The 61679-nt window shown below is 38.4% G+C and overlaps 4 protein-coding genes and 3 long non-coding RNA genes across 9 annotated transcripts; 4 read left to right on the top strand and 3 right to left on the bottom strand.

Moving 5' to 3' along the window:
* Window positions 1-23128: 23128 nt before the first annotated feature.
* Window positions 23129-24245, top strand: LOC148917483 (uncharacterized). Of its 2 annotated transcripts, XR_016127261.1 has the most exons (3): window positions 23129-23296; window positions 23400-23883; window positions 24035-24245. It is a non-coding gene; the product is annotated as an uncharacterized LOC148917483 (long non-coding RNA). The 2 variants fall into 2 exon arrangements; XR_016127260.1 differs by lacking the exon at window positions 23129-23296 and having other exon boundaries at window positions 23303-23883.
* A 10293-nt stretch (window positions 24246-34538) lies between these two features.
* On the bottom strand, window positions 34539-35573 carry LOC148917484 (uncharacterized). The gene is made up of 2 exons (XR_016127320.1): window positions 34886-35573; window positions 34539-34809 (listed from the first exon to the last, which is right to left on the bottom strand). It is a non-coding gene; the product is annotated as an uncharacterized LOC148917484 (long non-coding RNA).
* A 9352-nt stretch (window positions 35574-44925) lies between these two features.
* LOC103333401 (uncharacterized) lies at window positions 44926-47411 on the bottom strand. Its single transcript, XR_514211.2, has 3 exons — window positions 47221-47411; window positions 45889-46027; window positions 44926-45320 (listed from the first exon to the last, which is right to left on the bottom strand). It is a non-coding gene; the product is annotated as an uncharacterized LOC103333401 (long non-coding RNA).
* A 1676-nt stretch (window positions 47412-49087) lies between these two features.
* LOC103333400 (flavanone 3-dioxygenase 3) lies at window positions 49088-50915 on the top strand. Its single transcript, XM_089053455.1, has 3 exons — window positions 49088-49324; window positions 49419-49666; window positions 50345-50915. The coding sequence occupies exons 1-3, from the start codon at window positions 49088-49090 to the stop codon at window positions 50913-50915; spliced, it is 1056 nt and encodes a 351-aa protein (XP_088909581.1).
* A 749-nt stretch (window positions 50916-51664) lies between these two features.
* On the top strand, window positions 51665-52676 carry LOC103333399 (uncharacterized). 2 transcript variants are annotated; one of them, XM_008236230.3, is made up of 3 exons: window positions 51665-51722; window positions 51859-52123; window positions 52253-52676. In XM_008236230.3, the coding sequence occupies exons 2-3, from the start codon at window positions 51862-51864 to the stop codon at window positions 52444-52446; spliced, it is 456 nt and encodes a 151-aa protein (XP_008234452.1). In that variant the 5' UTR covers window positions 51665-51722; window positions 51859-51861; the 3' UTR covers window positions 52447-52676. The 2 variants fall into 2 exon arrangements, with proteins under 2 accessions (XP_008234452.1, XP_088909146.1); XM_089053020.1 differs by having other exon boundaries at window positions 51671-52123.
* Window positions 52677-53723: 1047 nt separating this feature from the next.
* LOC148917485 (GTP-binding protein YPTM2-like) lies at window positions 53724-57058 on the top strand. Its single transcript, XM_089052631.1, has 8 exons — window positions 53724-53922; window positions 54553-54625; window positions 55237-55284; window positions 55363-55410; window positions 55844-55915; window positions 56012-56167; window positions 56273-56376; window positions 56625-57058. The coding sequence occupies exons 1-8, from the start codon at window positions 53909-53911 to the stop codon at window positions 56716-56718; spliced, it is 609 nt and encodes a 202-aa protein (XP_088908757.1). The 5' UTR covers window positions 53724-53908; the 3' UTR covers window positions 56719-57058.
* Window positions 57059-57755: 697 nt separating this feature from the next.
* On the bottom strand, window positions 57756-59885 carry LOC148917486 (putative transcription factor At5g61620). The gene is made up of 6 exons (XM_089052454.1): window positions 59422-59885; window positions 58756-58970; window positions 58571-58645; window positions 58432-58491; window positions 58188-58344; window positions 57756-58045 (listed from the first exon to the last, which is right to left on the bottom strand). Exons 1-6 carry the CDS (start codon window positions 59723-59725, stop codon window positions 57756-57758), a joined length of 1101 nt encoding a protein of 366 aa, XP_088908580.1. The 5' UTR covers window positions 59726-59885.
* Window positions 59886-61679: the final 1794 nt, after the last annotated feature.

Raw genomic sequence — 61679 nt, forward strand, 5'->3', positions numbered from 1 at the left:
GGGAATTCGCGATAAGCATGCGATTGGCGATTCCCAAACTGTAACGGACCTTAGGATATTCCTTTGGACATACACGCATCGGGAACTTGGGGATTTAAGTATTTCCTTTTGGGAATTTCTATTTTGGAAGTGCGTTATATTAATCAAGAGTTCGTATCTCGAAATAGGTACTTGGTCGATCATTCGCAGCAGGACCTCTCGGGGCCGGGCAGCTTGGGATTATTTGTGAGTGGACTTTGTTTTAAGCATATGCATGGTTTTATTGATAAAAGGCTTGTGCATATATTTTAAATGGTGATTTTGATTTAATATTTATCTGGTTGATGGATTTGAATATTCTTATGCGTATTGGCAATATATTTTGAGTATGGATATATTTGAGTATGATGAATATGTTTATATGAATTTTGGGATGTCTATCTATATTGCCTATGCATAGAGTATGAGAGGTTGTTGTGGTGAGATTGTGGAAAGATATGAGTTTGAGGGATGGTTGTGAGATGTATGAGTATGTTAGGTGAGTACCATTCCTTAGTTACTAGGCTTCCCGCACATGTCGTTGGCAGTGCCGGTGGGGTGGGAAGGGCATGAGATTGCGGGTCTCACACATGTCGTTGGCGATGCCGGAGCGTGAGACACTTCTCATACATGTCGTTGGCGATGCGGAGCGTGAGACACTTATATGTGTGTGGTTACGGGTTGATAAGAGTTGCATATCTTTGGGAAATGAGTTGTGGATTTGAGATGTGGAGATGTATTGGATTTTGGGATAATGTGTTTTGAGTTTTTGGTTTCTGAATTGTGAAATTGCATGCTAGAGCATTATTTTTACATGATGGGGTTATTATGTTGATTTAAAATGTAAACTTTTTTTTTGTCCACTCACATATTTCTTTTGCGCCCCAGACATGAGTTGCTTTTGGAAGCGTTCAAGCAGGTTGCGAGCTTCAAACACTTTTCATCCGTAGATAGGATCTGTGTAAATTCCTTCTACTCAACTGTTTGTTGTAAACAAATCTGATGCTCTGTTATCGCCTATGTTAGGTTGTTACTTGAGGCCAGAGGCCACTTTATGTTACGTTGGTTTGTTGTATGTTAAAAGCATGCTGGCAGTTGGGATTTATATTATGTAAATTATGCAGGTTAAATATTGTTGGGTTTGAGCATTTTACAGGGGAGACTCTGCCAAAATTTTGGTAGGATGTCTTGGGTTTTAGTAAGTGGGCCCGGCATCGGTGTGATGTCGGCACCAAGATGGGTCCGCCCGGTTTGAGGAAATGCAGGCGAGGTCTGTCGGTTTCAAGATGGGAGGATGGAAGGAAAAGCTTGAGGTTTGAAGGCTTTGGTCCTTAAAGCTTGGAAGGAAGGAAAAGCTTGGAGCTAGGTGATGCTTTATGGGAGTTGATGGCTGCTGGGATGCTTGCAGCAGAGTGAGGGAGTGTTGGTGAAGAAAAATTAGAAGCTGCTGGAATGCTTGCAGTAGCTGAAGAAAGGTGAGTTTTCATGGTTGTTAAGAAGCTTGCAACAACCAAGATGGGTTTCTTTTGGTTGAGAAATGCCTCCTAATTTATCGAAGGTGAAGGCTCTCCTTTATTTCCAATAGGTAAAAAGAGGTGCTGGAACCAGCCTATTTCCAATGGTTAAATGGAAGCACTCGGGCATGCTATTTTCCAGTAGGTAAAGCTAGGCATTGGAAAATGACTATTTCCTATGGGTAAAAGGAAGTGTTGGAAGTGGCTTGTTTCCAGTGGGTAATAGGAAGTACTGGAAAAGGCTTGTTTCCAACGGGTAAAGCTAGGCATTTGGAAAATGACTATTTCCTATGGGTAAAAAAGAAGTGATTGAAAAAATATCTCATTTACTCACCCACATTGGAGAACTCTAAGTAATGGGCTTGGACTTTGGTGCTCCCAAGTAGCTAGCCCAAAGTCTCCATTATTCAAGAGCTTCCGTGGGCCTTGTGGACCTTCGTAACCTTCCACACCACAATCCCTCATGCAAGCCCCGTAAACCACATGACTTGGGTTCATGTGAGCTTGGTAGGTGATTGACATAGGAAAAATGTATTATTGATTTGGCATGGCATGTACACTATTTATATATTTATTTAATAAATTAATTCCCAAATACAGCTTGAATTAACGCATGACCAACATTATATGTTATATTGGGCTTTGAATGTTTTTGGGCTTCTCGTGACTTTTTTGGGCCTCAACAATATTCCAAGCCCAAACCATGATGAGGCCCACTAGGCCCATACCCTATTTAGTATTTCTAAAGTACTGGTGCTTATAAACCAAAAGGAAACAACTCCCTTCCAATGTGGGACTAAATGCAAGTGTATTTTTCCTATACAAACTCTAACAATACCCCACATTTGTATAGGAAAATTATAATGTGCATATTTGAGAGAAAACTTAGATATAACACACATCAGGAGAGGTGTCTTTTGGACTTGAACCTACCCTAGTGAATACTTATCGGATTTACTAGGTGACGCAGTGAATATAAAATCTTGAACTGTTCACCTATTGTAGTAAACCGAGACAACAAGTATCACATATGTTACATCTTAACATACCACTTATTCATACGTTTGTGTTCATTTTGGTCATGAACAAATCATGGATTCATAGGAGCTTTAGAGAATTTAGCCATCTCATTCTCATAAATGCGACCCCACATTTACTCCTACATAGGTAATGTTGACTAAGAATAGTCTGGTCTATTCATCTTGATTTTAAGACATCAACATCATTAAACTTTCGTACCCTAATAGACTTCTTGCAGAAAACACACTTCTTTCCATCATAGGAATGAGATATAAGTGTGTTAGCTTATTTGAATCATGTCTAACCAGTTTGCCTATTGAACCTAGACCATGGGATCTCCAATAAGCTAGGTTAGGTTTCCGTTAGGCCGATTCATTTATTGAATTGGCTTTAAATATCCCATTCCCCTCGATGTTTGTTTGATTTGCTCTCTTGTCAAGCCTTTTGTAAGCGGATCCGCAAGATTTTGTTTTGACCTTACATAGTCAATGGAAATTATTCCATTTGAGAGCAACTGCTTGATTGTATTATGCCTTCGTCTAATATGTTTAGACTTTCCATTGTATGCATTACTTTTGGCTCTTGCTTGGACAGCCATACAACCACAATGTATACAAACAGCCGTCACAGGCTTAGGCCAAATAGGTATATCCTCCAAAAAAATTCTAAGCCATTTGGCTTCTTCACCAGCCTTATCTAAATCTGCAAATTCCGATTCCATTGTTGATCGGGCTATACAAGTTTGTTTACTAGATTTCCAAGATATGGACGCTCCTCCTAGTGTAAAAACATATCCACTAGTGGAATTTGTTTCTAAATCATTAGTCCTGTTTGATTTAAATTTGTCTATATGAAAGGAAAAGTTTGGCTCTTGGTTTCATTTTCTTTGTGGCGTAAGTATAGTATTAGCTATCTATGCATCTGGAAGTTTGTTCAATCATTCTTGTCAACCAAACATCCATGCGTATTTCCTTTCACGTACTGTTGTATCTCATTCAGTTCGGTAGTATGGAATAACATTATGATGTTCATGCAGCTATAGTATCTACAGAATGTGGAGAGCCCTTTTCCCCCCCTAAACCTTTCCACATTTTGAAATACCAACGTGGGACTGTAAAAACTAAGTTTTGTTTCTACAGATTGGGCAGTGGGACTGTAAGGACCGAATCAAGTTTCTAGAAGATGAATACTCATTTCGTTGTCAGCGCAGTGGTTGTTTAAAAGTAAACTTTTCTGACCTAGTCCTAAATGCTTTTCACTGGGCCAAACCGAATTGTTCTGGCATAGTCTTTCAGAGCTCTGTTGTTGACTGTGAAAAAGAGAAACTTAAGCACTTACCCAACAACATCACCTCTGGCAACATGGAGCCTCATCTTCAGGTATTGTATGTTTCGTAGAAAGTACAAATTCTCCTGACTCGCTTTAGATTTATATTCATGTAATCATTCACTTGATGTTCGCACAGGCTGAAGAGTTCATCAATCTTGATGACATCGATAGAGTGGCTCATCATATGCAAATCAATAGCGTTTCTAATATAAATCCAGGCCTCTGTTTATAATGTTGTTCTTATCGTGATCTGGAATCTTCCTCTGCAGCTGGAAATAAAGCATGGATTAGTATCATAAGGTATAACACCGTCTGAAAACTGGTTATGATCTTTCCAAATTTAGTGGGCACCTATTTCCTATGTTCACTCTGCACCTGTAAGTCTTGTGTTCAATACTTGACGGATTACAGGATGCAATAGTCTCAAAAGATGTATCGAGCACCATACTGGTGGGTGCGTTAAGTTCTCTTGGTGTGTTGAGAGGAACTTTCCATGCATATAATTGGAGCATTGCATAAGAGAGTTTGTGACCACCCTTCAGTTTTGTACGATAGAATTTATCGTCAGCGAAATTATTATGATCATTTATCACTACACGTTGTTATTATATAATTTGAATGTGCAATTTATTAGTACTAGACGCCAATATCTAATAAGTTGCTGTTATTGAACAATGTAGAAAGTGTTCAATGATTTTGGCACATATGACACTGAATTGGATCACACTTGACTTAAAATGATTTGATCTTTGCAGGCGGAAGACAATCTTGCACAGGCATTTAACTTGGATCCACTTGATTATTGGATCCACTTGATTGGTCTGATTTGGTGAGTTGGTTATCAGAGTTGTGTAACTTGGTTATCGGCTTAGTTGTTGGCTTCTAATTGCAGAATTGCTCGGTTTTTATACATCGTGTGCATATTAAGTTGTGACCCTTCTAATCTATATTCTAATCTACCAATATCTATAGCCATCCCATGGTCTTATTGTACCTAAAAAGCTACACTTCTTAACCATTTTCTCTCAACTGCTCAAGCCAACTTTGATATGATTAATTGATTTTCTTAATTTCTTTTTCCAATAAAGTAATCGTAAGTTTTTGTTCAGCGACTTTCTAACTCTTTTTTGTTTATGTAAATGAATATTATGTATTCTTGGACTTCAGTGATATTCCGTAGATGGTTCATATGTGAATTAGATTAGTGATTTGGTTGTTTGGTTGTTTGGTTGTTTGGTTGGAGAACCTGCCCTATTGGGTGGTTTTGATAAGAACTTTGGAACTTTTGGTTGGGCTAGATGCACTTGATTTTGGCAAGGTCTTCAATCTTCATAACATTTAGGCTGCTGACAAGGTTCAGAGGGTTGTATATTTAATTTAGTATATTTCTTTGGTACTACGTTCAGTTTTTATTTGAGGTTGATATCAACCTAAATGTTGTATTTAAGTCATGATCATGGCTGAATGTGATACAAACTTATAAATTTTTATACATAAGGGGAATTTGTAATTTGTTATGCACATGCCCTATACTGGATGCTTGATATTTATAAATTTTTCGTCAATATTTTCTTTTCGAGTACAATTTTGAATGTGATTTTGTCGATGAGAAAATGTGGTGTATGGTTGAATTACCTCATTATCTTGCACATGAAATGAAAATTTGGATCCTGTAATATGTATGAATGAGAATTAATTCAGTGTAGGGCATTTACCTTGTTAGTATATGGCCCAATCTGTATGCGTGAGATCGCAAATTGCTATTTTATTTTATTTTAAATAAAATAAATAAACACTTTAGACACGAATGGTTTGTGTGCAAAAGTGACACTAGTACAAAGGCAAATCACAATTTGTTCTCAATGTTGTCAGAAGAATGATATCCTTCGTGCTCAAAAGTATTGAGTTTTTAGACACGACAAAGCAAAATCGTGCCCTTTGATCAGAGGAAACTCTGTCAAATTCCTATTGAGGAAACAGACTATTCAAAAGTGGCTGCACTGTGGCCATCCTCATAGGGCACAAATAATTGAGCCTTTTATTAAAAAGCACGAATGATAATTGTTCCCAAACCCAGATATTGTAGTAGTGGGTGACTGCTGCCGTGGACAGCATAAACCGACTGAAAGGTTTTGAGTATTCTCGATGATTTTCATTGAACAATCGTGTGATAATTATATACAATGCTTTGCTTGGTGTCTACACAAAGGATTTCCTATTTTAGGCAAGAATCAAGTCTTTGAGAGACAAGGAATATATATACCAAGTCAATGAAATAAATATACAAATAAAACAGGAAATTAAATCACGTCTCATTACCGACCTTGTGATATATTTTCGTGTTATTACGGATCATACATACAAGATTTTCCCATACTTTCAATTCCTTAAGAGGAGAGAGAAGCAGAGAACGTTAAAAATATAACCAGATCAGTTTGCGTGAGCATAATTACAATTTGAGTCTCCACATCTTTGAACATTGATGCATGAATTAGCATATTTGGGTTGGAATAAAGCGTGTGACATTGCTTGCAAAATCTTTTCGTTCACAATGCACGCAGTAATTGCTGAAGGGTAAGAGAAAATCCATGTTGATTTACTAGACAGTCTTCTCCAACGCCAATTACAAGTGCGATTCTAAAGATTATTTTTCGACATGATGGAATATTTATTTTATTGTCATATATATTACAAATTAACATCATCTTTACTCCTAGAGTTCTATTTCCATCAGATTGTTATGCTTTCCTTTATACTGAAGCAACCTTATAAAGGAATTATAATAGAATTATCTTTTCAATAACCGTTATTTTATGAGATTATTATTTTGTCACTCAAATCATTGTGGTAGGTACGGTTTTTATTGCTCCAAATTATATATGAAATAACCTTTAAGTTTGTGGAAGAGTTGAAGAAGAGGATTGGTATAGATTACAATTGGCTATCTCGTATGTCAATTATTGAGAAAAGTACTGTGAATGTATATTTAAAACCAAACAAGAGAGAGACTATTTACAAAAAAACAAAAACAGGTAATCGCAACAATAGAACCAAATCTAATTAATAAAATTCCCATATCCGAGTCGGTACACACCAAATCTAATTAATAAACAATTAGGGCAAACAAACCACCCACTAAGTTTAGGGTTTAGGGTGTAGGAAAGCATAATATTGGAAAGAGAGGCATTAGTTATCATTTCTCCATTGGATTCTCCTCCTCCTTCTCCTGCTCATTCATCAGATCCTTTAGCTGCTCCTCCGCCTCCTTTAGCAACTTCTCTACATGATTTTGCTTTGTAACCAGTGTCTCCATGGTCTTGAGAAAGAAAACTCAGAGTCACCACAAATACAATTAAAAATTTATTAAACAAAGAATAACAAGGAAGCCCTACCGATTGCATCGTTTTAAATTGTATTTCTTCGGCAATGTCTGTCTCACTCAACCTCTCTACACGAACCTCTATCTCTGTCAGGGATTGTGATTCACCATTCAGATTCCTCTCTTGATGAACCTTCTTCTCCCTCAGGGATTGGAATTCAACATAATACTCCTTGAACTTTCTCATCCAAGCACCAGCTGCAGCAACTGATCCCGACATTACACACGATGCACGGGTACACGGAGATATACAGTCAGTACACCTAAGCCTGTGATCACAATAGATTCCGAAAACTTATGGAAATTTCTGAACTTTCCTATTACAAAGTTTTGAACTCCTAAGAACTTATAAATTTTAAAGACCTTAACTGAAAAATAAGACAGTTGGATGAGCATATTTATAAAAGACAAAAAGAGGAAGTTTATGTTTGTTTTTCGATGTGGGACTCCAACTACCTAGTACAAATAAATTGATCGCAAAAGGGACCCAATTGGGACGCAAGAGAAATCGTGGGATGCCTCTATATAAGTCGTGGACCATGCGTCACGCCAAGCAAGCATGCACAAAAGGACCAAAAATGCACTGGCTTTATAAATTCACGATTCACCAACCTATCCGATACTACTTGACCCGCTCATAGCTTATTGCTACAATAAAACCCAAGCACAAGCATGTTAAATAAACACACAACGTCATTCTAATACCAAGGCATGCTACAAGCTTAAGTGGACTCAAGCCACGTAATTACCCGGGGCTTGCTGAGAAGGTTGTGGCATGGAAGGGAACAAGCAATCACATGGCCCATTGAGGGTACAAGGAACAAAAGGTTTAGGCCACTTGGGAGCACTAAAACTCAAGCCCGTTCCTCAGGCCCAAACACATGGGTTAGCATGAGAGATGGGAAAAAAAGTTATCCAAATGCCTTAGGAGGACATCTAGTAGTCTGCTATAACACTTAGACAAGCCCACATCAATAAAATGCCACAAATTAATTAAGCTATTCCCAGCAGCTTGACAAAATCCATTAAACGCTGGAAATAATATGCTAATAACTCAATATTGTGCATACAAGCCCAGCCCAGCGACTTGTGACAAATCTGGCATCGTGTTTCACCCTTGTCAGAACTCCAAGATGGTCAATGAAGAGCCATGGCAGGGACCGAAGGAAATCCATGAATGTAGGAAGAATACCCATCGACCAAAAGACTCTACCCATCTCCTTTTCCACTATAAGCTCAATTTTGAAAACCAAGAAGGAAAGCAGGTGTCGCCTCACCCTCATGAGGAGGTCGAGCCATACAAAACCCTTTGAACCCCAAAGGGCTCCTTACACATGCACCTTGGATAAGAAAATTTCACCAAATAGGATCGAGTGGAAAGAAGCAATGAAAAAGGGAGAAGGAGGTTAGATAAAAGTAGGATTCTTTGTGCCTATAAAAGGGAGCTTCCTCTACCCAGTAAGACATCCATCCAGGGCCTGACCAAGCTTTGTCAAGCAACTGGGAATTTACTCAAGTCACCCAATCTTTTTATTCGGTTGTTTTTCTTCTTTCCCTGAGATAAGAACCTTCTTAAATTTCCTCTGCCCCATTTAAACCTTTGTTCTCTGTAAGAAACGCATCTTGTGACAGACGCCCCAAATTCTTGAAATCGGATGAATCTTGTGGAAGTCCCGCATCACACCAATGCCGGGCTCACTCACTAAAGCTGTAGTCTCCTTTTTCAAAAAGGAATAAGGGCACAAGACTTTCTACCAAATTTCGTAGTCTCCCATAAATTGAACATTCCCCAAATTTCAACATGCACAAAATTCACAATTAATATCACCAATCGGCAGCATGCACAAGATAATTTCATGCAATTCACAAACTCGGCCTCCGGCCTTCAAATAATTCGTAACCAAGTTAGCAACAAGGTCCTTAAGCCAAATAGTACCTTAAACAAAGCAAAAATAAATTCACACGCACTTACGAATGCCAAATGCAATTTCCATCATCTACTTCCCAAATATCCATCATACAAAGTTTTAACCTCCTAACACGATTGCATCTCATTTTTAACCCAAATTTCAGGACCAACGACAAGGTCCAAACCAATCTCGATTAAACAACATGAAAAGAGTTTAGTCTGCGGCTGCACCTATGCACTACCCTAGGCTGCCAACTTACCCTTCTCGAGGATCAAGCCACACTTAGTTCTTTCCACAGAAATCCCAGTTCCAATAACATACAAACCATTACAGCCATACCAATTCATACATTCTAGAATTACTCCATTCCCTTTTTAATTTAAATCACAACTCACCAAACACAATCTTTTTCAAACCTCTTTTTATTAATCACATAATCTCCACATATGCCGGAAAATCCAACACCACGTATGGGGTCTGTCAACACACCAGAAAATCATACGCCACGTGTGACCTCTCATCTCATATTACATAATCTCTCTATACGCCAGAAAATCAAACGCCACGTATGGGGTCTGTCAACACGCTGGAAAATCCTACGCCACGTGTGACCTCTCATCTCATATTACATAATCTCCCCATACGCCGAAAAATCCAACGTCACGTATGGGGTCTGTCCTCACACCGGAAAATCCTACGCCACGTGGGACCTAACAATCACATAATCTCCCCATACGCCGGAACATCCAACGCCACGTATGAGGTCTGTCAACATGTCGGAAAATCCTACGCCACGTGTGACCTATCATCTCATGGTACATGATGGTACTTACACCGTGTAATCAAACATCTTTATATCTTTACAATATATATATATATATATTTCCAATATTGCATAAACCTCAACCACAATACCGCATATGTTAATCCCCCAATTTAAAACAATAAAATAATATTCTAATCCCACATAGTCAACATAACTCAACTAACAATCAAGACCTGTCTCTACAGTCATTTTAATCCTTTTGGGAAGGTGAAACAACCCCGGGAGACTCACGGTCAACCAAGGGCCAAACTACCCAAACTTGGTCAAATAGGCCCACGAGGTCTACGACCTCTGTTCTTCAATCTGAAAGTTCCTATGTGTTCTATAAGGCTTAGGACACGTGCTGCAAGTTTGGTCCAGATTGGACGGTCGGATCGCTCACGATCGGACGGTTACTATAACCCTAGCCCTAGGGTTGGCATTCCGAGTATCCGGGACTTCGTTTTGTTTGTCCGTGGCAAATCTCGCGGCCCGGTGCTCGGGCCGAGGGATGCGCGTCAACATGTGACGTCCTTTCTTTTGGATGCGTGCGGTTGTGCGCGGGCATGCCAAAGACGGTCTCACCGTAGCCGAGATGATGATGAGGTTCGGGTAGAAGATGGTTTAAATGTTGCGCTGTTTGCGTTTGACTCTAATCAAACAATTGTGGCCGAGTGAGGAACGAATCTCGCCGTCAGTTCACGGCCCGAGCTACAAAGCGATTTAGTGGTGGTGTTGGTGGCGGGTTTTAGGCGGTGCCGGCTCGTTGCTCGAGAGCGACGGTCGTATGATATATGGGGTGAGTGAGGCGATAACAGAGATGGAGCTCCGGCGCCTTGAAAATCAAGGGTCGTATGATATATTGATGGATGGATTTTCCTTCAAGTCTACCACTACTCCTAAGAAAGCGAATAAAGGTATTGAAAGTGCATTACAGGAAAATATAATTTGTTCCGTGGGAGGCTTTTGGTTTTGGTGTTTGAATCCTTTGAACGTAGTCCTGAGCTTAGTATTTATAGGAGTCCTAGAGGGACACTCGAGGCTGACAAGACCTGCGTGGTGGAGCCTGACCGGGGCAAGTGGGTAGTCAAATCGGCATTTGGGATCGTGAAGTATGGTGGTCTGGGGTTGAGAAGCATGGTGGTGTGACCTCCATAAATCTCGGCAAATCTCGGCCACCGCCTTGATCGTGGGTTCCCCCTATGGCCGTGGGAACGCATTTAATGCCCTGGACTGGTGGTTGATGATATGACCCTAAGTCGTAAGATTACTTGTGAGAATGTCTGCGCCTAACCACCCTGATTCCCATCACCAAATCCTGACTTCAGATCACTTCCTTCGTGCACTCAATGCTTCTTGTGACTAGTGGGTTTTGCTGCGAAGTCGAGACATTACTTAATTAAATGGAGCGTGGGGCCCGAGGCCACGTGGCGATTCAACCACGACTTTTTAGGCGTGTCTTTTGCGCCTTGGGCCTCGATCTTCAAAGCTGCGTCGCGAGGCCGAGGGATTCTCCCTTTGCAGCTTTTCTTTTGCTCTTAGGAGGCGAAATGCTTGACGGCGCTAGGCGCCCGGGCGAAGGAAGTCCCTTCAATCGATTCATGACCGTGTTTTATTAGGCACAAGCAGTTTTACGACCCGTCGAATCCTACACGATCCTATGAATGTCAAGATTAACTTATAATAAATTCAAAACAATCTAACGGTCAAAACCTATCGAACCTGGATGACGCGCAATAGGCGATATCCGTTCAAGACTCAAACTTTATCCAAATTGGAATCCGAGCACATCTACACACTCATGGGGACCAAGAGATTACATCGGGACACAATGCCCACAAGCCAGCGCATGGGTGTCCAAAGCGATAACCCATCGCCGGAAAAACTCAAAAATCACGGCTCAAGACTCTTACCCTAGGCGTAACACCCTATTTGGAACCATTTTTGTTCTTAGACATACCCCAAAAAATGACCGGAAGTGGCCGGAATCGTGATCCCAAAAATGGCCGAAATCCAATTCGAAAATCAGACAACCTAGGCTCAAAATTGATACAATCCTACCCAACTATCAGCTAGATTATGAAGAAATGATGAATTTCCATACCTTGATCACCAAAAATGGCAGTCGGAGGAGAGAGATTGGAGCCGCGAAGTTTTGAGTGGAAGCGGCCTAAAACTCACGTTTTCTGCGGGCGGCCGGCGATGTCGGGAAAGGCGGGCTTGACGACGGGCTGAGCCGTCCTTTTAGCACCTGGTCCCGACTGCAGCCGTGGCCGATGGCGGAGATTCGAAAGAGAGGAGCTGCCGTCGCGAGGAAAGAGATAGCACATGGGGAAGAGAGAGAGAGAGAAATCTGATTTTTATCAAACCCTTTTCGCCAAAATTATAGCTATGCCACTAAGGTTATTTTGATCATATCTCTCTCGTTACAACTCCGATTCGAGCCCACTACGTGTCTATGGACTCATCTCACCGTGCTCTACGCAATGGTACAGTCGAAATTCCCAAATTCCTTCCTAGTCAAAAAGTCAACTTTAAACCTAATAAAATATTCTAGGAAAAATGGTCTTTTATCTGAATAACATAATACTTACCAATTTATTTAGGACCGGGTCATTACACATGCTTCTCTCTCTCTCTCTCTCTCTCTCAAATTGCTAAACTTGTGAAAGCTTAGCTCTCATGCCACAAGCTCCTCAAGCCAAGTCACTCATCAATTTATTATGTTTATTTGGCTATTGGTGAAAAGAACCTAAGAGTGTTTTTCTAAAGTTTCATCAAACTCTTCAAAAACTCTTTTGGGAGCCGGGCTCTCGAACTCAGGCACTTGGGGAATTTTGTTCGTTTTCCTCTTACGGCAGTCCAAGCCCATTCGTCAGATGCTGGAACAAAAAGACCCCTATACATATACACGTGTTCTGTACACGTCTTAAAGACTCGAAAAAATTCACTTTAAAAAAAAAACAAATGTAAAATACTCGTATTGTATATGTACTTACGTATTTATTATGTTTAATACACATATTTTTTACAAAAATAAGACACACAAAATTAAGGTATTATACAAATAATTCTCACATACTATTGAATAAAAATAATATATATTAAAAAAAATTATATTGAAGTATTATATAGTGGCTGAAACAAGCAAATTAATATTTATAAGGTAAAAACTAATTCACCTAGGAGGGTCCTTTTTTCTTAATTTTTTTTGTAATTAAATACTATAGCCGCGCAACTATATCTTATAAATGTAATATATTTAAATCGTATAGCCGAGCAGCTATACTGACACGTGGCGCAAAAAACCCTCTTTTAAAAAAAATAGCATAGTCGGTCGCATATACTCGATTTTTAGACATGTGGGCAACTAGGCGATATGCGGCTTCTCTGTTTTTATTTCATAAATAATATTATGTTTTAATTTTTTTAATAAATATTATAGCCAATCGGCTATACTCTCTCTCTCTTTCTCTCTCTCTATATATATATATTGATATCCTTTTTTCCTTTTAAATTTTTTCCACGATTTTCGTTTATCGATAAGAGTAGTTTAAAGCAATATCTATTATTATTAGACTAATACCTGAGTCTTTATTGTTCTCTTTTCATTTTTTACTTTTCCAGAACATTATCCATTTAAATAGTATAGCCGCACGGTTATACGTGGTTTTATTAATGATTCTAAACCCTCCCAAGCAGGCTATAGCTTGTTATCACTCACAAAGTACCAATCTCCAGGATGTGTCAACGTGACCGTTTTGTTTCCCCGTGTATATAATTTCACAACATTGGTTGTGTTGCAACTCTCAAAGCTTTCTTTGCTCACTTGACTAACTATTAGATGATGAGTATTGGAACCCTGCAACCAGAAATAAACACAAAACAAAACAAAAATTAAAGACAACAAGTTGCTTAATTCAATAAGAATTAATGTATAGTATAACTTTCACTTGCATAGAATATCGCCAACGTTAAATTTTTTGTCATTGGACCATGTACTGAGGTCAGTGCTTATGTCCCAGCCAGAGATGTCCCCACATTGTATGTTGTAGCAGAGCATGTCAATGCAAATCCAAGGACGGCAAGACCAAAAACAAGAACTGGAAGCAGCTTTCCCATTTCAATGGAGAATGAGAATGTACTGTAAGATGAGATAAAACATAAGAGGGGGATTTCATTTTATAGATTTATATGTTTGAGGATTTCCTATTATTAGATGTCCTAACTTCAACTGTGAGAATGTCTTGCATTCTTGATCAATTCAGAGTACATATATGGTTCCTCAAAAGCAAGTTGGTGAGCAGTTAAACACCTCCAACTCGAAACCTCCATTTTGCTGACTTTGTCAACAATATATATGCTTGTTTGCTTTGTACAAGAAATTCTGATTTTTTGACGATCAAAACCCTAATTGGGAATCAATCTTAATTGCATTGAACTAAACAGAGCTAGGGTTGGGGTTGATTGGAGGAAAGAGAGAAATAGAGGGAGTGGCAAGTATGTAAACTAGTGAAGGAGGGAGGGTGAAATTTGTAATTCACTCTATTTAGAACGTATAGCCGCGCGGCGATACTATTTTTACTATTTAAATATAATATTCGAATATATTTAAAATGAAGAGACGGTGGTTGTCTTCCAGTCTTCGAGCATCGAAGCTAACTAAATCATAGTGCTTGAGTATGATTCAATTTCAATGGTGCCCAACCAAAGTCACAAGCCATCTGTAAGCTCTTTCAAGCAAAACCCATATTTCAGGCTTTAGCTAGCACTTGCTAGTTACCCAAATTAGCTAAAAACCCCTTTAACCAGTCACCATTTGTGTTATGTTGCAAAAAGAAGCAATTTTTTGTGACCTTATAGTATGTTCATCCATTCTAAGTGGAAAAGATTAAAAATTTTGATCAGTGAACAAATTTTCTAACGTTTTCATTTTTCACCAGGTTCAAAGAAGAGAAGAGGAAAGCTTAGAAAATGGTGTGAGAGGCGCCTGTAAAGCAAAGGCCATGTATTTTCTTTGTGAATCTGTGACGGCTATAGAGTATAGAACACTAAATATGCAGCATCGAAGAAAGAAAGAAAAATACCCGTAATTCAACTTTAACTATATCTTTAAAATTTTCTTATCTTTGGAGATGTAATCAAAATGGCCTCCTTTTCTTTTTCCTCTTGTTTTCAGTTAATCTTTATCAGTTTTTACATAAATTTTCCTACCAAATTTCTCTGTATTTATTATGTTCACTGACACGTCTAATTGTCGGCAGTTGCATGCTCTTTGCTCATCAAGTTGTATGAAGATGCGGTTGAAGTTATTTCCTTGCTTTCTTATGCGGTCACAATAAAGTTCATACTATGATGTTAACAATGGAAAGAAGAATTCTACCAGAAGAAGAAATGGAATGAAGAAAACTTGAGGCAACAATTAAGTCTCCATGTCCGCGTTGACAATGATAGACGCCTACTAACTAAGTTTCGTGGAAAAGGCTAAACAGTGTACTGGGTTGAAACTTACATGCAACCCCAAAAACTTAAAAGAACGTAAACTTGGTTGCAGCCAAATAAGTTCTAATTAGCTTCTCTATTCTCTATAGAACATAACATGGCAGAAACTACTGTTGGTTTTGTTTTAGAAAAGGTTGCTGATGTTCTCGCTCAAATCGAATTTTCCAAAAATGTTCGGCCACAAATATAGCGGCTGAGAGAAGATCTACACAAGTGGATGTAGTGCGTCTTAAAAGATACAGATGCAAAGCAAGTAGATGATATACAGGTGCATAATTGGGTTTCCAATATCAGAAACGTTGCTTATAATGCTGAAGATCTCATCGACACATATATCCTCAAAATGGAGTCCTATAAGAAATGGCACTTTGTTAAGAAATATGCTTTCACTCTGAAAGCGCATTGCAAGATTGGAAATGGCCTTGCAGCTATCTACACAAGAATCTCTGACATTTTCCTTCAGTCGTTAAGCATATGGCATCAAAAATATTGGAGAAGGAACAAATCATGCCAACGAAAGGCTACGGAAGCTGCGGCGATCACGAGGAGTTGATCCTGGAGGATCAATGGTGAGCTCAATAGTAGGCATGGGAGGATCCATTGATCCTCTAGGATTCAACAATCATAATCCTAAATTGAAGCACTTCAATTTAAGACTCTAGCGAACCAATTATATATTTTTACTCTCAAGACACTTAGGAAGGAAACTTGAAGACTGATACTCTACCATAGCAAGAGTGGGGAAAACTCCTTGTTTGTGAAGAAGAAGGTAGTGGGTTTATATAGTTAACCCATCAGTTATCCATGAATAGACGCAACTTTTGATAGCAAAATATGCTTGTTCGAGCAAAACTGACTCTTGTATTTTTTCACTCAACAATAAATTTAAATATTATAATTATTTAATTTCCAACAATCCCCCACTTGAGTGAAAATTTAAGAAGAAATTTGAGAGTACTGGCAGAAAAGAGATGCATATGAAGAGGTGTCTTTTGGACTTGAACCTATATATCATAGTGAATACCTATCGGATTTACTTGGTGACGCATTAGATATATAATGAACTTGAACTGTTCACTACAATAGTAAACCGAGACAATAGGAATCCCACATCTCCGATCCTAAAATATATGGTTCATACGATTGTGTTCATTTTGGTCCTAAACAATTCCCGGATTCATGAGAGCTTTAGATAACTTAGCCATCTCGTTCTCATAAAAGTGACCTGTAACACCCCGACTCCAAATTTATCCCATGTTTTAATTAATTCGAGCAAACTTAAGAATTTACCCGTGGGATAAGGGTATTTTAGTCATTTTCTTACCCAGAAGGAATTTGGGAATTCCGCTTTGTACTTGCGTAGAACGACGAGATGAGTCCGTAGACACGTAGTGGGCTCGAATCGAGTTATGTAACGAGAGAGTTACGATCGAATGAAACTCAATGGCACGATCGTAAATATTTGGAAAAGGATTTTTGATAAAAAGACAGTGCCCTCATCTCTCTCTCTCTCTCTCTCTCTCTCTCTCTCTCTCTCTCTCTCTCTCTCTCTCTCTCTCTCTCTCTCTCTCTCGCGCGTCTCTCTCTCGCGGCAGAAACATTGGCCATGTTTTGGCGGCCGTGCTCGTCAGGAGACCAAAGTCGACGGGCCGTCAAAATGACCGCCGTCCTCTTCCTACCCCAGCCAGTCCGCCGTCACCGTCGAGATTTCACCGGAAAATCGAAGAAAAAGCTCGATTTCGCCGAAACTTCGCGGGCCGTTCTCCGTTGTCCGCCGCCATTTTTGGCGATCGGTATGGAAATCTATCCTTTCCTCATGATCTAGCTGATGGATGGGTAGGATTTCGTTAATTTTGAGCCTAGATTATTTGATTTTTGAGTTAGGGTTCGGCCGGTTTTGAGTTAGCGATTCCGCCACTTCCGGTCAGTTTTGGGGTATGCCCAAGAACAAAAGTGACTCCAAATAGGGTGTTATACCTAGGGTAGGAATCTTGAGCCGTGATGTTGGGTTTTTCCGGCGATGGGTTATCGCTTTGGACACCCATGCGCTGCCGGGTCGTGTGGCGGCACGTGGGCATTGTAGAAAAGGGCTTTGGGTCCCGATGTGATCTCTGGTTTTCATGAGCGCGTAGGTTCTTTCGGATTCCAATTCGGTTGATGTTTGAACCTCGAACGGATTACGCATATTGTGGGTTATCCGGGTTCGATAGGTTCGGACCGTTGGATTAGCTCCAATTTAATATATGTGGATCTATGCATTCCTAGGATCGTGTAGGATTAGACGGATTGTAAAACGGAGTCCTGGATACTCCGGAAATGCCAACCCTAGGGTTAGGGTTATAGTAACCGTCCGATCGTGCGATCGTGAGCAATCCGACCGTCCGATCTGGACCAAACTTGCAGGACATGCATCCTAGACCTTGCAGAACCTATAGGAACTTTCGGATCGAATTTGGAGGTCGTGGGCCCCGCGGGCCCGTTTGACCAAGGTTGGGTAGTTTGACCCTGGGTTGTCTGTGAGACTTCCTAGGTAGTATTACCTTCCTAGGAAGATTAAAATGACCATAGTGACAGGTCTTGATGTTATGTGGGTTATGGGGGATTATCCGATGCTAGATGGTTGTTAAGGTGTTTACAATATTAGAAATATTTGTATATAATTATGTGTACATATAAAGGTATAAAAAGGGATTGAATGTCAGTTTGAAGTGCTATACGCACTACCCTATGTACCTCCCCGTTTTGATTACACTGTAAATGCAGTCCGTGATTGTGTTGAGGCCTTTAAACCCGTGCGGTGGTGAGAATGTAGCCGAGCCCAAAGCGAACAGATTAGATGGTGGTGAGAATATAGCTAGGCCCAAAGCGGACGGTGAGATATGCTTGTGGTCGCACGTGTCGTAGGGAGCAGCGTGTTGTGACCCATCGAGGCGGTCGTCTGTCGTATTAGGGGGTGATATTGTGATTGTGTTGAGTCGCACGTGTCGTAGGAGTAGCCGGCGTGTTGTGACCTCATACGTGGTGGGTGCGTCCGTCGTATGAGGGTGATGTAACACCCCGACCCCAAATTTGTCCCATGTTTTAATTTATTTAAGTGAAATTGAGAAATTACTCGTGGGATAGGGGTATTTTAGTCATTTTCTTATCTGGAAGGAATTTGGGAATTCTGGTTGTACCGTTGCGTAGAGCACGGTGAGATGAGTCCGTAGACACGTAGTGGGCTCGAATCGAAGTTGTAACGAGAGAGATATGATCAAATGAAGCTCAGTGGCATAATCGTAAATATTTAGAAAATGGATTTTTGGTTAAAAGACGGAATTGCCCCCGTCTCTCTCTCTCCCGCGTCTCTCCCTCTCTCGATTTTGCGAGCGACCGCGTTTGGCGGCCGTGCTCTCGTCCGCCACCAAAGTCGAGCAGGCGGTACCAAAATGATCGGCCGTCCTCTTCCTACCCAAGGGTCTCGCCACACCGGGATTCGCGGAAAATTGAAAAAACAGCCGGTTTGCCGAAACCGCCGGCTTCGTTCTCCGTCGTCCGCCACCGATTCCGACAAGTGAGGTATGGTTTGTCACTTATTTTCCGAGCTCTAGCTGATGGTTGGGTAGGATTTCATAAATTTTGAGCCTAAGTAGCTCGATCTACGAATTGAAATTCGGCCAGTTTTAGAATCGAGATTCCGGCCACTTCGGTCAATTTTGGGGTATGCCCAAGAACAAAAGTGACTCCAAATTAGGTGTATTACCTAGGGTAGGAGTCTTGGCTCTCGATTTGGAAGTTTTCCGGCGATGGGTATCGCTTTGGACACCACGCCGACGCGTGTGGCGGCGCTTGCAACTGTAGGTGAGGGCATTTTGTCCCATTGCGATCCTCTCGATGTCACGAGCGCGTAGGTGTGCTCGGATCTCATTTTGGATACTTGTTAGAGTTCGAACGGATATCGCATATTGCGTATTTTCCGGGTTCGCTAGGTTTGGACCGTTGGATGGTCCTGAACTTATAATATGTTGATCTAGGTATTACCAGGATCGTGTAGGATTTGACGGATCGTAAAATGGAGTCCTGGATACTCGGAAATGCCAACCCTAGGGTTAGGGTTTTAGTGACCGTTCGATCGTGCGGTCGCGAGCGATCCGACCGTCCGATCTGGACCAAACTTGCAGGACTGTGTCCTAGAGCCTGTAGAACCTATAGGAACTTTCGGATCGGAATTTGGAGGTCGTGGGCTCTGCGGGCCTGTTTGACCAAGTTTGGGTAGTTTGACCCTGGGTTGACCGCTAGACTTTTGTTGTAGTTCTACCATCCGAGGAGGGTTAGAATGACCTTAGTGACAGGTCTTGAGTGTTGTTGAGTTAAATGGTTTATATGCGAATTTAGAATAGTAGTATATGATTTAAATTGCGAAATTATCAGATGTCATACCAGGGTTGAGGTTTGCATAGGAGTAGAAATTATATTCTATATATTTAATTGTGTGGAGGTATAAAGGTAAATAAAGCAATCGAATGTTAGCTTACATTGCTATACGCACTACCCCACCCCCATATTGTGATTGTATGAGGCTGGTGAGAATGTAGCGAGGCCCGGTGTGAGTCGCACGCGTCTTTGGATTAGCCGTGTTGCGACCATCGTGGCGGGTGCGTCGGCGTATGAGGGAGATATGGTTGTGTGGTGGTGAGAATGTAGCCAAGCCCGGTGAGGTCGCACGCGTCTTTGGATTAGCCAACAGTGTTGGCGGACCCCATCGTGGCGGTTCGTCCGGCGTATGAGGGAGATATGATTGTGTGAGTGGTGAGAATGTGGCGAGGCCCGGTGTGAGTCGCACGCAGCGTCTTTGGATTAGCGGCGTGTTAGCGACTTACATCGTGACTGGTGCGTCCGACATATGAGGAGATATGATTGTGTGAGTGGTGAGAATGTGCGAGCCCGGTGTGGTCGCACGCGTCTTTGGATTAGCGTGTTGCGGACCCATCGTGGCGGGTGCGTCCGGCGTATGAGGAGATATGATTGTGTGAGTGGTGAGAATGTAGCGAGCCCGTGTGAGTCGCCGCGTCTTTGGATTAGCCGGCATGTTGGCGGACCCCGTGGCGGGTGCGTCCGTATGAGGAGATATGATTGTGTGGTGGTGAGAATGTAGCGGCCCGGTGTGAGTCGCACGCGTCTTTGGATTAGCCGGCGTGTTGCGGACCCATACGTGGCGGTGCGTCCGGCGTATGAGGAGATATGATTGTGTGAGGAGATATGATTTTGAAGTTGTTATATGCATGTTTGATGCATTAAGTTATTTTAAAAACATGGTGGGCGTCTGAGAATCTTTTGAAGGCAGGACATTTATGTAAATTGCATGAGATTATATTGTGCGTGCTGCCGGTTGGGTTATAAAATGTGTTTATGCGGTGAAAATTTTGAAATGTTCAATTCTGAGAGACTCTGCGAAATTTCGTGAAAGTCCCGCACTTAATCCTCTATGGTAAGCGAGGCGTAGATTTAAGGAGTAAACCCGTGGGTGTGATGCAGGTCTCCACGGTTAAATCTCGGGTTCCGGAAATTCGGGACGGGTCTGTCGGGTGATGTGATATTGTGTTGAGGTCGCGCGTGTCGTAGGAGTAACCGGCGTGTTGCGACCCATCTGAGACCGGTGCGTCCGTCGTATGATGGGTGATATTGTTATTGTGTTGAGGTCGCACGTGTCGTAGGAGTAGCCGGCGTGTTGATGACCATACGTGGCGGGTACGTCCGGCGTATGAGGAGCTATGTGATTGTGTTTGGTGAGTTGTGATGGATAAATCCTAGAATGTATGAATTTGTATGGCTGTAATGGTTTATTTGATAGTAGGGCCAGGATTGATCTGAAAGAACTACGTGTGGCTTGATCCTCGATGTAAAGTGCGTGGCGGCTTGAAGTTACTACGTGCAGCCACGGGTGAAACCTTACTTAGGTTGTGTTAGTAAGGTTGATTCGGACCTCGTTGTTGGTCCTGAAAACTTGGTTGAATTGAGATTTGCTAGGCTGATTAGATTTAATTAGGTACTTTGTTGCGTTTGGTTCGGACCTTGTCGTTGGTCCCGAAATTTGGGTGAAAGTGAGATGCAGTTGTGTTAGGAGGTTAAAACCTCATATGTTGGATTTTTTTTGGAAGTTAATTTATGTTATGTGAAGGCCTGGAATTGCATGAAATTATATTGTGCATGCTGCCGGTTGGGTGATAAAAATGTATTTCATGCGGGTGGAAATTTTTGGGAATGTTCAATTTACAGGGGAGATTCTGCGAAATTTTGGTAGAAAGTCTCGTACCTCTACTCCTTTTTGAAAAGGAGGTTACTGAGTCTAGTGAGTGGGCCCGACATCGGGTGATGTCGGGTTTCCACAGATTCGTCTCGGGTTAGGAAATTGGCGGGTCTGTCACGACCCCACTTCTACTCTCTCATAGGTGATACACTGATTAAGAATACTCTTCTCTATTCCTCTTATTTATAAGATATCAGTATCATTAAACATAAGTACCCTTTATACTTCTGCAGACAACACACTTCTTCCATCATAGGAATGAGGTATAGTGTGTTAACAACTTTGAATCATGCCCAACCAGTTTGCCTATTGAACCTAGACCATGGGATCTCCAATCAACTAGATTAGGTTTCCGCCCGGCCGATTCATTCAATATGTTGGCTTTAACCTCATTCCCCTCGATGCTCAACTCACTCTCTAGTCCAACCTTATTTTTAAACTTTGAATCCACTAGGTTGACTATAAACTGATGGTGTGCAAGTTCCATCTTATGAAATTATATTCATTAATTCGAGAGTAGTTGTTTTCAAAAAGTCCTCCATACGTTTAGTTGTGACTTAATTTGCCAACTTTTCGGTAGACTTCCCCCACATTTAAGGTATTTGTTGGGTCTTTAACCTTTCAATACCTTAAAATAAAAGTTACTCATCTCTTTCATTAAGCAAATTACATTTCCATTCTTAAAAGAATATGAGATTACAAAGATAGTCAAGCCACCCCCACAATTCTCTTACAATTGTGGTTGCTATTAAACTATCAATGATTTTTCATTCCTTAAGAACTTTGCAAATTATGTCTAGGGCAAGTTTGCAATAGATCCCCATATTTTTCAGGTTCTCATCATTTGTGCAATTTTGCAATAGACTTCCACAATTAGTTTGATAGGTAATTGCGTTTAATGACTGTTTGGAGAAATAAAAAATTCAATTCCCATAACAGCACCCTCAGACTACAACACCGTTTTGGATAGTCACGGTCTTCTTCTTAACCGTACATACTCCTACCCAAGTGAACATTAGTATCACAACTTTTGAGATACACAAATCACTGATATATTTTGGGGGATTTCACTAAAACACCCAAAATGGGGGTTGAAATTATAAAAAAACTCAAGCACTATTTAAACATATAAACACACCCAAAACCCATCATTACACACACTCAAAACTCATTTATAAACACACCCAAAAAGTTGACTTTTGGGTTGATTTTGGGTGTGTTTCTATGTTTAAATAGTGCTTGGGTTTTTTTATAAATACATGTCTAGGATTGGGTTTATTTATAAATTTGTATATATTTTGTCACATGTGTGGCAAGAACATCGATCTTGATTTATATTCATGTAATCATTCACTTGATGTTCGCACAAGCTGAAGAGTTCATCAATCTTGATGACATCGATAGAGTGGCTCATCATATGCAAATCAATAGCGTTTTCCATAAAAATCCAGGCCTCTGTTTATAATGTTGTTCTTATCGTGATCTGGAATCTTCCCCTGCAGCTGCAAATAAAGCATGGATTAGTATCAGAAGGTACAACACTGTCTGAAAACTGGTTCTGATCTTTCCAAATTTAGTGGGCACCTATTTCCTATGTTCACTCTGCACTGTAAGTCTTGTGTTCAATACTTGACAGATTACAGGATGCAATAGTCTCAAAAGATGTATCTAGCACCATACTGGTGGGTGCGTTAAGTTCTCTTGGTGTGCTGAGATCAACTTTCCATGCATATAATAGGAGCATTTCAGAAGAGAGTTTGTGACCACCCTTCAGTTTTGTACAATAGAATTTATCGTCAGCGAAATTATTATGATCATTTATCACTACACTTTGTTATTATTTGGGAGCTACTTTGTCATTATTTATATAATTTGAATGTGCAATTTATAAGTACTAGACGCCAATATCTAATAAGTTGCTGTTATTGAACAACGTAGAAAGTGTTCAATGATTTTGGCACATATATATGACACTGAATTGGATCACACTTGACTTAAAATGATTTGATCTTTGCAGGCGGAAGACAATCTTGCACAGGCATTTTGTTTCCTCGGAAAATTGCAACCTGCAATGGAACACTGTAAAGCATCAATCGAGGGAAAACTCTTGTTGTGCACAAGTTACTTCATCTTGAACTTTTTACATTTGTGTTGATTAGATCTGATTCATAGATGAGACATGGATACCTCACTAGTCACTTGGTGTACTTGTTTAGTACATAAATAACTCCAAATGATGTTTTAATGTTGTTTCACATTGACAATTGGCAGATCCTGGAGAAGCTCTATAATCCTAATCACATTGTCATTGGATATGAACTTGTGAAGGTCTCGTCTATTCAGTTATCCTTGGGTGACTGTGCTGCCGTGGACAACTGAAAGGCTTTGAATATTCTCGATGATTTTCATCGAACAATCGTGTGTGATGTATAATATTACTACCTGAAAATTAGATAGTTAAATTCAAGAAATAAACTTGCAAGCGCAAAAGGTTAATGCAATATAGCCAATGCAAGTACAAGGTCGTTCCCACAAAGATTGAATAAATTCTCAAGTTGTTGTGAATTATGAACTAATTTAAATCCTAAATTACTCTAGACACCCTAATTAATAAACTTAAAACTAATGACTCAACTAAAACTTAATAAAGGAGTTTTTAAAGTCGGTTTTGAAAGATTTTCTTTGAAAGAACGTTGAAAACAAGAAAATTAAAAGACAAGATAATGAAGAAAAACATGAACTAAATAAGTTTGTGAAAGATTTTAAAGAAGCTTACCAAGACAACAATTTCACCACAATTCCTCTTATCCAAACCTTAGCATGCATACTATCAAAATTCCCAAGTTATGTTGATGATTAGTTCTCCAAGATTATGACTAACTCTTTTCACAGCAATTAACCACTTCTTCTTACATGCAATTTATCCTTGGCGTGAGGCATAAATATAAACATATAAAAAGACCTTAGGTTCAATGAGAACTTCACACAATCACACGAGTATGGTGTTTACCTTAGGCGCATTCATGAATTTAATCACAAGAAGCAAAACTCATATTAGGCATGGCGTATACCCTAACATGCATCAAATTACTTAACCAAAAACCTAGATGGTAGCTAAGCATCAAGATCATTAGTTAAGAAAATAAGCACAGTGATTAAATTTCAACAACATGGAAATTCTAATAGCATGACATAACTAAGCTTTGAATAATTAGAAAAGGGTTACATTGTGTCTTAGTAAAAGAAAATTAGTTACTCATAATCATGGTAACAAAGCAAAAATGAAACATGGAGAAAGAGATGAGAAAAACCCTTAGAGTTTAGAGGCACGGTGGCTCTTCCTTGCTCCAAGGTTGAAGTCTGAAATTTCTCGTGTGTCTCTTGAGCCCCCACGACCTCCCCTCTTAAAAGAACCTAAAACCTAGTTAGAATGGGCCTAAACAAGTGGCCTTACATGAAGACTGGATTTCCAAGTCAGTTCCTAACTGGAAAAGGTAATTAAAACTAAGTTTCCTAAAACCTCCAGGAAACTGCACGTGATCCTCATTGCGAATGCGATTTGGACACCTTTCTGACTTCCAAATATTGCGTACGACCAGTCTTTGGAAAGCTCTGGACGTCTTCTTTTCATCCATATATCATGTGCCTCAATCCGATGTCGTATGAGTGAGTTGTGGCCAAAATACCCCTGCTGACTCAGTATTCTCCGGGAATTGATTTTTGCTGAATTGTCTAATTAAAAATGGGCACCTTAGCAGTCTTCAAAAATTATGAAAATATTCATGGATAAACTTCAAGATGCTGTCTCCCATCTCCAATTGGAATCATGTCGAACTCTATTACGATGAATATTTGGCGAATTTATTCATTCCGTGGCTCATAAGCTGAAAAACAGGAAATAACTAAACTCAGCATCTTTAGTCCAAATTAATTCACAAAACTAAGTAAAAGGGATATAAAATCATGTGAAATTATGAACATATCAGTGTGATAATTATATACAATGATTTCCTTGGTGTCTACCCAAAGGATTTCCTATTCTAGGCAAGAATCAAGTCCTTGATGAGAAACAAGGAATATATATAGGAAATCAACGAAATAAATACAAATAAAACAAGAAACTAAATCACGTCTCATTACCGACCTTGTGATATATTTTTGTGTTATTACGGATCATACATACAAGAATTTCCCATACTTTCAATTCCTTAAGATGAGAGAGAAGCAGGCCTCTTCTTTGAAGGACCGACAAAAATGATTCAGTCCGGCAAGTTTTTGGACTTCTTGCCCACCCAAATACTGTTGAGAATGTTAAAAACATAACCTGATCAGTTTGCGGGAGCATAATTACAATTTGAGTCTCCACATCTTTGAACATTGATGCATGATTAGCATATTTGGGTTGGAATAAAGCATGCATTGCTTGCAAAATCTTTTCGTTCACAATAAACGCAGTAATTGCTGAAGGGTAAGAGAAAATCCCTGTTGATTTACTCCAACGCCATTTAGAAGTGCAATTTTAAAGACTATTTTTCGAGATGATGAAATATTTATTTTATTGTCATATATATTACAAATTAACATCAAGATTGGCCTGCTTGGTTTTTGGAACTTTCTACCAATTCGTGCACCAGTTCATCTTTACTCCTACAGTTCTATTTCCATCAGATTGTTATGCTTTCCTTTATACTGAAGCAACCGTATAAACGAATTATAATAGAATTATCTTTTCAATAACCGTTATTTTATGAGATTATTATTTTGTCACTCAAATCATTGTGGTACGGTTTTTATTGCTCCAAATTATATATGAAATAATCTTTAAGTTTGTGGAAGAGTTGAAGAAGAGGATTGGTATAGATTACCATCGGCTATCTCGGATGTCAATTATTGAGGAAAGTATTGTGAAGGTATATTTAAAACCAAACAAGTGAGAGACAATTTACAAAAAAACAAAAGCACGTAATCGCAATAATAGAACCAAATCTAATTAATAAAATTTCCATATCCGAGTGGTACACACTAAATCTAATTAATAAATAATTAGGGCAAACAAACAACCCACCAAGTTTAGGGTTTAGGGTTTAGGGTGTAGAAAAGCATAATTTTGGAAAGAGAGTCATGTATCTTTTAGCCGCTTCTCTACCTGCTCACGCACTCTACCTATATGCTCCTCTAGCTGCTCAGCCACTCTAGCCTTTTTCTCCAGGGCCTCGAGAAAGAAGAACTCAAAGTCACCACAAATACAATTAAAAATTAAATAATAAAGAATAATAAGGAAGCCATACCGATTGCATCGCTTTAAATTGTATTTCTCTGGCAATGTGTTTCTCTCTCAACCTCTCTAAACGAACCTCCAACTCCATCAGGGATTGTAATTTACCATTCAGCAGATTCCTCTCTTGATCAACCTTCTTCTCCCTCAGGGATTGTAATTCAACATAATACTCCTTGAACTTTCTTATCCAAGCACCAGCTGCAGCAACTGATCCCAACATTACAGACGATGCACGAGTACACGGAGATATACAGTCAGTACACCTAAGCCTGTGATCACAATAGACTCCGAAAGCTTTCAGAAATTTCTGAACTTTCCGATTACAAAATTTTGAACTCCTAAGAACTTAAAATTTTTAAAGACCTTAACTGAAAAATAAGATAGTTGGGTGAACATATTTATAAAAGAAAAAAAGAGGAAGTTTATGTTTGTTTTTCGATGTGGGACTCCAACTACCTAGTTCTTTCTTGGGCTTGAATATCAGCGTTCTTCTGGAGCAGGAAGTTCCCTGTGATCGCACGGGCGAGATTTCTTCACACCATCTGTGTTAGCTTTCCCAGAACTCTCAAGATTGACTCAACTTCAAGAGATCTCCCCGTCGTATTTGATCAGATGGTAAGGGACTTGGCGGACCCTGAAGTGGCTCTGTGTGGCAAGAACAAAGAAGCTGCTTTGAAGTTGAAGCAAAAGGGAAATAAATGCTTCTTGAGTGGTGATTATGCTAATGCTTTGGATTTCTATACTCAGGTACCTCCATCTTTGAAATTACTTCTCTATTTTGAAGCAATTGCTAGAGCTCATTACTCATTGGCTTAGATTGATAACACCTCTGCTCTGAAACCCCTTATTTGTTCACTTGTTTGTTTATTATCTGTCATTGGCATGAGGCACAGGCATTGAGAGTTGCTCCTATGGATGCACATGAGGACAGAAATCTGGTTGCCACTTCGGATGTGAATCGGGCTTCTGTATTGCATGTAAGTCCCATCCTTGATTTATGTGTGTACGTACCAAACGTAACAAGTTCAGTTCTTTATCAACAAATTTCATTGCTAACTGTTAGCAGGCCAATCTTGATGTAAATTTGTAATATATGACAATAAAATAATTATAGCATCATGTCAAAAAATAGTCTTTAGAATCGCACTTGTAAATTGTGTGGGAGAAGACTGTCTAGTAAATGAACATAGATTTTCTCTTACACTTGTTGGAGAACAATCAGTATAATACCAAGTAACAGAATAATAAACAAAACGAAATATACTTTATATAAATATAATCAAATTAATACAACAGTAGAATAAATTACAAAATAGGAGTCTGTCCATTAGGATTAAACTATCACAAATCAAAACCTAAGCATTGTGGCTTTGATTTCTAGCGAATAGTGATATGATTTCTCTCAGAAAGTGTTTATGTGTGAGAATGATAATGTTGTCCCAAGGCCCATCTTAACATACCACTTAAATATGTATATATTTGTTGGGGTCTTTTTCATCCGAAGGCTCATTCGGGCTTTGTTGATTCTTGGATCGCCATAAAGTGATGAATGAAGACTTCGTTGCCCCTTTTTCTGAGTTAGCGAGAACTAGGCCCAAAGTATCCTGAGGGAGAAGAAAGTCCCGGGGGAGTACTTTGTTCTTCTTCCAGCGGCTGCATGTTTCGTGTTGACGTTTCCAACAGCTCGACGAATAGTTGAAGATGACTTGTTGATGTTGATATGAGATTATATGAGCTTGGCATGAGAGCTTGGAGTGTGGGAGCTAAAGACCCACAAGTTTAGCAAATGAGAATGCATGTGTTTGGCTTGGTGTTGGATATGTTTGAGTTTGATGTTGATAATTTGTTGTTTGTGGCTATGGCTATAGGGATTTAAGAGTTTCAAGAGGGGAGGATGGAAGGAAAATCTTGAGGTTTGAAGGCTTTGGTGTTTAAAGCTTGGAATGAAGGAAAAGCTTGGAGCTAGGTGATGCTTTATGGGAGTTGATGGCTGCTGGGATGCTTGCAGCAGTAGAGTGAGGAGTGTTGGCTGAAGAAAAATTAGAAGCTGCTAGAATGCTTGCAGTAGCTGAAGAAAGGTGAGTTTTCATGGTTGTTAAGAAGCTTGCAACAACCAAGATGGGTTTCTTTTGGATGAGAAATGCCTCCTAATTTATCGAAGGTGAAGGCTCTCCTTTATTTCCAATAGGTAAAAAGAGGTGCTGGAACCAGCCTATTTCTAATGGTTAAATGGAAGCACTCGAGCATGCTATTTTCCAATAGGTAAAGCTAGGCATTGGAAAATGACTATTTCCTATGGGTAAAAGGAAGTGTTGGAAGTGGCTTGTTTCCAGTGGGTAATAGGAAGTACTGGAAAAGGCTTGTTTCCAACAGGTAAAGCTAGGCATTTGGAAAATGACTATTTCCTATGGGTAAAAAAGAAGTGATTGAAAAAATATCTCATTTACTCACCCACATTGGAGAACTCTAAGTAATGGGCTTGGACTTTGGTGCTCCCAAGTATCTAGCCCAAAGTCTCCATTATCCAAGGGCTTCCGTGGGCCTTGTGGACCTTCGTAACCTTCCACACCACAATCCCTCATGCAAGCCCCGTAAACTATATGACTTGGGTTCATGTGAGCTTGGTAGGTGATTGACATAGGAAAAATGTATTATTGATTTGGCATGGCATGTACACTATTTATATATTTATTTAATAAATTAATTCCCAAATACAGCTTGAATTAACGCATGACCAACATTATATGTTATATTGGGCTTTGAATGTTTTTGGGCTTCTCGTGACTTTTTTGGGCCTCAACAATATTCTAAGTCCAAACCATGATGAAGCCCACTAGGCCCATACCCTATTTAGTATTTCTAAAGTACTGGTGCTTATAAACCAAAAGGAAACAACTCCCTTCCAATGTGGGACTAAATGCAAGTGTATTTTTCCTATATAAACTCTAACAATACCCCACATTTGTATAGGAAAATTATAATGTGCATATTTGAGAGAAAACTTAGATATAACACACATCAGGAGAGGTGTCTTTTGGACTTGAACCTACCCTAGTGAATACTTATCGGATTTACTAGGTGACGCAGTGAATATAAAATCTTGAACTGCTCACCTATTGTAGTAAACCGAGACAACAAGTATCACATATGTTACATCTTAACATACCACTTATTCATACGTTTGTGTTCATTTTGGTCATGAACAAATCATGGATTCATAGGAGCTTTAGAGAATTTAGCCATCTCATTCTCATAAATGCGACCCCACATTTACTCCTACATAGGTAATGTTGACTAAGAATAGTCTGGTCTATTCATCTTGATTTTAAGACATCAACATCATTAAACTTTCGTACCCTAATAGACTTCTTGCAGAAAACACACTTCTTTCCATCATAGGAATGAGATATAAGTGTGTTAGCTTATTTGAATCATGTCTAACCAGTTTGCCTATTGAACCTAGACCATGGGATCTCCAATAAGCTAGGTTAGGTTTCCGTTAGGCCGATTCATTTATTGAATTGGCTTTAAATATCCCATTCCCCTCGATGTTTGTTTGATTTGCTCTCTTGTCAAGCCTTTTGTAAGCGGATCTGCAAGATTTTGTTTTGACCTTATATAGTCAATGGAAATTATTCCATTTGAGAGCAACTGCTTGATTGTATTATGCCTTCGTCTAATATGTTTAGACTTTCCATTGTATGCATTACTTTTGGCTCTTGCTTGAATAGCCATACAACCACAATGTATACAAACATCCATCACAGGCTTAGGCCAAATAGGTATATCCTCCAAAAAAATTCTAAGCCATTTGGCTTCTTCACCAGCCTTATCTAAATCTGCAAATTCCGATTCCATTGTTGATCGGGCTATACAAGTTTGTTTACTAGATTTCCAAGATATGGACGCTCCTCCTAGTGTAAAAACATATCCACTAGTGGAATTTGTTTCTAAATCATTAGTCCTGTTTGATTTAAATTTGTCTATATGAAAGGAAAAGTTTGGCTCTTGGTTTCATTTTCTTTGTGGCGTAAGTATAGTATTAGCTATCTATGCATCTGGAAGTTTGTTCAATCATTCTTGTCAACCAAACATCCATGCGTATTTCCTTTCACGTACTGTTGTATCTCATTCAGTTCGGTAGTATGGAATAACATTATGATGTTCATGCAGCTATAGTATCTACAGAATGTGGAGAGCCCTTTTCCCCCTAAACCTTTCCACATTTTGAAATACCAACGTGGGACTGTAAAAACTAAGTTTTGTTTCTACAGATTGGGCAGTGGGACTGTAAGGACCGAATCAAGTTTCTAGAAGATGAATACTCATTTCGTTGTCAGCGCAGTGGTTGTTTAAAAGTAAACTTTTCTGACCTAGTCCTAAATGCTTTTCACTGGGCCAAACCGAATTGTTCTGGCATAGTCTTTCAGAGCTCTGTTGTTGACTGTGAAAAAGAGAAACTTAAGCACTTACCCAACAACATCACCTCTGGCAACATGGAGCCTCATCTTCAGGTATTGTATGTTTCGTAGAAAGTACAAATTCTCCTGACTCGCTTTAGATTTATATTCATGTAATCATTCACTTGATGTTCGCACAGGCTGAAGAGTTCATCAATCTTGATGACATCGATAGAGTGGCTCATCATATGCAAATCAATAGCGTTTCTAATATAAATCCAGGCCTCTGTTTATAATGTTGTTCTTATCGTGATCTGGAATCTTCCTCTGCAGCTGGAAATAAAGCATGGATTAGTATCATAAGGTATAACACCGTCTGAAAACTGGTTATGATCTTTCCAAATTTAGTGGGCACCTATTTCCTATGTTCACTCTGCACCTGTAAGTCTTGTGTTCAATACTTGACGGATTACAGGATGCAATAGTCTCAAAAGATGTATCGAGCACCATACTGGTGGGTGCGTTAAGTTCTCTTGGTGTGTTGAGAGGAACTTTCCATGCATATAATTGGAGCATTGCATAAGAGAGTTTGTGACCACCCTTCAGTTTTGTACGATAGAATTTATCGTCAGCGAAATTATTATGATCATTTATCACTACACGTTGTTATTATATAATTTGAATGTGCAATTTATTAGTACTAGACGCCAATATCTAATAAGTTGCTGTTATTGAACAATGTAGAAAGTGTTCAATGATTTTGGCACATATGACACTGAATTGGATCACACTTGACTTAAAATGATTTGATCTTTGCAGGCGGAAGACAATCTTGCACAGGCATTTAACTTGGATCCACTTGATTATTGGATCCACTTGATTGGTCTGATTTGGTGAGTTGGTTATCAGAGTTGTGTAACTTGGTTATCGGCTTAGTTGTTGGCTTCTAATTGCAGAATTGCTCGGTTTTTATACATCGTGTGCATATTAAGTTGTGACCCTTCTAATCTATATTCTAATCTACCAATATCTATAGCCATCCCATGGTCTTATTGTACCTAAAAAGCTACACTTCTTAACCATTTTCTCTCAACTGCTCAAGCCAACTTTGATATGATTAATTGATTTTCTTAATTTCTTTTTCCAATAAAGTAATCGTAAGTTTTTGTTCAGCGACTTTCTAACTCTTTTTTGTTTATGTAAATGAATATTATGTATTCTTGGACTTCAGTGATATTCCGTAGATGGTTCATATGTGAATTAGATTAGTGATTTGGTTGTTTGGTTGTTTGGTTGTTTGGTTGGAGAACCTGCCCTATTGGGTGGTTTTGATAAGAACTTTGGAACTTTTGGTTGGGCTAGATGCACTTGATTTTGGCAAGGTCTTCAATCTTCATAACATTTAGGCTGCTGACAAGGTTCAGAGGGTTGTATATTTAATTTAGTATATTTCTTTGGTACTACGTTCAGTTTTTATTTGAGGTTGATATCAACCTAAATGTTGTATTTAAGTCATGATCATGGCTGAATGTGATACAAACTTATAAATTTTTATACATAAGGGGAATTTGTAATTTGTTATGCACATGCCCTATACTGGATGCTTGATATTTATAAATTTTTCGTCAATATTTTCTTTTCGAGTACAATTTTGAATGTGATTTTGTCGATGAGAAAATGTGGTGTATGGTTGAATTACCTCATTATCTTGCACATGAAATGAAAATTTGGATCCTGTAATATGTATGAATGAGAATTAATTCAGTGTAGGGCATTTACCTTGTTAGTATATGGCCCAATCTGTATGCGTGAGATCGCAAATTGCTATTTTATTTTATTTTAAATAAAATAAATAAACACTTTAGACACGAATGGTTTGTGTGCAAAAGTGACACTAGTACAAAGGCAAATCACAATTTGTTCTCAATGTTGTCAGAAGAATGATATCCTTCGTGCTCAAAAGTATTGAGTTTTTAGACACGACAAAGCAAAATCGTGCCCTTTGATCAGAGGAAACTCTGTCAAATTCCTATTGAGGAAACAGACTATTCAAAAGTGGCTGCACTGTGGCCATCCTCATAGGGCACAAATAATTGAGCCTTTTATTAAAAAGCACGAATGATAATTGTTCCCAAACCCAGATATTGTAGTAGTGGGTGACTGCTGCCGTGGACAGCATAAACCGACTGAAAGGTTTTGAGTATTCTCGATGATTTTCATTGAACAATCGTGTGATAATTATATACAATGCTTTGCTTGGTGTCTACACAAAGGATTTCCTATTTTAGGCAAGAATCAAGTCTTTGAGAGACAAGGAATATATATACCAAGTCAATGAAATAAATATACAAATAAAACAGGAAATTAAATCACGTCTCATTACCGACCTTGTGATATATTTTCGTGTTATTACGGATCATACATACAAGATTTTCCCATACTTTCAATTCCTTAAGAGGAGAGAGAAGCAGAGAACGTTAAAAATATAACCAGATCAGTTTGCGTGAGCATAATTACAATTTGAGTCTCCACATCTTTGAACATTGATGCATGAATTAGCATATTTGGGTTGGAATAAAGCGTGTGACATTGCTTGCAAAATCTTTTCGTTCACAATGCACGCAGTAATTGCTGACGGGTAAGAGAAAATCCATGTTGATTTACTAGACAGTCTTCTCCAACGCCAATTACAAGTGCGATTCTAAAGATTATTTTTCGACATGATGGAATATTTATTTTATTGTCATATATATTACAAATTAACATCATCTTTACTCCTAGAGTTCAGTTTCCATCAGATTGTTATGCTTTCCTTTATACTGAAGCAACCTTATAAAGGAATTATAATAGAATTATCTTTTCAATAACCGTTATTTTATGAGATTATTATTTTGTCACTCAAATCATTGTGGTAGATACGGTTTTTATTGCTCCAAATTATATATGAAATAACCTTTAAGTTTGTGGAAGAATTGAATAAGAGGATTGGTATAGATTACAATTGGCTATCTCGTATGTCAATTATTGAGAAAAGTACTGTGAATGTATATTTAAAACCAAACAAGTGAGAGACAATTTACAAAAAAACAAAAACAGGTAATCGCAACAATAGAACCAAATCTAATTAATAAAATTCCCATATCCGAGTCGGTACACACCAAATCTAATTAATAAACAATTAGGGCAAACAAACAACCCACTAAGTTTAGGGTTTAGGGTGTAGGAAAGCATAATATTGGAAAGAGAGGCATTAGTTATCATTTCTCCATTGGATTCTCCTCCTCCTTCTCCTGCTCATTCATCAGATCCTTTACCTCCTCTAGCAACTTCTCTACCTGCTTTTGCTTTGTAACCAGTGTCTCCATGGTCTTGAGAAAGAAAACTCAGAGTCACCACAAATACAATTAAAAATTTATTAAACAAAGAATAACAAGGAAGCCCTACCGATTGCATCGTTTTAAGTTGTATTTCTTCGGCAATGTCTGTCTCACTCAACCTCTCTACACGAACCTCTATCTCTGTCAGGGATTGTGATTCACCATTCAGATTCCTCTCTTGATGAACCTTCTTCTCCCTCAGGGATTGGAATTCAACATAATACTCCTTGAACTTTCTCATCCAAGCACCAGCTGCAGCAACTGATCCCGACATTACACACGATGCACGGGTACACGGAGATATACAGTCAGTACACCTAAGCCTGTGATCACAATAGATTCCGAAAACTTTTGGAAAATTCTGAACTTTCCTATTACAAAGTTTTGAACTCCTAAGAACTTATAAATTTTAAAGACCTTAACTGAAAAATAAGACAGTTGGATGAGCATATTTATAAAAGACAAAAAGAGGAAGTTTATGTTTGTTTTTCGATGTGGGACTCCAACTACCTAGTTCTCTTGCTTGAATCTCAGCGTTCTTCTGGAGCAGGAAGTCCCCTGCGATCGCGTGGGCGAGATTTCTTCACAGCATCTGCATTAGCTTTCCCAGAACTCTCAAGATTGACTCAACTTCAAGAGATCTCCCGGTCGTATTTGATCAGATGGTGAGGGACTTGTCGGACCCTGAAGTGTCTCTGCGTGGCAAGAACAAAGAAGCTGCTTTGAAGTCGAAGCAAAAGGGAAATAAGTGCTTCTTGAATGGTGATTACGCTAATGCTTTGGATTTCTATACTCAGGTACCTCCATCTTTGAAATTACTTCTCTATTTTGAAGCAATGGCTAGAGCTCATTACTCTTTGGCTTAGATATTGATAACACCTCTGCTCTGAAACCCCTTATTTGTTTACTTGTTTGCTTATTATCTATCATTGGCATGACGCACAGGCATTGAGAGTTGTTCCTATGGATGCACATGAGGACAGAAATCTGGTTGCCACTTTGGATGTGAATCGGGCTTCTGTATTGCATATAAGTCCCATCCTTGATTTATGTGGGTATGTACCGAACGTAACAAGTTCAGTTCTTTATCAACAGATTTCATTGCTAACTGTTAGTGTATCTGCTATATGTAGTCTTTAGAAAATGGGTCTTCTAAGGGAGTGTTTACGAGACTGCAGTCAGGCACTTCAGATTTCTTCGAACTGTGCAAAGGTGAGATGCTCTTATTGCCTAGCGTTAAGTTGTATTTTAATGAATTAGATGCCTTTTTGACTGGAGGATAAAGGAGACAGAGAGTTACACTAGTTTTCTTCAAATTTGCTTTTCTTTTCTAAATAAAGCTAGTCATGTTAGAGAAGTTAAGTACTAGTACCTTGTAATCCATGAGCTGAACCGCACCCAACAGGATTACGATGTGTCGCCACACCAGAGAAAGGAAGGGGTATGCCTTTAACGGGTGACCTTCCTCAAGCATCCTTGGTACACACCGAAGACCCTTTTTCGATGGTATGAACAGAGACTTCTTTTATATGTGCTATCGTGTACTTCTTTTCAGTTTTGTTAGTCGCCATTACTTTGCTACCGAATTGGATAGAGAGATGTGTTCCCCTTCTATGCAGACATTCCTGATTTTCCATAGTATTCATGCCCTTCACTTTTGTTAGTCGCCATTAATCCAAGTAATTGCTACAGAATTGGATGGAGAGATGTTCCCCTTTTATGCAGACATTCCTGATACTCTATAGTTGTGGTTTGGGAAACTAAATTGTTGTGTGATCCACTGCCTTGTCTCCTTTTTTTCCTTTCAATTAGCATATCTGTGCAGTACAGATGATTGAGATCCTTTGAAGGGATGTTCTTTTTACTGTCTAATCAGAACACGTACCCCTGGAAAAAAATTTGTGAAACTAAAAGTAGATATGTATCCTATAGCTTAATTTCCTTTAGTACATTCTCATCATCAAAAGGCATAAGAAAAAATCGAAGCAGAATGGTGTACCATCTTCATTTCACAAGTTGCTGAAGAGGAATTATTTCTTTAAACTTGTTACCTTCGAAGCTCAAGTTGTATTCAAGCATTGTTGAAGGAAAAGTGTGAACCTCCCAACATAATTTCACCACCCCTAATTAATTAATGGGGTTTTATTATTTTAGGTTCGACTCATTCGAGACGCAAGTCTCCTAATTACAATCTCCTTGCTACAAGGGAAAACCCTTTGATTCCATCATAAAGAAACAGAAAGTGTGTGTTTGGTTTTGCGGCTGCTCCCAAGTCCAACCTCAGAGTGCTTACGTATCCCTTGCGGGAATCAAGCCACTCGTAGTTCAAGGATTCGCAATGAATAGATGACTCATCGCAAAGGGGGAATTCGAATTAGTTAGATTGAAGAGTGTTTGAGTGAATTTAGCTGAATAAACCAGGGATTCGATATGGAATTGTGTTTGGGATGGTTGCACCTAGATTGAATCTCTAGATTGCCTACATACCCTTTCAAAGGGATCAAATCAACGTAGTTCGGGATTTGGGAAGTAATGGGTAAGTGTGGCCCACTAATTGAGAATTCGTGTCTTTAGGACATTTTGGGGATTTTCATAGGTAGATGACCCATGGGAATAATTGAAAATTAATGGGTAACTGTGGCCCACTAATTGAGAATTTCTGTTTGAGAGATTTGGATTTAATCTCATTAGAATTTTCATGGATAGATGACCCCTGAAAAATTGGATGGTTTTGTACCACTTTCGTTATTGTCAATGTCCAAGAAAAATAATGAGTAATTTTAATTATCCCATTAATTTTTCCTAAAAATTGACAATTGCATTTGGGAAAGTGTTTTGGTAAAATTTGGTTAAGATAAACCAGAGATTTAAATTTGGTTGCGGTTGCGTCTATTGGGATGTTAGACTACCTACGTACTCTTGACGAGATCAAACCGACGTAGTTCCAAGATTTAGAAATTAATGGGTAAGTGTGGCCCAATAATTTAGAATTGGTGTCTTTGAGACGATTTGAAGATTTTCATAGGTAGATGACCTATGAGAAAAATTAGAAACTAATGGGTAAGTGTGGCCCAATAATTTAGAATTGGTGTCTTTGAGACGATTTGAAGATTTTCATAGGTAGATGACTTATGAGAAAAATTAGAAATTAATGGGTAAGTGTGGCCCAATAATTTAGAATTTGTGTTTGAGATATTTGAATTTAATCTCATTGAAATTTGCATGGGTAGATGACCCATGGGAAAAAGTTTGTTTATGATGATTTCAATCATCATAGCCAAGAATCTATGTGGATTGATCAAACAAACTGGGTGCATAACGTATCCTCGGAAAGACTTGAGCGAAGCTGTCCCTTTGAAAGATTCCTGGGCCTTTTTATGATGATAGAAATCATCATAGCTAGGAACCCTTGCGTTGAATGAAACCTGCAGTCTTGAGCAAAAAACCAGAAAATTGTGCCATGAAACTAATTTCTTTTACCTTGAAATGTTATTTCCCTTTCTGAAGTGTGCTTGCTAATTTTTCCTTCATGCGGCTGTTCTCCTTTCTGCTCCTTTTCTTTCCTGCGGCTGTTCTCCTCTCTGCGTTCCTCTTTCTTTTTTCCTTCCTTTTTGCTTCTCGGCGTCATGCCTCTTATACAGGCTATATTATGACGAGTTTGAATTCAAGCTGATGACCACTTGTCAACTGAGATACTTATCTCTTGGTGTTTCATATCCACTGAAATTCATCTATTTTATTTTATTTTCTTGATAAGATTGCAGGGACAAAAATTTCAATTCTATCCCAAGTCAAATTCCTGGCTGATTGCTTTTCTGAAAATTTCCCGTTCAACAAGTATCATTTGTCCATCTTTTTTCAATAATACATATTGTTGAGGCCCAAAAATCCAAGGACTAGGCCCATGTTTATTCCTAGCCTAGTACAAATAAATTGATCACAAAAGGGACCCAATTGGGATGCAAGAGAAATCGTGGGATGCCTCTATATAAGTCGTGGACCATGCGTCACGCCAAGCAAGCATGCACAAAAGGACCAAAAATGCACCGGCTTTATAAATTCACGATTCACCAACCTATCCGATACTACTTGACCAGATCATAGCTTATTGCGGTACAATAAAACCCAAGCACAAGCATGTTAAATAAACACACAACGTCATTCTAATACCAAGTCATGCTACAAGATTAAGTGGACCCAAGCCATGTAATTACCCGGGGCTTGCTGAGAAGGTTATGGCATGGAAGGGAACAAGCAATCACAGGGCCCATTGAGGGTACGAGGAACAAAAGTTTTAGGCCACTTGGGAGCACTAAAACTCAAGCCCGTTCCTCAGGCCCAAACACATGGGTTAGCATGAGAGATGGGAAAAAAAGTTATCCAAATGCCTTAGGAGGACATCTAGTAGTCTGCTATAACACTTAGACAAGCCCACATCAATAAAATGCCACAAATTAAATAAGCTATTCCCAGCACCTTGACAAAACCCATTAAACGCTGGAAATAATATGCTAATAACTCAATATTGTACATACAAGCCCAGCCCAGTGACTTGTGACAAATCTGGCATCGTGTTTCACCCTTGTCAGAACTCCAAGATGGTCAATGAAGAGCCATGGCAGGGACCGAAGGAAATCCATGAATGTAGGAAGAATACCCATTGGACAAAAGACTCTACCCATCTCCTTTTCCACTCTAAGCTCAATTTTGAAAACCAAGAAGGAAAGCAGGTGTTGCCTCACCCTCATGAGGAGGTCCAGCCATACAAAACCCTTGGAATCACAAAGGGCTCCTTACCCATGCACCTTGGATAATAAAATTTCACCAAATAGGATCGAGTGGAAAGAAGCAATGAAAAAGGGAGAATGAGGTTAGATAAAATTAGGATTCTTTGTGCCTATAAAAGGGAGCTTCCTCTACCCAGTAAGACATCCATCCAGGGCCTGACCAAGCTTTGTCAAGCAACTGGGAATTTACTCAAGTCACCCAATCTTTTTATTCGGTTGTTTGTCTTCTTTCCCTGAGATAAGAACCTTCTTAAATTTCCTCTGCCCCATTTAAACCTTTGTTCTCTGTAAGAACGCATCTTGTGAGACCCGCCCCAAATTCTTGAAATCTGGATGAATCGTGGAGGTCGACATCACACCAATCCGGCTCACTCACTAAAGCTGTAGTCTCCTTTTCAAAAGGAATAAGGGCACAAAACTTTATACCAAATTTCAGAGTCTCCTCTGTAAATTGAACATTCCCCCAATTTCAACCTGCACAAAATTCACAATTAATATCACCAATCGGCAGCATGCACAAGATAATTTCATGTAATTCACAAACTCGGTCTCCGGCCTTCAAATAATTCGTAACCAAGTTAGCAACAAGGTCCTTAAGCCAAATAGTACCTTAAACAAAGCAAAAATAAACTCACACGCACTTACAAATGCCAAATGCAATTTCCATCATCTACTTCCCAAATATCCATCATACGAAGTTTTAACCTCCTAACACGATTGCATCTCATTTTTAACCCAAATTTCAGGGACCAACGACAAGGTCCAAACCAATCTCGATAAAACAACATGAAAAGAGTTTAGTCTGCGGCTGTACCTAGGCACTACCCTAGGCTGCCAACTTACCCTTACTTGAGGGACCAAGCCACACGTAGTTCTTTCCACAGAAATCCCAGTTCCAATAACATACAAACCATTACAGCCATACCAATTCATACATTCTAGAATTACTCCATTCCCTTTTTAATTTAAATCACAACTCACCAAACACAATCTTTTTCAAACCTCTTTCTATTAATCACATAATCTCCACATACGCCGGAAAATCCAACGCCACGTATGTAAGTGCATCAACACACCGGAAAATCCTCGCCACGTGTGACCTCTCATCTCATATTACATAATCTCTCCATACGCGGAAAATCCAACGCCACGTGTATGGGGTGCATCAACAAGCTGGAAAATCCTACGCCACGTGTGACCTCTCATCTCATATTACATAATCTCCCCATACGCCGAAAAATCCAACGTCACGTATGGGGTCTGTCCTCACAACGGAAAATCATACGCCACGTGGGACCTAACAATCACATAATCTCCCCATACGCCGGAACATCCAATGCCACATATGAGGTTTGTCAACATGTCGAAAAATCCTACGCCACGTGTGACCTATCATCTCATGGTACATAATGGTACTTACACCGTGTAATCAAACATCTTTATATCTTTACAATATATATATATATATAAATTTCCAATATTGCATAAACCTCAACCACAAACGTTAATCCCCCAATTTAAAACAATAAAATAATATTCTAATCCCACATAGTCAACATAACTCAACTAACAATCAAGACCTGTCTCTACGGTCATTTTAATCCTTTTGTGAAGGTGAAACAACCCCGGGAGACTCACGGTCAACCAAGGGTCAAACTACCCAAACTTGGTCAAATAGGCCCACGGGGTCTATGACCTCCGTTCTTCAATCTGAAAGTTCCTATGTGTTCTACAAGGCTTAGGACACGTGCTGCAAGTTTGGTCCAGATCGGACGGTCGGATCGCTCACAATCGGACGGTTACTATAACCCTAGCCCTAGGGTTGGCATTTCCGGAGTATCCGGGACTCCGTTTTACGATCCGTCAAATCCTACACGATCCTATGGATGTCCAGATTAACTTATAACAAATTTAAAACAATCCAACGGTCAAAACCTATCGAACATGGATGACGCGCAATAGGCGATATCCGTTCAAGACTCAAACGATATCCAAATTGGAATCCGAGCACACCTACACACTCATGGGGACCAAGAGATTACATCGGGACACGGTGCCTTGCGCCAGCGCATGGGTGTCCAAAGCGATAACCCATTGCCGGAAAAACTCAAAAATCACAGCTCAAGACTCTTATCCTAGGCGTAACACCCTATTTGGAACCATTTTTGTTCTTGGACATACCCCGAAAAATGACCGGAAGTGGCCGGAATCGCGATCCCAAAAATGGCCGAAATCCAATTTGAAAATCAGACAATCTAGGCTCAAAATTGATACAATCCTACCCAACCATCAGCTAGATTATGAAGAAATGATGAATTTCCATACCTTGATCACCAAAAATGGCGGTCGGAGGAGAGATTGGGCAGGCGAAGTTTTGAGCGAAACTTGCCTAAAACTCACGTTTTCCTGCTGAGGCGGTGGCGATGTCGGAAAGGGCAGTCTTGAAGGCGGGCTGAGCCGGTCCTTTTGGCGCTGGTCCCGACCGCAGCCGTGGCCGATAGCGAGATTCGAAGAAAGAGAGGGAGCTGCCGTCGCGAGGAAAGAGAGCACATGGGAAGAGAGAGAGAGAGAGAGAGAGAGAGAGAGAGAGAAATCTGATTTTTATCAAACCCTTTTCACCAAAATTATAGTTATGCCACTAAGGTTATTTTGATCATATCTCTCTCATTACAACTCCGATTCGAGCCCACTACGTATCTATGGACTCATCTCACCGTGCTCTACGCAATGGTACAGTCGAAATTCCCAAATTCCTTCCCAGTCAAAAAGTCAACTTTAAACCTAATAAAATATTCTAGGGCAAAATGGTCTTTTATCTGAATAACATAATACTTACCAATTTATTTAGGACCAGGTCATTACACATGCTTTTCTCTCTCTCTCTCTCTCTCTCTCTCTCTCTCTCTCTCTCTCAAGTTGCTAAACTTGTGAAAGCTTAGCTCCCATGCCACAAGCTCCTCAAGCCAAGTCACTCATCAATTTATTATGTTTATTTGGCTATTGGTGAAAAGAACCTAAGAGTGTTTTTCTAAAGTTTCATCAAACTCTTCAAAAACTCTTTTGGGAGCCGGGCTCTCGAACTCAGAGCACTTGGGGAATTTTGTTCGTTTTCCTCTTACTGGCAGCCAAGCCCATTCGTCACTTTGGAACAAAAAGACCCTATACATATATCGTGTTACATACACGTCTTAAAGACTCGAAAAAATTCACTTTAAAAAAAAATAAATGTAAAATACTCATATTGTATATGTACTTACGTATTTCTTATGTTTAATACACATATTTTTTACAAAAATAAGACACACAAAATTAAGGTATTATATACAAATAATTCTCACATACTATTGAATAAAAATTATATATATTAAAAAATATTATATTGAAGTATTATATAGTGGCTGAAACAAGCAAATTAATATTTATAAGGTATAAACTAATTCACCTAGGAGGGTCCTTTTTTCTTAATTTTTTTTGTAATTAAATACTATAGCCGCGCAACTATATCTTATAAATGTAATATATTTAAATAGTATAGCCGAGCAGCTATACTGACACGTGGGTGCAAAAAACCCTCTTTTAAAAAAAATAGCATAGCTGGTCGCATATACTCGATTTTTAGACATGTGGGCAACTAGGCGATATGTGGCTACTCTGTTTTTATTTCATAAATAATATTATGTTTTAATTTTTTTAATAAATATTATAGCCAATCAGCTATACTCTCTCTCTCTTTCTCTATATATATATATATATATATATATATATTGATATCCTTTTTTCCTTTTAAATTTTTTCCACAATTTTCGTTTATCGATAAGAGTAGTTTAGGGCATTATCTATTATTATTAGACTAATACCCGAGTCTCTATTGTTCTCTTTTCATTTTTTACTTTTCTAGAATATTATCCATTTAAATAGTATAGCCGCACGGTTATACGTGGTTTTATTAATGATTCTAAACCCTCCCAAGCAGGCTATAGCTTGTTATCACTCACAAAGTACCAATCTCCAGGATGTGTCAACGTGACCGTTTTGTTTCCCCGTGTATATGATTTCACAACATTGGTTGTGTTGCAACTCTCAAAGCTTTCTTTGCTCACTTGACTAACTATTAGATGATGAGTATTGGAACCCTGCAACCAGAAATAAACACAAAACAAAACAAAAATTAAAGACAACAAGTTGCTTAATTCAATAAGAATTAATGTATAGTATAAATTTTACTTGCATAGAATATCGCCAACGTTAAATTTTTTGTCATTGGACCATGTACTGAGGTCAGTGCTTATGTCCCAGCCAGAGATGTCCCCACATTGTGAGTTGTAGCAGAGCATGTCAATGCAAATCCAAGGACAGCAAGACCAAAAACAGGAACTGGAAGCAGCTTTCCCATTTCAATGGAGAATGAGAATGTACTGTAAGATGAGATAAAACATAAGAGGGGGATTTCATTTTATAGATTTATATGTTTGAGGATTTCCTATTATTAGATGTCCTAACTTCAACTGTGAGAATGTCTTGCATTCTTGATCAATTCAGAGTACATATGTTGTTCCTCAAGAGCAAGTTGGTGAGCAGTTAAACACCTCCAACTCCAAACCTCCTTTTTGTTGACTTTGTCAACAATATATATGCTTGTTTGCTTTGTACAAGAAATTAAGATGAGAAATTAGTTCGCTTGTGCAGGCACCCAACACAAATCTTGCAGCTTCCATATTGCACATGTGATTAAGTGTTTCTGTAGATTTTTCTTCAAAATGATAAGAAAAAACAGTCAAAATAATATTTCTTTTCTTCTCCCCCATTGACTCTCATAATAACCATGGAATAATGCACCACTCTTTTTTGTTCCAACAATCCATGAATGCACGGATTCATACATTAACTGGGGACCCTCAATAATCTGATTTGCAACTGAAGCGCCCAACATGAGAAATTGCTGGTTCCCATATTCCAGTGCATGTGCATACAGGGGAAGAAAGTTATGATCCACAAGTTCCGTTTCCCAATTCCCATGAGAATGCAAAAGAGGGAAACTATCTTTTATTGGTTGCATCCTATCCCAGCACAAAGTTCAAACAAAAGCACAATCTCTTTTGAGAAAAGCTGTATCAAAAATTAAGATTTGAACCTTTTTCATTCTCTGCTTTAGTTTGAATTCTATAGTTTCCAAGTTTGAACCAGACGCCACCAATGTGCCCACTATTGATTTTGGCAAACTAAAACAAGGAACGAGGTTCTTTCATGAACGAGCAATAGTTACCCAAAATTTTAATCTTTACCTTCCCCTTAATACTCTGCAATATTGGGAGCTGAAAAATAAAAAAGCAACATAAAAACCTTCTTTTCAATATCTTTATATGTATGTACACATATTACATGAAAACAGTTCATAAACTCTCGTCCAAAATATTTACTTGATGCATGGAAATGCCCCAATCAATTCAACAAACTAGATGGGATAAGAAAAAAATTTCAGTGCAATTTTATAACTCCACCCATTCTGAAGTCGATCCTTTTTCTCTACTAACTTGCTAGCGACTGCCTACCTTTTCTCTGTCCTTTGAAATGGTCTCTCAAATACACCGCAACCGTTAAAGTAGGAGCTGAAGCTGTGGATTATAAAGTGTAATCCTGAAGACTGCTATCTTTGAACATCCCCTGTGCATCTTCCTGAATCCATATGCTATGAATTGCATCCAGGCATTAATTGACCTAAAGTTCACAACAAACATTATACATTGAAATTAGAAAATCCTTTTGCTATCACATTTAACTGTAAGCCAATGAGTAATACAACCATGTACAAAATTTAGACATGAATGTGAGGCCCATATCAAATATACCAGATTGAAAGGCAAATTGCTATATATAATTTACACATGGAGTTGCCCATTTTGGCGAAGATGTTGAAAGGCCAGTTTGAAATAACAATCAACGGAAACTTTACTGAGTATATTTTCAGACAAGAGCACCTCAATTTTGTCCCCAAGACTCTGTTATGTGACAACATTGAACCAAAATGCTAGTCAAGGGTTCATTGATAAAACAGCAATAGGATTGTAAAAACCCCTAAACGATACGAAAGATAAATTATGTTTGTGCCTGTGCACCTATGTGATCAGTGTTCACATGCACAATAGCTCACTCGTCGAGCCTTGTTCAGGTAATAGTAAGTACACTAACAACACATTATACAGAAAAATAGTTTTGTCCCACACTGACATCTGAAAGTTACTTGAAACTAATGATAATAAAATTAACCACAAAACAGAACTGATACCTCAATGTTGATCAGGGGACCTGACATCTTGCTTTGATCCATCGAGGGTAGTGGTGAGATATGCACTAAATGATACTTGAACTTGCGTAAGAATTTTTTCTTCCCCTACTCAGTCAAATATTCAAGCCTTCATCATAATCTGTATAGTGATCATAATTTTGAAGAAATAAGAACCAGAGGTTATTATGGAAAGAACAACAGAGTAATGACAACTAAATCATTTAGAGGCCAAAATCCTAACTGTCTATGAGTCATCGATGATCAAAAGACGGTATGTCTGAACTTTCCTTGTTGGGACAAAATAAAATAATAAGCTAGTGTGGTGAATTGCATGTTAAGAGTCGCAATCCTATTTGAATCAAGTTTAGTAATTTGGAGTTGCAATCCTATTTTCCCAGTGGTACAAAGCAAATGATGTAAAAGAGTGAGACATACAAACTAACGCTATTCTATATTCCATTAGCCCAGCAAAAACTACATCCATTGCAGTGATGACCACTATCTGCCTAATGACAGAAAAATAAATCCACAATTATGCAACAATATGATCGTAAGTTAAGTCATATGAGTGCATATGCCTGCCTTTCGGTCAATGTTGAGTGAGGGTGCACGTAGTAACCTCAAAGTAAGCCCCTTTTTTCTTTTTCTTTTTCTTTTTGGTAACAAATATGGATTTTATTAATGATAAAAGAGTTAGAAAGGGGATGAACAAGATGTCCTCTAAAATCCTGTGAACATCCTCAACCTCAAACACTCAGTACAATAAAATCCAACTAAGTATTGGAACAATAAAAAATCAAGCTAACTATGTGGAAGGCACATCATTGACCCAAAGAGGTCAACGGTCTTCATGACTCTTAATTACCTGATCCAAATCATAATGTAAAATAGAGAGAAGAGGGAAGCAGGAGGAGGGAATACCGTATATTTGATACCAGGTTTCAAAACTAAGCTATGGAAAGACTTTACCAAGAAAATAAAATGCCATATCCAATGCTTGAAAACTTACTTTCCTACATATTCTTCTCTCACAACCATGTTTATCCATAAAGAAACAGAATATTTTTCTCTGATTTCTATCATTGTGAGAATTGGTTTTTCCGGCTGCTTCAAATTCCAAACATGTGTAATCAATGGTTGGGTTATATTTTGCTAGAAGATTAAAGTTTTTATCTTTCAAATCTACTGATTGATGCCTTCCGAGTTCCAACTATCCCAATATGTCAGAATCAAAATTTTCTTTTGGTTTATGAAATTCTCGCTATTTATATGCCATAAGATCCGTCTAAATCCAAATAATCGAAATGGGAAAATGAGAATTGAAAGGCTTACCAGACAAAAAAAACGGCAAGGAATTGGTGGGGTTGTGGTAAAATGGGATCAGAGTTGAAAGTGTGTGAGCTCCCATCACTCCCAAACTCCCTTGCTTGTTGCCATTTGAGAGGAGCGAGCGAGGACTGAGAAACCCTAGCTTTTTCTCCTGCCGTCGATCTCATCTCTTTCTTCTCTCTCGTTCGATCACATCAAACCGTCGAACGGGCCTACGACTCTGTTTTGTTTTTTCGTAAATGGTACAGCCGTCCGGCTATAATTGATCTTTCAATTTTTTAAAATCGTATAGCCGTGCGGCTATACTTATTTTGACACGCGGACACCTAATGGCTAGACCCTTCTTTTTTTAAAAACAAAAAATAAATCGTATAGCCGCGCGGCTATACTCGGTTTTATTATTATTAAACAGTATAGCCGTGCGGCCATACGGTTTTGACACTTGGGCAACTAGTCTTTGCGGGTTTTTATTCTTTAAATAACAGTATAGCCGCACGGCTGTACTCTTTTTTTGCGCTGCTCTGTTTTGCTTTTTCATTAATCAGCTATCGCGAATTTTTTTGTTTTTAGAAAATTAGTATAGCCGAGAGACTTTACGGGGTTTTTGGTTTAATTTTTATAATAAGTATAGCCAACCGGCTATATACTCTCTCTCTCTCTATGTATATATATAGATATACTGGTATCCTTTTTTTCTTTTAAATTTTCCCCGATTTTTGTTTATCGATAAGAGTAGTTTATAGCATTAACCATTACTATTAGGCCATTATCCGAGTCTCTATTGTTCCTTTTTAATTTTTTACTTTCCCAAAGTTATTACTTGTATAAAGAATTTAGCACTTACACGGTTAATGTTTATTATACATGTATGTATGTATTTTCCAATTGTACATCTATGTTTTGTACACGTTTAAAATACTCAGAAAAATTCAAGTATTTTCCAATTATACATCCTTGTTCTGTACGTATTTCCAATTAAGGATTGCATTCAATGATGAACTGCTGTTGTGCAGGATTTCTTTAGAAGCGAGAAGAAATCTAGCTAGCTCAGGTGTGAAGCCAAGCTATTGCTAGCAGCAAGGAATAAAACACATATAAGGTTAAGACAGGAATCTATTACATATATTCCATTAGTACAATCCTATACTTCCTTTTTTTCTCAAAATTAAGGTTAAGACAGATCATTACATAGTACTAATGGGGGAATGTGGTTGTATATGTTCTCCTTTTCTGTTCTTATCCAGTCAAGTCTAGCAGAATTTAATGGGGGAAAAGGCCTGTGGCATTGAAATCTTGGTATTACATTACAGTTGTACAAGCAAAAACAGCGGCACCAAAACCTGAATAGTTTTTAAAAAAAACTATGAACCTGAAATTGAGGGACAAGTGGATGGAGCTCGCCCAGCTGCATGGCCAAATACAAGGAGGATTTGACCTGATTCATTTTCCACTATCTGCCAAATTCATACTTTAACTAGTTTCCTCAGCAGTTTCCAATTTCCCCAACATTTATTCTTCACATATGACAAATGTCTAGTTTATTTCCTTTGTTTTGTAGCCCCATGGAACTCTCTAGATTTACATGAAAAAGCAATTAATTAAACATTAAGAAAGTGCTTTTGGACCTGCTTTTGATTTGATAGTTTTGTGGCACAAAGATTTCAGCTAGCTAGATTTATGACAAATCCAAAGGCCCATATACAAAGTGCAGCTAGTATTAAAACTTTTCTATATAAAAACCCCTCCCTCCTTACACATTTTTTTGCATCAAACCATTACCTTGTTCCCCATGTGTGTTACAAGATATGAACCTTTTCATTCTCCGCTTCTGTTTGAATTCTATAGTTTGCTAGCTAGCTGAGGCAACTTTATGGATGATGATAAAAGTTGTTCAAGCTCATTTTCAACCGGGAAGAGTGCACAAGAGAGGGGCTTGTCATATGTACCCGGGTGCTATGTAATTCCAACTTCACATCGTCCAAGTTTGACTCCAGACGTTGCCAATGTCCCCATTATTGATTTTGGCAAATTGAAACAAGGTTCTCATGAACGAGCAATAGTTATCCAGGAAATCAGAACAGCTTGTCGTCAACTAGGATTCTTTCAAGTAAGCTTAATCTCTATAATTTTCTTTTGGTTAGATGATCTTCATGTTCCATTCATAACCTAACCATGCATATATATATATAACATGCAAACAGATTGTCAACCATGGAATCTGTCAATCGGTGTTAGATGAGGCTCTTGCTTCGGCCTCAGAATTTTTCAAGTTGCCAGGTTCTGAGAAGGCCAAGTTCATGTCTAATGATGTTCACAAGCCAGTGAGGTATGGGACAAGCTTCAAGGATGGAACTGATAAGATTCAATTTTGGAGGGTGTTTCTCAAGCATTATGCTCACCCCTTGGCAGACTGGATCAATACCTGGCCTAACAATCCATCTAACTATAGGTATATACACTTATATTTTAATCTCTTATATTTTCTTTGTATTTCCAAAAGAAACAAAACAAAACAAAACCCAAAAAAAAAGAAGAGAAAATTAAAATAAACATAAGTACGTAGCCGACTATATAACTAACCATACATCTGATTTAAGAGCATGGTCTTCGGCTAAATTGTTGCCTTGTCTTATTTTGTCGTACTTTATGTAAATCCTTGGGCAGTTGCCGCTCTTGACTTTTGGCAATCTGGAGGCCTCACATTAAAATATTTCAATAAAACATGGTCACTCACTAGCTATACATATATATCCAATGATCCTCATAAATATCAACCGTCATGGAGCATAGTCTAGCGCTGACAAGCATGGTAAACAGGAACAGTTAATCATTTCTAATGTAGCTTTCATCTTTGTACTCAATTTGTTCTTTTCCCCATGCGTCATCAATTGACTTTCAATATTTGAATGCTTTATTCATATGAATCTAGGATCATCTAGAGAAATTTCTGGGAGGATGTGTCTTTTAAGTTCTCATAGCTACTTTATCACGTGATCAGTTATTGTAAAAGAGTTGGCATATACTTGACTGCCTCAGTTATTAACATTGTTGCACAAGTTCATTTTTTATTAATTAGTAATTTGTTCTCATCACAAATCTTAATTGATTAGTACATGAATATCTCTAGGGAAACCATGGGAAAGTATTGCAAAGAAGTGAAGAAACTAAGCTTGGAGATAACAGAAGCCATCACTGAGAGCTTGGGGATAGGCCCAACCTACATGAGCAACAAACTGGAAGATGGGTTGCAAGTCATTACAGTCAACTGTTACCCACCATGCCCAAATCCTGAAATTGCACTAGGGTTGCCTCCTCATTCAGACTATAGCTGCTTAACCATTGTCCTTCAGAGCTGTCCGGGGCTCGAAATCATGCACGCTGAGGAAGGAACCTGGAAACAAGTCCCCCAACTTCATGGTGCCCTACAAGTCCATGTGGGTGACCATTTTGAGGTGCTAAGCAATGGGTTGTACAAGAGCGTTGTGCACAGGACCACATTGAACCGTGAGAGGACAAGAATCTCCATTGCAAGTCTGCATAGTTTGGGATTGGATGAGAAGATGGGGACTGCCAAAGAGCTCGTGGATGAGGAGCATCCTGGGAGGTACAAAGAGAGCAGCTTCAAAGATTTTCTGAATTTTCTCTCCACCAATGATCTAGCAGAGGGGAAGAGCTTCATTAACACACTCAAAATATAGAAAAATAACAATTTCAAGCCGTAATCTAGCTCTATAGTGAGTGCTCTTTTTTGTTTGTTGATTTTAGTTATTTTCTCAGTTTTTGGAAAAGAGTACTTCTTAGTTTTTTTTGGGACCAAATTAAGAGTCTCTAATTATATCGGAGAAGGGTAGCAGACTGAAGGGCAAAGTGAGCTTAATAGTGCCACTATTTGCTGGCTTAGAATTTGGCTATGATATTATGTTGTTTAATTTTCTTTCTTTGTATCATGTGTGTATTAGCCCGACAAGGCGTGTTTAGGATTTTTTCGGAGGCGTTTGAGCCTCAACTTTTTTACCACATACCATCTTTTTAAACAGTGTTGCACCTTATTAACCTTTATTTTTTGGGTTAGGCTTCGTTACAGTTAATCAGCTTAGATTAAGATTAGTGATATAAAGTATCGGTATTTACGATGCTGCAAAATTTGACATACTTAACTGATCCTACATCTAAATTGGGTATAAAGAGGAGCTGAAATTGAGGGAGCATATATCCAAATGGTTACTGCTACAAGGTCCAGGTTACCACCATATCTATGTGGAATGGATGTGCATGTGGAATTAATAGAAAGGACATGAGAATATTTATTGCAGAGTCAAAATAATGATCCAAAAAACTAGTTCTGATCCAAAATCTTAGCCGTTTTCCTTGACCTCGGTATTTCTTTTGCTCTCTCTCTCTCTCTCTCTCTCTCTCTCTCTCTCTCTCTCTCACTTCACACTTTATACTCCTATCAACATCCAACAAACACATACACAACCTTTCAAACCCCCTTGCTCAATATTGTATGCTTCCTTCACTCATTTCTGATCATCATTCTCATTACCGATATACATCAATTCAAGCTCTTAATTGTCACGTACTAGCTATAAATAATAAAATAATTTAATTTAATACACACTAATATTCCAAGAAAATTAGGAGATGCACAGATCGGCAAGCTGGAGCCGGGCGGATGAGTACTTCATGCACCCAAACTCCTCTCCGTCAGCGGGGAAGGGACCGTCGGGGCTACGGGTGTCAGTGTCGTTTGATCAAGGCGGTGATCAGCTGCCGGTGTACGATCCCATAGCGGAGTTGGCCAAGAAGGAAAGGTCTCGTGTTAAGTTTGCTGAGAATGCCGTGCATGTCATCCCCATTGTGCTTCTTCTATGCGCCTTTGTTCTTTGGTTCTTCTCAAATCCAGGTAATTAATAAAATAAATAAAAATCATTTGTACTATTTTAGACCACGATGTAGTATAAGATGATATAGATTGTTTATAAATTCGCATTAATATATATATATATGTTGTTGGTGTATATGTAATGCGCAGAGATTGACGTGAGGATTAAAACGGATCCAATAGCAGCAAGAATTGAAGGACTGACGTTAGAGGGGGAGATTGAGAATGATAGTGACGGGACTCAAACAGGCGGTCTGCCCATTCTGGACTTGGGACTGGACTTGGATCAAACAACGACGACAATATCAACAACAACAAAGCAAATCAAACATAAATTAAAGTGAATTAGATTTAGATGATCATCGATGCATGTGTGATGGCTTAAATTTCTGTGGACGTTGGGAGAATTAAAATTAATAAATTAGGAAAGAAAAAAAACACTTGTGGTTTATATATTTTCCTCCTATATGTATTGTTCTCCTCAAGTGCTAATACCGCTCTCATTGTACTGGTGTTTTGGTATAATGTACATTATTTGGATGTATTTTGGAGCCATTTTTGGTTCACTCTTAAATTAACCTCCCATGTGCTATTTTTTTAAATACAAGTGATAGTTTAAATTGATCTAATCTACGAAGAAAAGGGGATTTGAAATTATATGCAAGGGGGTGGGCTCACTGCCTTAACCATTTGTGTATAAAAGGTCACCTCCTGGTCTTGAAGAATATTATTTGTATAATTTTGGCCCCCCGCCTTTTTTGGTTCAAAGTTAGGAGGGGGTAGGGAGGAAACTCACACACACGCTTGGAAGCACACTAAATGTCTGAGCCAATCCAACTAATGCCCCCAATAGACCGAGCAATAGGTTTATGCAATGAAAAATAATTAACCACACATGCTACATAATATAGTAATAATATCTAAACATCTTTACAAATAAGAAGAGTAAAAATTCAGAGAAGTATGGTAAGCTGGAAAGTATACAGGAAAAATTGTTCAAAATCTTAAGATTATGAAAGTACTCCACTCATTTTATTCACCAACAACATAACACATTAATTGAATTAGATAGTAATTGTTCTTATTTTCGGTTCAGCAAAACTTTCTAGCCTAAACTGCGGCAGTCATTTCTTATGTTCTTCTTGTAATTTTTTTTCTATAAATTTTTTTAATCCCAACATCATTAATTACTTTTAAGGGTATGGTCGCTATTTCAAAACTTAAGATTTAAGACTTAGCTCTTAGTTTTTTATTTTCATCACACAAAATAATATGCCTCATCAGTGATTGTAAATAATCGCGTGATATAGAAGCATCTGCTCCAACCAAAAAAAAAAATTCACATCATAAACTTAATAGGGTTCGTATTCATATACAACCGATTACATTTAAAGATTTTTTTTTTTTTTTTTTTGGGGTCAGATCGCGAATGCATTTGGGCCTCATGCTGATTGACAATATTACACTTAACAGGCCGAGGAGAGGATCCTGGCCCATATCCAGCTGCAGGCCCAAATGTAAAACGGTAAAAGCGTTATTTGGCTCCAAATTTTTTCGTGTTTTTCATTAGAAACGTTTTACCTTTATATAATCCGAACTTTTCGGTTTCATCATCGCTTCGTCATACCAGTTGTTTTTCCAGTTCTTCTTTTTGTTCTCTCTCTCTCTCTCTCTCTCTCTTCTCTTCCACTTGCCTTCTCTAAAGCTTTCCCTCCAGAGAATCTAAGCTGGTCTAGATTGTGTTCTGGCTGGACCGGTCCAATCCCGGTCGAGTTCTTCGTAGATCAACCACTCGCAGTCACAGTCATGAATCCTGAATAGTAAGCCTCCGATCTCTTTTCCCTTTCCCCTTTGTTGCCCATAACTTTTGCCCCTCTTTGCATCTGAACCATAAATAAATAAATTCAAAAATAAAAGTGGGTATTTTTCCTGCTGTTTTCCTTTGGATTCTCCTAAAGCTTTTTTTTTTTTTTTGGTCCTCACAACAATTATTCTTTAGATCCGTGATGATTTAGGGCTAAATTGTACCGGGTGTGTGGTCAATTTGTGTTTCCTTTTTAAAAAAAAATTATCAATTTTGTTGAAATTCTGTTTGTTGACATAAGAAACTGAAGAAATTGAAACCCAATAAGATAGATTTCCAGTTACTTTCAGTTCCTGTGCCTTATACTTTAATTGTGATCACTGAAACCGACAGCAGCATAATTCATTTATTTTGATATCATAAATTTTAGCTTGGATCGTGTTCTTGAGGTTAATGGGTCAACTAAACTTTGGTTTGAGATCTTGATGTTCAGTTAGTTCTTGGGCTTAGTCAATGCAATTTGCTAAATGTAATGTAATTTTTGGCTCAACCAAATACGTTGAGTTTTAGTTTGCTACTAAACCTGTTGAATTCAGATTTAAAGTATTGCAAATGAATGATTATGTTCAAATGTTCTCTTCTGCAGTGATTACTTGTTTAAACTTTTACTGATTGGAGACTCTGGGGTCGGCAAATCATGTCTTCTTCTGAGGTTTGCTGTAAGTTGTTGATGCTTTGATCACTTAGTCCTTTATTCGTATATGGAAATTGTAGTGCGTGTTAAAGTTTGTATTGGATTTTTTTGTCCGATTCATTGTGTCCATTACTTGCCTCTCCCATTATAGTTAACTGATTAGTCTTTACTGTTCTGATAATTCCTTACTGTGCTCATGCGATTGTTTCTTGCCGAAAGGAAATACAATGTTTTGCTTTATACTAAAGTTAGATATTTGGGGAATCTAGCAGTTATTTTGCTCTTCGATGTTTATGTGTAATTCAAAAATGGGAAATTCATTGATGTAAATGATAAGAAAGGCTTCAAGGAACCAAGTGAAAATAAACAGAAGTTTTTAGAAGAGAAACTTGTAATTTCTATCCTTTAAAAATGCTGATTCCTTATCTAAAAAATTAAAAAAATCGAGTATTGATTTACTTCAAATCGACGAATGCAATTAAATAACATATGCATGATTCGTTTTTGTTGTGTAATACCTATTATCTGATGTTTCATCTTAGGCAGGTGTTTATGTTGTCTCCCATGGAAATATTATTTATATTGATTGCTCGTACAATTCCTCAGGGCTGACTATTTTATCTCTGTATGATACAGGATGATTCATATCTGGACAGCTATATTAGCACAATCGGAGTTGATTTTGTAAGCTCTATTTTCTGGGTCAAAGTGGTGTTATAGAAAGTATGACTCCTAATTACTTTTCTTGTTCTTTAACTGTAGAAAATTCGCACAGTCGAGCAGGATGGGAAGACCATTAAACTTCAAATTGTGAGCCTCTCTCTCTCTCTCAAACATGGTAGTGCATGGGCATTAAAGCCATTCAGTAGTTGAGGAATACCTATTGCTTACGTATCTGAACTGTTGATGCCAAAGTGTTGTTGGTTCATTTTTTCTTTTCCCTTTTTCTTTCTTCACGTGCTTATTTTGCAACTGTCTGATGTAACACATTCAACTACTTTAGTAGAAGTTCTTATTCAGTGAGGTTTTTTGCGGCGTGTTTGCATTTGGTTGGTTGACCTCGGTTATGAAGAAAGCCGTACTGTGTCAATGGAACACGTAGGGTCTCATCATTAGGCTTAAATTTAGTTCTAGTACATGTTCACAATATTCTTGTAGCACATATGAAATGTTATTTAGTCAATGAGCTATAAAGACTTATCTGTCATATTTTCCTTTTTCCTTTTTCCTCCTGGAAATGTAGTGGGACACTGCTGGACAAGAACGTTTTAGGACAATTACTAGTAGCTACTACCGTGGTGCACATGGAATTATAGTAAGTTTTTACTTTTTGTTTCATTATTGTGGTCATAGTTTTTCCTTGAAGTCTTGTAATGTGGATTCTATTTATTAATGTTGGTGCATGTGGCAGATAGTTTATGATGTGACAGACCAAGAGAGCTTTAACAATGTTAAGCAGTGGTTAAATGAAATTGATCGTTATGCTAGTGAGAATGTAAACAAGCTTCTTGTTGGCAACAAGGCTGACCTCACTGCTAACAAAGTTGTGTCTTATGAAACAGCTAAGGTGAAAAAAAACCTTCCCTTAGTTCCTGCTACCATATTTTTTGTCTGTTGAAGTATTCAATATTTAGATAATGACTCTTCCCTATCATCATTGGTTTGTTAAAAGGCGTTTGCGGATGAGATTGGGATCCCTTTCATGGAGACTAGTGCAAAAAATGCTACTAATGTGGAGCAAGCTTTCATGGCAATGGCTACTGAAATCAAGAATAGGTACTTTTGTATATGTTGTGTGTTTTCTTTACCCTAGTAATGTAATAAGAGAAAAGGTTGAATGAGGGACAGGATTCTTTTGAAAAATAGTCATGCTTAGGTTTGCTGCATCTTTGTGTTGAAGTAAATTCTGATACTATTCTTCTAAAAAAGAAAGGGTGCATTTTTGTTCTAAAGCTCTCCAGCTTTGCAAGTTTATAATTTGGCCTCTTCAGTAGTTCACTCATTTCTTTCATGACCCAATGCAGGATGGCAAGTCAACCAATGAACAATGCAAGGCCACCGACAGTGCAGATCCGAGGACAACCTGTCAACCAGAAATCTGGCTGCTGCTCCTCTTAGTCGATTCTATTGCTCGTCTTCTGTGGCATGAGTGCATGCACGTAGGAGAAGGCTTCACTTCATTCTTGTCTAAGCTGTAGGGGACCATTCGTGCCTTGTGAAACCATATATAATGACTTTGCTCGTCAGTACGTTTTATAAAGTGACAAACAAAACAAATTCCATTCTTTTTAGTCTTTTAACTGGTATGTACAAATGATGTCCGCTACTCAGCTACATTTTTTATTTCTCTGTTTTCTTCTGTTTAAAGTGACTTGCTAAATTGTTTCATGTGGATGCTTAAAGGAAATTTGTACGTTTCAAATGTTATTATATGGTAAGTGGCCAATTTGTTATAGAATCCTGAAATAGTCGACTGCTGCAGATGCTATTTGTCCTCAATGTCTCTACAGTGAACCAAATTAGCTCTTTAACCATGCGTTGGGATTAAATTACTGGATCGGAGCATAGACCAGTCCATAGGACAATTTTGTTCCCTCTATCTATTTCATAAGCTGGCTCTTTCTTTCAAATTATCAATTTATCATAAATAAATTTGTTTTCACTAACGAACTTTTAATTTAGTGGTATTTCTCGGTTCAAATCCGATTGACACACCATAAGCTGGTAAAGCTAGTATTCCATCGAGTTAACCTTGGTAGAATGAAACTCCATTCCCCTTTTGAACACACCAAAAAAGAAAACCTTGGTAGAAAGCGCTTTCGTAAATGTAAGTTAAAGAAGGAAAAGTGGAGGAAAAAAAAGTCGAGAAGTTGGAAAGGAAAAAAAAGTTGAATTGTAGCATTGTCCCAAACATTATACAGAACAATTCAGCAGGATACACACAAGCCAGCCCAGCCATGCTTGTTATGTAATGCATCAATCAAGCTATCTATCTCATTTTACCATAAACTGTGGGACACTTGGAAAACTTCATCCGCATTATACAATTGTACACCTCTTCCATGAAAATGAACCGACTTAATTGATTATTCTCGTGATACTTCTACCTCTCAGCTTGAAAAATCAAAATTGCAAAAAGAATCATATATCATTTTCTATGTCACTCTGATGGCACCAGAAGTAGGGGAAGACAAATTGGCTCCTTGAGAAGGTTGAGGCTGCCCAATTTTAAGCTCTAGAGCATCTTTTTCAGCCGGTGAACTCATACCGATACGACCGGCCATAGATGGACTGCTTGGAAGAGACCTTGGTGATGGAATTCCAGAAGGGTGAGAAATAACAGGTGCACAAGTAGCAAAGTTACCATGTGTTTTGATCATATAGTGGTAGCTTGGTCTGGCAAAGTGCATCATTGGGGCGTATGGGACATTTTCAGAATTCCCATCTGTTCAAACATTAGCAAAATCATCATCATAAATGATTCTGGCACTACAACTTCAAATGGAAGCAAACAACACATAGCCATAAGAAACAGCAACTAAAATCACATAACTTTTCTTTACAATTTGAAAGCTATTATTCAGAACAGTTCCCTTCAAAATGGGAAAAAGAATGTTCATGAATTACCATGTATGGGACGGCAGGGTAATTTGGAACATTGCAAGGTGGAGACACTGGAGCAGCTGGGGGGCTATCCAAACATAGATGTGGAAATCGGTTTAGAATCTGAGACGGAACGCTTGCCTGTAAGATTATTAAAAGTCATTAATGTAGATCATGTTTATAAGTTAATGTTCTTAAGGTTAACGATATATAAGCTGGTGGATTTACCTTTGGTGGTGAGCTATTAGCTGTATTAATCTTCTGTGGCAGAACTTTAGAGCTGCTACCCTGCACCACAAGCAGCCATTACAAATAGGTTCTAGCCTCATCTTGAAATGAGCTTTGATGACACAATTGATGGGCTTACCTCTGATGAAGTTTCTGTAGCTGTTCTTGTTGGTGAAATTGGAGAATCTTGATGACCCTGATCCTGCAGGTCCATCTAGTATAAGTCATTTATATTAACTAATTAAGATGTTTAGAACTTGAAACCAAAATGAAAATGCATAGAGGATTGATCTGTGAGAAATAGGGAGAGAGAGAGAGAATTACAGAGAGTTCTTTAAATTGCATGTCAAAGAGGCTTGATCTGCGTTTTCTCTTGTCATATGTAGCCTGCCTGAGGAAATATTTTTGTGCATGACTAGCAACCTGAGTTGGGGTTCTGGTGGTGACAAAATTTCTTGCTATTCCTCTCCAATCTCCTTTCCCAAGCTTCTTCAAACCAGCTAGAAACACCCGGTGCTCTTCCTCGGTCCACGGCCTCCCTGAGGACATATATTTATTCAAATTCAGCCAAAACCAAACCTGAAGAAGAATCTATATGCAAAGCTCTTATATGTTTTGTAGCCATCAATGTTAATTAAGAAGTTCATTAGCACCCATTAGCAAGGCTCATTAATGATTCTACTTCATTATGGATTGGTTTAAAATTTCACTTAGTTATCATAAGCTCTGAAAACCAATTTGAAGAGCATCGTTATGTCATCTGCTGCAGTATTAATTTAATTAACAACTGCAAGATTTTACAAAGTACTTTTATTTTGAACAAAAGTTTATAACAAAGCTTATACAAAGAAACAAACATCGAAAGAAACGTGCATTCTCCAACACATGACACAATTCATCAAACAGAAACAAGAAGAAAGCCTAGACGCACAAATTAATCACTTGAAAATTGATATAACAAATTGGTTATTAAATATTTATTGTATGTACCTTTTTTTCTCTCATGGGCGGCTTTGTGTCTCTTGTTGTGAATGAGACCATCGGAGAGATAGCCGGCATCGTGATCAATTGTAACAACGTTGTTGTTGTGGTCTGCATTGCCTGCCGCCTGCAGATTGCCCATGCTGTAACTCTTCTTCATCGAATCATCTTCTTTCTCCATAATGTTTACGCCGAAAAGCTTCAAGCAAACCCCTTTATTTTGTCCATGGCCATGGCCATTGCTGTTGCACGTCCTAGAGTTATGCCCGTTGTGCCCGCAATGCGAACACTTTCTCATTGATTCCTTCACCATGTTTGGTTATATAACAACCCTTTTCGCTTTAATCTCTGATCAACACAAATCTTTTAAAGGAAAACTATATGAAGATGGAAGATGATGGGTTTTGCTTGATATATTGATTTGTGGATTAATTTGTTAGGGATAGAAGAAAGAAGAGAAGAATTAACCTTAATTTTTCTGTTTCGTGCAAGGGAAGGTGTTGGAGTATTTATGGGGCTTTTAGTTTCCTTTTCTATAATAAGTCTATAACAATCAAACACACGTACCCCAAGTTTGTGTAACATTTTCTCCTTTTTTTCCCTTCACCACTAAGCTCACTGAAAAAATATAAATCTTTTTACTAATTGGATTTTGGGAAAGTCATTGAAAGGTTGGGATTGGTTCAGTGGTGAGTCAACATGATTGTAAGCCGTTGGATTAGAATTGAAACTTCTTTGATGCTTTTTTACTGCAATGGGCGACTTCCACGTGGCAGTAGTATGCAGTTCTGCGTGAAGCTGGTCTTACGCGATGATACAATGCGTCTCTCTGGAAAGTCGGTACGCGTCCCTGGTCCTAGCTACTAATTTTATCTTTTTACCCAAAAATAAAAAATAAAAAGTAAAAAAGAAGAGCACCTTTTTCCAGCTTTTTTGTTGATGCTGGTCAAAATCCAATTTTAGCTCTCTAATTTGGGAGATCAAAATATTCAAAACTCTAATCAGGACAGCTAATCTGGATTTTCAATTCAAGTCTCCCTGTGATTTTGTACAGCCAGTAAAAGCTTACCTGGTTGCCTCGAGTCGTTGGGACTCAGAGATTCAACCAATTGGACGCCCAGGATTTGTTTATAGTTGATAGACTTCCTAGTTACGCAAAATCAAATCACGTGGGAAAATTGGAAACAAGATTTGGTGTGGTAAATCACCAAGGAAAAAGGTGGTGTGGTGAAATTGAAACACAAGAATGTGCACACTCGATTATCTTTTTTAAGCTCGATAATTATGACTGAATTAATTTAGATTTGTTCAGATAAATACTGGTGTCAATGTAGTTAAGACATATTAGACTCTAGTTTGTTCTTTTCTTCTTTAATTAGCATCTAGCGATAAGCTTATTTAAGGCTGGCTTGCATGCCAAGAAAATGACTTATAGCTAACGGTGCCTTGGAAATGACAAAATAGTGTTTGCTAGAAAATCTTCACAAGAAGATATCTTTCCTATCAAGTAACTTACTTTCCACAAGAGATGATTTAGGTCGATTTCTAAACTTGATGGAAGAAAGAAAGTCATTTACATCACAATTATCCAAGCTTCACTTAATTGCACATTCAATAAGAGATTGGTTTCAGATTTTCAGGTTTTTAATAAGGAATCAAGATTAGAATTAAGAAAATTAGATTTGATAATAAAACCATTATTCTTTTGTTTGTTTGTTTTTTTTTTCTGAGGGGGAGCGAGTCCAGTGAGTTCAGAACAGCCTATATATATATATTTGTGAAATTACATAGATTATTTTCTATCTGAAAAATAAATAACAACTTTTTAAGGGGCCTGAAATAGCAAAATTACGAGTGAGGTCAATAGAAGTTAGTTTGGTGGTTTCGTCGTTTTATCAACAAACAATGAAAGAAACGCATGCTTGACGTAGGCAAAGAAAAAAAGAGAGAGGTCAGCAGCATCACATAAGCTTAAAAACCTTTGTCATTATATACGTTCCTTTACTTTACTTATCAATTCACCACGTGTTAATATGCATGCGCTTCAGTTTTTAATCTGCTTGATCATTCTATGCTCTCCGACGCAGAGAAAAACAGTGTCGTTTTCTTCTCTATGAACGTGGTTCTTGAGGTATAAAAGGGTCCCACTCATCCTCTTGACGTGTACAGGGTCCCACTCATTATCTTCACGCATATCCAGCCCCAAAAATAAGTGGTAGGCTCCACCTCTCAACTTCTAGATGTAATCAGAAGCCATATATATTTGC

The sequence above is a fragment of the Prunus mume genome, linkage group LG5 (assembly GCF_029339155.1).
Source record: "Prunus mume cultivar Tortuosa linkage group LG5, ASM2933915v1, whole genome shotgun sequence".
Lineage (NCBI taxonomy): Eukaryota > Viridiplantae > Streptophyta > Magnoliopsida > Rosales > Rosaceae > Prunus > Prunus mume.

Excerpts from the sequence above, each read along its gene's own strand:
- LOC103333399 (XM_008236230.3), top strand. The coding sequence starts at position 51,862 with ATGCACAGATCGGCAAGCTGGAGCCGGGCGGATGAGTACTTCATGCAC. Across the intron at positions 52,124-52,252 it reads TTGGTTCTTCTCAAATCCAG|AGATTGACGTGAGGATTAAA; the intron begins GTAATTAATAAA and ends TGTAATGCGCAG.
- LOC148917486 (XM_089052454.1), bottom strand. The coding sequence starts at position 59,725 with ATGGTGAAGGAATCAATGAGAAAGTGTTCGCATTGCGGGCACAACGGG. Across the intron at positions 58,971-59,421 it reads CGCCCATGAGAGAAAAAAAG|GGAGGCCGTGGACCGAGGAA; the intron begins GTACATACAATA and ends ATATGTCCTCAG. Across the intron at positions 58,345-58,431 it reads CTAATAGCTCACCACCAAAG|GCAAGCGTTCCGTCTCAGAT; the intron begins GTAAATCCACCA and ends ATAATCTTACAG.
- LOC103333400 (XM_089053455.1), top strand. The coding sequence starts at position 49,088 with ATGGATGATGATAAAAGTTGTTCAAGCTCATTTTCAACCGGGAAGAGT. Across the intron at positions 49,325-49,418 it reads GTCAACTAGGATTCTTTCAA|ATTGTCAACCATGGAATCTG; the intron begins GTAAGCTTAATC and ends ACATGCAAACAG. Across the intron at positions 49,667-50,344 it reads AACAATCCATCTAACTATAG|GGAAACCATGGGAAAGTATT; the intron begins GTATATACACTT and ends GAATATCTCTAG.
- LOC148917485 (XM_089052631.1), top strand. Across the intron at positions 55,916-56,011 it reads GTGGTGCACATGGAATTATA|ATAGTTTATGATGTGACAGA; the intron begins GTAAGTTTTTAC and ends TGCATGTGGCAG. Across the intron at positions 56,168-56,272 it reads TGTCTTATGAAACAGCTAAG|GCGTTTGCGGATGAGATTGG; the intron begins GTGAAAAAAAAC and ends GTTTGTTAAAAG.